General features: G+C 43.8%; 1 protein-coding gene across 1 annotated transcript; it reads left to right on the top strand.

The window, feature by feature from the left end:
- Positions 1-31,897: 31,897 nt before the first annotated feature.
- mylipa (myosin regulatory light chain interacting protein a) lies at positions 31,898-55,807 on the top strand. The gene is made up of 7 exons (XM_066675833.1): positions 31,898-32,196; positions 34,128-34,318; positions 47,807-47,992; positions 50,616-50,813; positions 50,951-51,115; positions 53,213-53,621; positions 54,558-55,807. Exons 1-7 carry the CDS (start codon positions 32,110-32,112, stop codon positions 54,741-54,743), a joined length of 1,422 nt encoding a protein of 473 aa, XP_066531930.1. The 5' UTR covers positions 31,898-32,109; the 3' UTR covers positions 54,744-55,807.
- Positions 55,808-72,089: the final 16,282 nt, after the last annotated feature.

Raw genomic sequence — 72,089 nt, 5'->3', positions numbered from 1 at the left:
TAATTTAGCTCACAGCACATTACCAACATTCTACAGGAAACAGTGCATGTGGCGTGAGTCCTGCAGCGGACATGGCTGTATTAACTGGGAGAAATGTTGTATTTTTGCTTGTGTGTGTGTGTGTGTGTGTGTGTGTGTGTGTGTGTGTGTGTGTGTGTGTGTGCCAATGGCTTGATATTCTATGCTATAATTGTATTTAATTCCTTCATTTTTCAGTTTAGACTCCTGCTGCTGCTGCTGTGTGTTTGTTAACAGTGTTTTGGATCTGAACTGAAAGCGCAGGTAATGTTGGGTTTTGAGCAGACAGCACCGGCGCTAGTAAAGGTGCTAGCCCTGAAATAAAAGCTTAAACCCATTCAAATAAAAATATGATTGACACTACACATGGAGTCCTAGATCTCTCTGTGATTTTATTGGGGAGAAAAATGTGAATGAATGAATGATTAAATGAATGAAAATAAGATTTTCAGAATGATAAAATTTCGTATTATCAGGAATAACATCAAAATAAATACTTGGTGCAATGTTATATTTAACTGTTGTATAAATGAATGTTAACTGGACAGCAGCACACTATCTACCCAAAGAAGCATTAACCCTTCGACTTAACGGGATTAAGAGCTGCACTCCAAACTCGAATCCCCTGAAGTTGTAGCCTGGGTTTCCTTCATGAAGAATAACCCGTGCTCAGTATTAAATGCAGTAGTGGCAGTCTCTGGACGCCTGCGGAAAGTTGCTTGCTGCAGATATTCAGCAGCATCAGTTTGAATGGAATCCTCAGTGGTGAGGAGTCAGCATTTGCGCTGCTGTTGCGTAAGTGATGCACCTGAACACTAACACACACTTACACACACCTGCAGGTGGGAACGCTGTTCCCTCAGCTACTGGATCTGCAGGAAAGTTTTCTGCTGAGCACATGCTTACATGAGAATGAGAAGAAGTAGAAGAGAGCTGTTTGGAAAATGACTGGACGTAAGAGGTGATGGCGATACAATCCAGTGCACATATGCAGAATAATTGGTCTCGGGTTATAACTGTGTAGTTACACAATAACAACACATGTAATAAGTGTCTTAATAGTTATGCATTCACTGTTAGAGATGAATTACAGAAGTAGAGCATATATAAATACATCTATGTATCATTTTCAATTGTTACTCATGTTATTGCATGTAATTGTATAGTAACTATCAAAATGCATCTGTAATTACAAATATTAAAATAAAATTCATGCACAATTACATAAGCTGTACTGGAATTCTCTCTGTAATTGCAATATCACCATAATTATAGTGTTGTTAAGGGTATTGTTCATCTGTAACTACATAGTAATTACACAATAACATTACTCCATTTCCTTCCTTTTGCTTCAGTAACTCTACAAGACGTAAGTCATTTAGTGCCAGTAACTGAACTGCTGACCATTCTCCTGCCACTGCCCACATCTGGGGTTGACCAGTGAGTAACGACAGCTCCCAGAGTGGGCACTTAAACAGCCCAAACTCTCGGTTACAAACCCTCGTTTACATTGGCCATTCCTGCTCATTTTCAGGATGGATGCCTCCTTGTAGCAGACACAGAGTCAGCAGGTCCTCCGGCAATGTGCTAAAGGACGGTTCGGTTAATATTCTCTACAGCCAAAAGTTTCACACTTGCTCATCCGGCGTTTCTTCTGGGATTAAGGACCTGTTTCAGACGATAAAAGCAAAACAAACAAACAAACTCTATTAAAACAAAATGAATTTAAGCTCACGTCCCTTAAAAAGTGTGAAATCTGCACTTTTACCAGACTTTCTCTCATTCGAGGGTTAAAACTGTAACACATACATTAATCTCTACAGAGTTTAGCATGTGCTCTTTTCCAGAGAGACTTACACAACATGCTTTGTCTTCTTGTTCAGAGAATATGTCCTCCCCAGTAGTGATAGGATTAAACTAAGACCCCACTATATCTGTAGATACAGGAGTCAGTGATGAACTTTAAAGAAAGAACAATACAATACCACAGTGACTGCCAATTCTGTGCTGAATAAATCATGTATTCATTCATCCCTGCTACACCCCTGAAGGGACATTGCTGTCTGTCCCTAGTAAACCACAGAGAAACTCTAAAGGACATTGGTGTGACAGACAGAAGACAGGGAAATAAATATAATGAATAATAATCACTAGGTCATCACACTGGAGTAAAACCCAACTCCTGGAAAAGCGTGACCCGTCCCTTTTTGATCCTGGATGTTCAGTTCTTACAATAAAGCCTTATATAACAGGCCTAAAAATATCTGTGGGTTTAGCTGGTGTTGAGCTGCAGGACCAGCCCTCCTCTCATTGGTCACTCTTACGTAATCAGGGGTGGGCAGCTGTTGTTGCTGCAAGCGTCTTTGTCTTTTTTTTTTTTTAAATCTTGATGCCAGCTCTGTCAGAATCCTGCTCTGGGAATGAAGTCAGGCAGCAGTGGAGCGGTCAGACGCAGGACACTTTTCATCTGTCACTGGCGGGATGGACACTGCAGCACTTGAGCAGCATGAAAGAAAAATGACCCCAAAAGACCTCAGTGGAGTGTGTTTCTGTTAGTGATGAACTGAACTGATACTGGACCTGTGTCAGCAGCAATACTGAACAGTGGTGAATTCACACACTTTACTATGCCCACATTGTGGACTCGACACACTTGGAGGAGAACACTAACGGTTAACTAACACACATCTCTCACTGCGCAGAGTACAACTTGCCTCACTGTAAGATGCCCACCTCCCGTCCCCATCACTGCTTATGGTGCTTGTTAGCACAGGTGTCTATCAGCTGATGTGACAGATCTGGGCAGGTTGCATTTTCCTCTGATGTGCTACGTTCTTCAGTGTCATTGAAAAAAGCAGTGGGCTGGTCTCACATGTCTCAGAGGTAGCACATGCTCACTTCCACTCTCCTGAGGCTGGAGGCGCTGTGTGTGATCGGGAGAGACGCACTGAGAGGGTGTGAGAGAGAGAGAGAGAGAGAGAGAGAGAGAGAGAGAGAGAGAGAGAGAGAGAGAGAGAGAGAGAGAGAGAGAGAGATGGCTAATAACTAAGATATCAAACCCAGGCATTAAATATAGTTTAATATATTATATAAAAGCTAAATCTGAAGTATACCCTAATGGCTAAAATAGAGCAAGACTCCTAAAGGGTTAAAGCCAGCTGGTTTTGAACAAAGTCAATAATGTGCTTGTGTTAGTTTCCAAAATTTTCAAAATGTGTTTTTCCCTGTAAACAGTTCCAGAATGTGTCTTGCAAGGGCCTGGCTTGTTCTGTTCTGGTGGTCACACCCGTGAACCAGAACATCCCAGAGGGTCCGACATCTCTCTGGAAGACATGAAGAGCTTAAGCAGGATCTATTAGACATGTACTGACATGTAGAGTGTGTGTGGAGGCCTAGAGCGAATGAGTGCGTGTGTGTGTGTGTGTGTGTGTGTGTGTGCAAGACAGAGAGAGAGAGAGGGAGAGAGAGAGAGAGAGAGAGAGAGAGAGAGAGAGAGAGAGAGAGAGAGAGAGAAAGAGAGAGAGAGAGAGAGGCAGGACAGGTGTATGATGTGTCAGGGCGAGTTTGAGCAGATACAAACAGGCATGAAGGTCCTGAGGGCAGTGACTGGATCATCTTCAGGCAGACCACAACACCTTCAGACAAGCCCAGACACCAACACACACACACACACACACACACACACACACACACATACAAACACTCACACACACCCTCAGGTCGCCTTGGGCAAGTTCAGACAAACCTCTCACACGCCGTAGCATGCTGTAACATTGAAACCATGTCCAAAGGTTTGTAGACACCCCTTTACAACATTACATTTAAGGTGCACCAACTACAGAGGCTCAGAAGTGCCCAGATAGTTTGTACAATCTAAGGCAATGGGACACTATGGAGCAGCTGCACATGAGCCTAAACTCACAATGCTCAATGCCAAGTGTGGATTGGGCATGTAGCTACCCAGCACTGGGCCGTGGAACCGCAGAACTGTGTTCTCTGGAATGAGCTTGAACTAGTCGTCCATACTTCTGACCTAAACTAATGCTCCTGAGAGGAAACACAATCAAATCCTCACAGAAATGTCCCAGCATTGCTATGGTCTAGTGTCAGTCCTTCTAGGAAGCAACTGGGGAGAAGAAAATGCGTTTTAAAACTTTTCATTTCAGCAGCAACCCTGCCAAATCCTTCCTGAGTTGTCTGCCTGCTTTCTCTCTGATTTGTCTCCACACAGACACTGCAGCACATTGACCCCAGTAACATTTAACTGCTGCTTTTTGAGCTCATTCGCATAGTCCAGGCATTTCTTATACTTACTGCTCCTAAATGTTACTTAGAATTGATTAAAGGAACACTGCAGTCTTTATACAGTGTCACTGCTCAACACCAGGTCAGCGCCTGCTGCATGATTCACTCCCAAAAGGAGGCTGTTCGATGAAAAATAAAACAATATTAATAATAAATCACTTGTTCAGTGCATGTGAACTGATATGGGGATCTGGAGTCCACCAACACACACACTGTGAAACAATAGCATCCTGTCAGTTTTCCGAGGGCTGCCTGATTCCGAAAGCATAGGACAAAACGAGCCGTTGATTTTATGCTGCATCCACCGCAAAGACAGCATTAAATTTAGCAAAACAGACTTAAAAACAGAGAAGAAAGAGAACTGAGCGAAAACCAGTTTATTGTCTTCTCTGTGCACTCGGGGTCAGGGTGAACAGCGGGAGGCTCATTATCATTTAAAGGCCATTTAGATAGGGGAAGAACGCTGCTGTGGGGTTTGGTCCTTGTGGTGTTTTGAGAAGAGCAGGTCACAGAGGCTTCATTAAGAAAAGGGTTGGGTATGGGTCCCTTTTAAAACTAGGCATCACCCTATAACCCTTTTTCTAACCATAGAGCTGTATTTTACAGTTAGAGTCACCGTCAATATAAGTTTGAACTGGGAATTTGGTGGAATATTGACCAAAGCATGTCTCGGGTGTTTTATTAAGACCCAGAGCAGAGCACAGATCTCTGAGTCTAATCTGTGTGTATCAGATGTTGTTCAACGCTCCACAGTGTGGTCTAACATGCTCTTTAATGAGGGGTTGTATTTTGGGCCCAGTGTTCATTACTCACAGCGGGAAGACGCTCTGATATCATCTGTAATTAAATTAGTGTCTTTTGATCAGCCTCTAATTGTAACATTAAGCAGCACGTCGGCTCTTTTAATCTTTTTAATGCCTGGAATTGTCCTGCTTCAAGATGGAGGGAAACACATGCAGTACCGAGTGGATACTGTACAGCAGATGTCCAGGCTTTGTTAGATTTAGAGATGTATTCTAGTTGCCCACTTCATCAGAAGCACTGGCCATAGCAAAAGGCTTGGGACCAGAAGGTCAGCAGTCCTCCAGCAGGAATACATGAGGCAGGGGAAGTGAAGGAACATTACTGTTCCCGGTACAGTGTGTGTGTGTGTGTGTGTGTGTGTGTGTGTGTGTGTGTGTTTCTGACTGAGTCCACTCTCCATGATCATTACAGTCAGTACAGGTATTTTTTTTAAACAGGAAAGAAGCAGGAAACATTGGGACAGCAGAGCCACATCATTCCCAAAAGAGAACCCTATGTGTTTACAGGGAGATGTTTAACTGTTTTTTGCATTTACCCTTAATTTTTCTTTCTCCAGCTCCACATCCTTTCAGACCCACTGTGCTGAGTTGTCTTCTCACAGTGGAAAGATGGACACAGGCAGCTGCAGATGTTTTCAGACCTGATCAGGTCTATTAACACTATCACGGTTCAGTTTCTGACTGCTGAGGTACAGGGTAGTGGGTTGATCTTAACACAGAAGTGACGTGTGTGTGTGTGTGTGCGTGTGTGTCATTCAGACACAGCAGTGTTTTCACACACGTCACTGTCACCGATATGTGACTCACCACTCAAAACTAAAAATAATCTGAACCTGGGCGAGAGGACGGCTAATGGACTGTGGCAATGTGAAGCATGTCAGGTGTTTCTGATAAAGTGGCCGGCCAGCCATGTGGACAAATCCTTACTCTATGCACAATAAACTTTAAAGGTGCAGTAAGTCATTTTGTTATTTATATGGCCTTCCTTTCTGCCAGTTTGCTTTTGAAATGGTGCAGAGATGTGGGAGTTTTTTTTCTATCGTGGCTTATAGCTTTAAGGTCAAGAAACTATTAAACACTTCAGCTGAATAAAGTGGCGATGGCGATGGCATTGGAGCTGTTATATTGCTGTAATGTTGAGCACCAGATATAGTCAAAGGAGTCTGGCACTTTATTTAAACATTATTTATGGAAGGGACTTGCTCTAATTGTTACAAATTTGCTTATGATCCCCCTCTTAGTACAGAATCTCTCTAGCCACTAGGGCTATGAACATTACCAGGGTGGAGTGACTCAAATACTTGACTCAAATCAAGTACCTGTGTTTTTTTGCCTGTACAAATGGCCTAACTTAAAGTCCTTAGCCAGCACAGGCAGCACGGCAAAACAACAACGGAGGAGCAGCTTGAGCGGTGTCCCATACAGCACCCTGCTCTCTATAATCATCGATTATAAAACTAAAACACCTAGACCGGAGGAAGACATCATGATTATAGCTGATTATAAATGGTTTAATTCAAAATACAATGCATGTGCAGAAATGGGTATTTTATGACCTACACTGTGCACTACATGGGATGGAGGGAGACATGTCTGATTCAGCTCTTGGTGCAGCAGTAAAAGCAAACTGGCTGGCTTTCTATTGCATTCTTATCCTGATCTTGACGAGCTGTTTGCCTTTCCCCCGTTAAAATGCGATGCACACAGGAGCTAGTAACAGGCTATTTGTCCAGTTCTAATACAATGAAGCATCTCACATAAGTGATGGTTTTGTTGGTGGTGAAGGAGGTGACATGTATACACCTATCAATGTGTGCATGCTTGTTGTTTCAGGGCCCGATGTTTTCACTTTACAGACTGTTTGCATATATGAATATGAGTTCATCACTCACATGAGTGTAGATGACAGTATCCTCTCAGAAAATACAATACAGGTACATTACTGTCACTGAAAGGACACACAGCATAAAGGTACAACAGTGGTGCTAAAGTCCAGTTTTGTTCCCTAAAGGTTCATTACATTTCTTCTCCAGAAGAGAGGTGAATATTTGTAATAGTTTATTATAGAAGTGTGTAAAATAAAAGAAAGTCCTGGAGATGAAATGAGGCGCAGGAATCAACACATTATTAAAATCTATAATTATAATAGAATAAGGTACATTAATGCTACTTAAGTAAAGATACAGAATATGTGCCCCTTGAGGGGAACCCCCACAGAGACAGGTTTTGTGACGGTGTGTATACCGGCTGTTTTATAAAAGAGTCCGACCACAGACTGCTTCTTTATAAGTGGCAGTGAGCTAGTTAAAGGATTACGTTTATAATTTGCATATGGTTTGCATATCTTTTTATAGAAATAGTCCCCAAAAGACCAGAATAAAGCCTTTCATCAGCCTTGTAAATTCTGTAATCTGTGATCTAAAAGATACAGTTCTCAAGAGTCTGTGTGAATGAGGCGTTCTCTGTTGTCAGTAAATGGTGTACAAATCCCCTTAGCTCTGTGCTGCATGTTTTCTCCCAGTGAAAAAGCTCTCAAATTATAGTGTGCTTTTATGTGCAGTTCATCAGCGAAGAACGTGTTCCCTCAAATCCATCATCAGTCAGTGAAGAGATAAAGCTGATCTCAAAGACACTATTTTATGAGCATTGTTTTATTAATTAATTCATTCATTCTCTGTAAGTGCTTATCCAGTTCAGGGTCGCAGTGGGTCCAGAGCCTACCTGGACCATGGAGCCCCGCCAGTCCTTCACAGGGCAACACAGACACATTCACTCACACCTACGGACACTTTTGAGTCGCCAATCCACGTGTGTTTTTGGACTGTGGGAGGAAACCGGAGCGCCCGGAGGAAACCCACGCAGACACAGGGAGAACACACCACACTCCTCACAGACAGTCACGCGGAGGAAACCCACACAGACACAGGGAGAACACACCACACTCCTCACAGACAGTCACCCGGAGGAAACCCACACAGACACAGGGAGAACACACCACACTCCTCACAGACAGTCACTCTGAGGAAACCCACGCAGACACAGGGAGAACACACCACACTCCTCACAGACAGTCACCCGGAGGAAACCCACACAGACACAGAGAGAACACACCACACTCCTCACAGACAGTCACCCGGAGGAAACCCACACAGACACAGGGAGAACACACCACACTCCTCACAGACAGTCACCCTGAGGAAACCCACGCAGACACAGGGAGAACACACCACACTCCTCACAGACAGTCACCCTGAGGAAACCATCACAGACACAGGGAGAACACACCACAATCCTCACAGACAGTCACCCGAAGGAAACCCACACAGACACAGGGAGAACACACCACACTCCTCACAGACAGTCACCCGAAGCAGGAATCGAACCCACAACCTCCAGGTCCCTGGAGCTGTGTGACTGCGACACTACCTGCTGCGCCACCGTGCCGCCAGCATTGTTTTAAATGAATCAAAATAATACTATCTACAGAATCAACATGTAATGTTCTCCTCCCTCCAGTGACGCTGCATAGTGGCAGTTTAAGAATCATTTAATGGTCTAACAGTCATTCATTTATTCACGATCATCCTGACTGGGGGCAGCCATGGTCTAAAGGTTAGAGCAAGCCCCCTTCAACACTCATGGCTGAAGTACCACTGACCCGCTACAGACCCCAGCTGCCCCTCAGTAGAGACCCAAGAACTCCCAGAGGATGACTGCAGTTGAGAAACCCTGGCCTAACTTAAAGTTAAAAAGCCCTGAAACAAGCAGACACTAAAGCTACTGCAGTTCATTACAGACTGTAATTAAGACAAAGTCCTTTTACTAAAGCTGTAAGCATCACTCAGCCCATCTTCTCATTTCCACAGGATGCACATGCGAGCCCGGCGTGATGATGGCCTGATGAGCTTTAGACAGACTTCCTGCTGTGGATTATCATCATCATTATGTCACAGCACTTACCCGAGCAACCCGAGCATGCAGCCCCCTCCGAGCGAGAGAGGTTTGAAAAGATAGAGAGAGAAATTTTGATTCACAGTTGGTGATGTCATGTGAAACGCCGGCTCTCCGTGTGCGGTCAGTCCCCAGCTCTGACTCTTCTGCCTGCAGCGCATTCTGGGAGCCATTCATCATTTCTTCTTCATTCTTCCGTCCTGGCGCACTCTCCTGTGGAGCTCTCGGCTCAAGGTGCCACTTCATCATTGCTGCCTGCTGGTGTGCCTGTCTCTTGTGTGCTGCACTTGCAGCTCGTTTAATGACGCACATGGCAGACACGTACACAGTGGACTGTACATGTCATTCTCTTTCTCGTTTTGCAAGTTTTTGTTTTAAGATTTCACTCAGGATGAGGGTAACCAGAGAGGAATAGAGTCACAAACTTCATACATCTTATACAATTCATCAGCAGTTTATATATAAAATGACAGTTAATACGGTTGATATTAGAGTTAGCAACAACTTACACCTCAAAACTGGCTGTAGCTATAAACAGTATGAACACTTGAGTGTGGCTCCACACACTCTGAGGCCCCGACCACACGGATCTGTTTGCCTTAGACATCTTTTAAAGATCCTCTGCTCAGTCCTCTCCAAACCTGGAATCGCTGGCTCTGCACAGAAGTGGTTTGAGTTGTATATGGCAGACCTCTCTAGTCCACATCTGCTCTTTGCAGGTTTTCAGCGGTGTCCCTCAAGGCTCCATGCTTGGTCCTCTTCTCTTCTCGCTCTACGCCCATTCTCTTAGTGACATAATCATCTCTCATGGCTTCTCTTACCACTAATACACTGATGACACTCAACTAATGCTTTCCTTCCCCCCAGTTGGATACTCGGTTGGATACTTGGCATGTCTGACCGACATCACTTCCTGGATAGCTTCTCAGCACCTGAAGCACAATCCTAGCAAAACTGAGCTGCTGTACATCCCTAGAACTACAATTCCTCACTGGGATCTTGCCATCTCATTCCAGAACTCATTGATCTGTCTGTCTGAAGATGCAAAAAGCCTTGGTGTGATTCTGAATGTCCAGTTATCGTTCTCAGCCCATATTGCGACTGACCTGGCTTAGTCATGTAGATTCCATCCAGTGGATTCGATACTTTCTCACTCAGGAGGCCACTCAGGTGTCAATACTTGACTACTGCTATGCAGCGGCACAACTGCACATATTCAATCACTGACTTCCTGTAGCTGCCCACATCAGATTTAAAGTTTGATGCCTGCCCACAAAGCCAAAGATTGACCAACCTCTCCCAACCTTATGGCAACGGTCAAGCGTTGATCTGTACTTGACCCACCATTCTTCAAGATGCATGGAAGACAACCCTCAAAACTCTCCTCTGTCCTGGTACCCAGATGGTTTAATGAATTCCCAGCTGCTTTCAATGTTCCGACAGCACTCACCTGGCACTCACCCACTTGGACAAGAAAGACACATATGCCCGAATGCTGTTCATAGACTTCAGCTCAGCATTCAACACCATCATTCCTCAGCATCTGATCGGGAAGCTGAATATACTGGGCCTCAACACTTCTCTCTGCAACTGGATCCTGGACTTCCTGACTGGGAGACCTCAGTCAGTCCGGATCGGTAGGAACACCTCCAGCACCATCACACTGAACACTGGAGCCCCCCAGGGCTGCGTGCTCAGTCCACTGCTGTTCACATTGCTGACCCATGACTGTGCAGCGATGCACAGCTCAAATCATATCATCAAGTTCGCTGATGACACGACTGTGGTGGGTCTCATCAGTAAGAACGACGAGTCAGCATACAGAGAGGAGGTGCAGCGGCTAACTGACTGGTGTGAAGTGAACAACCTGTCTCTGAACGTGGACAAAACCAAAGAGATGGTTGTAGACTTCAGAAAAACAAGGGGTGAGCACTCGCCGCTGAACATCGACAACTCTGCTGTGGAGATTGTCAGGAATACCAAATTCCTTGGTGTTCACCTAGCGGATGATCTCACTTGGTCCACTAACACCAGTAACATCAAAAAGAAAGCCCAGCAACGCCTCTACTTCCTGCGAAGGCTGAAGAAGGTTCATCTCCCCCCTCCAATTCTCACCACTTTCTACAGAGGAGTCATCGAGAGCATCATGACCAGCTGCATCTCTGTCTGGTTTGGGAACTGCACTGTGGCAGATCGCAAGTCCCTCCAGCGGATCGTGAGGACAGCTGAGAAGATTATCGGTGTGTCTCTTCCCTCCATTACAGACATCTACACCACTCGCTGCACTCGCAAAGCACTCAGCATTGTGGGAGATCACACACACCCTTCACACACACTCTTCAACCTACTGCCGTCTGGAAAAAGGTATCGAAGCATTCGAGCCCTCACATCCAGACTCCGTAACAGCTTCTTCCCACATGCTATCAGACTCCTGAACACCTAGAGACTAAGACTGGACTGAAAGAAGCACACACACACACTTCACACAAACACTGGTCTGTTGGACTGTAAATGTTTTCACATATCCGGTTTACATCATGTTTACATCCAGTTACCGTTTACAGCACAAATACACTTTAAATTGCAGTGTCTCTCTCCCTCATCCCCTCCGTACTTATGGTTTTTGCCTTGTCTTGTATTACATTGTATTGTATTGTACTGTAGGGACATTGTTTTGTATTTTTCTTAGCCATATCTTCTGCACTTTAATGTGTATGCACTGGTTTATGTTGCACTAGATTGTACTAGTTGCACTTTAATGTTGTGTATTGTATTTGTGTTCTATGTCCTTTGCACTTTAATGCGTGTGCACTGTTTCATGTTGCACTAGCTTTACACTAGTCGCACTTTAATGTTGTGTATTGTCTTATGTAGCACCTTGGTCCTGGAGGAACGCTATTTCGTTTCACTGTGTACTGTAAACACTATATACTGCTGAAATGACAATAAACTTCTTGAACTTGAACTTGAACTTGAGCAGACCCTTTCTGAGCCCATACCTTCCCAGCTTGGTAGCTAGGTTTGGAGGAGACCTATAGCTAACTAGTGGAACCATCAGTGACTTTAAATCAGTTAAAAAAATAATAAAGAAATACAATTTTAAAGTGTGACTAAATATGCATATTACATTGCCATTTCTATAATAGGTTTAATATTTTTCTGCCATAGGGTTCATTTTTCAAGATTTCATTTCATAGGGTTCAAGATTTCATTGCACTTGTTTTATTTGTGGTGTATCTTCAGCTGACCTTTAATTATTGAAGTTTAGATGATGATGATGTAATGTTGTCCACACTGGCCTCACACTCACCCTCCCTTTGGACATCCATGACCTTCCTCAGCACAGCGGAGACCTGGGAGACCTGCAGTGAAACCTCTGGAGCATCTGACAGGGCCCTCACAGGGGCTGGGAATGGAGAGCCTGCAGGTAGAGTGTGTGTGTGTGTGTTTGTGTGTGTGTGTGTGTGTGTGTGTGTGTGTGTGTGCATGTGTGTTATAATATGATGACCAAGACCTGTTTACATATTCAAGCTGTGGTGACTTCACTTTAGTTGTAAAGACTAGCTTGTGGGAAATCATTCCATTTTAATGTGAAAATGTGTTAATGTTAGTCTTCATGAAATTAATGAAAGTGTATGTAATGTCCCCACAATTCAAAGAAACCAACAGAGTGAGTGTGGGTGCAGTGTGTGTGTTGAGAGAAGTTTTGATAGTTTTGTGCTGAGAAAAAGAAAGATGAATTCTGGTGTTTAGCTCAAAGCATGGTGGCACGGTGGCGCAGCAGGCAGTGTCGCAGTCACACAGCTTCAAGGACCTGGAGGTTGTGGGTTAGATTCCTGCTCCGGGTGACTGTCTGTGAGAAGTGTGGTGTGTTCTCACTGTGTCTGCGTGGGTTTCCTCCGGGTGACTGTCTGTGAGGAGTGTGGTGTGTTCTCCCTGTGTCTGCGTGGGTTTCCTTCGGGTGACTGTCTGTGAGGAGTGTGGTGTGTTCTCCCTGTGTCTATGTGGGTTTCCTCCGGGTGACTGTCTGTGAGGAGTGTGGTGTGTTCTCCCTGTGTCTATGTGGGTTTCCTCTGGGTGACTGTCTGTGAGGAGTGTGGTGTGTTCTCCCTGTGTCTGCGTGGGTTTCCTCCGGGTGACTGTCTGTGAGGAGTGTGGTGTGTTCTCCCTGTGTCTATGTGGGTTTCCTCTGGGTGACTGTCTGTGAGGAGTGTGGTGTGTTCTCCCTGTGTCTGCGTGGGTTTCCTCTGGGTGACTGTCTGTGAGGAGTGTGGTGTGTTCTCCCTGTGTCTATGTGGGTTTCCTCTGGGTGCTCCGGTTTCCTCCCACAGTCCAAATAAAAAACACATGATGGTAGGTGAATTGGTGACTCAAAAGTGTCCATAGATGTGAGTGTGTGTGTTACCCTGTGAAGGACTGGCGCCCCCTCCAGGGTGTATTCCCACCTTGCGAGCCTGAACTGGATAAGCGCTTACACACAATGAATGAATGAATGAATGAATGAGCTTGAAGCATATTTTGGACACCAAACATGTCCTGGCTGATTGACAATATGTGGGGTAAAGTCAAAGTTCTGTAAATTAGACTTTAAGCTAATGCTATCCGTATTAGTGTGTTTAATGTTTACCTTTTTTAAATTAATTAATCATTTTACCAAAATTTGACCAAATGTCCTTCAATAATCCCCTCTGTTTACAGAACCTGGTGATGTGGTTATACTTAAAGAAGATACATAACTAACTCTCACGCTCTTACCCTTCCTCCTGCTCTTCTTTCTCTGGCCCTCTCTCTCAGGCCACACACACACACAAGCACACAGAGCTCCTGTTTCATCTTCTACCTCACTTAATCCCTCCGTGTATCTCTTACAAATTTGTTTAATAGGGAACTGTTTTATTTTTTGAGCCAAGGGCTTTTAAAGCTTCTGTGTCAAATAATAAATCTCTCCCTGAAACCTTTACTCAGCAAATAAATAGACTGTAATTCAGAAGTCATCAAAACTATACTGAGATTTTATAATAAAGAGAAAAAAGTGAAAAAGATAGACATCCCTGTTTTAAATCTAAGCATTAGTTTAAAAAACATAAATCAGCTCTGTATTTGTATGTGTGTGTGTGTGTGTGTGTGTGTGTGTGTGTGTGTGTGTGTGTGTGTGTGTACCAGGAATATATCACACTGTGGTTTACAGACTTTTAGTTTATGTTCCACCACAATGGAAATCATGACATTTTAAGGTGAAAGCCATTTGTAGGCTTAGGTTTAGGTTTAGAGTTAGGGTTAGGGTTATGGTCAGGGTTTAAGGTTAAGGTAGTTGTACTTATAGAAAATGTCATGTTAAGTCTCCACAAAATGAATATTCCTGTCCACTTTAGTCCTCATTCCTGTATGTCATATATTTGAGTGTTAGCATGTGTATGTATATATGTCCGCGACCCTGAAATGGAGAAGCGGAGAAGAAAATGATGATGATGATGTATATATGTGTGTGTGTGTGTGTGTGTGTGTGTGTACTGGAATGTCTGCTGTACTTTACTAAATCATGGAGACAGTCGGGAGCCATGAGCCTCAACTAACATATACTACCTTTAACAAATCATATCATCTCCACTCGGCTCTGTTACTGAACCGATTACTATTAGCTTCTCATACATAAAGCCAAGCATGCTTAATCAAACACGAGTCTCTCTCTCTCTCTCTCTCTCTCACACACACACACACACACACACACACACACACACACTAATGCTCAGATGTATGACACACACACAGTTTGTCCAGGAAGGAGGACTGAAGTGGACAGGAATGTTTCGTTTGACCTCAGGAATGTTGGCCACTAATGACTATTATGGGCTCTCTGGTGGAGTCCAGAGATACTTGTATGACATTTTTGCCCTGTGTTGTAATTTTAATTGCCTAAAGAGTGCACAGTGCATTGAGAACAGAACAGAGCAGTTTAATGAACATTATCGACAGCTACGATCAGTTTTCTGTGTTACTAACGTGCCCGAGATGTGAACCCCAGTTCAGTTCCTACAGTGAAGAGCGTGTCTCAGTCGTGTCACAATCAGACTTCCTTTGTTTTAATGTGAGGGGGTAATTAAAAGCATTTCACTATAGTTCTGTGTATATATTCATATGTGATAAATAAACTTTGATTTCATTTCATTTCATTTAAGATCCAGGGCTTTTTGGGATTGGAGACAAGCCAGTCATATTCTAAAAGATGGCCTGGTAAAAAAGATTCAATTTACTACAGTTTTCCTCTTACCTCAGATGAACTCCCTTGGCAGAGACGTGCTTCTAGGGTTTCCAACGGATCTATGGGGCTAGCGTTATTATCCAGGTTTTTCTAAAATCCATCCATTATCTGTAACCGCTTATCCAATTTTAGGGTCGCGGGGGGTCCAGAGCCTACCTGGAATCATCGGGCGCAAGGCGGGAATACACCCTGGAGGGGACGCCAGTCCTTCACAGGGCAACACTAAAATGGTTGGTGTTTATTAGAAAACCAACAAGCATTAAACACTTTAAAATTGACAAAAGAGGTGATTTAGAACACAAAGACTGAACCGGATCAATGTCAGACAATGGACAAAAAGTACTCAGACTGAGTTGGTTTATTACCCCATGTTTGCACTGTGTTTGTGGTCTTCTGTGAAATCCACTGTGTTAAATCTTTCTTGCTACAGCCATGTCTTCCTCGCCAGGAACAATTTTTTTCATCACAGTTAATCTCATAATTTTACTAGGATGTGTTCCAGCATTCCTTTCACAGTAAAAGCCCCTCTGAGCTGGGGTCAGGGGGCAAAAAAAAAGCTGAATCCGATTAGCAGGCCATTAAATTTTAGTGCAAAACATAAAAAGGAAGGGAATTTGTTGGAAAAGAATACACCAAAACCACCCGCATAAATAAATAAAGCTATAAAATGATTTAAAATAGGTATGGATATAGTTTACTCTGTGTTTTCATGCTTTGGAGAGCACTCCTGTGGAGATGATGAAGTGGAAAGGTGGACTGGGGCCTACACTGCTGTGTTGAGTCTTCTGTTGCTAGCAGGCTAATGGGATCACTGTTAAATCTGATTAACTTTCAAGGGAGCTAAGCTAGAGGTTTCTGCATTTGTTGAAGTTCACAGGGTTAATACAGTGGTGTCTGCTTCAGTGGAGTTTAACTTTTGCCTAGTGTAGATTCTCCCTTTGTTGGGTCTGAACTCTGCTTTGTTCGCTAGTCGCTAGCATGTTTGCTTGTTCTACTATCTCACTTTCCCCTCACTTATCTCTCTCTCTCTCTTTCCTCTCGGTGTTTGACCTCCTTTGTAAGGTTTGACAGTGAGGCTCATTAGGACAGTTTGTGTCCTTGTTCACCACAGAGAACCCCCCCTGCCTCAATCATTAATGCTAATATGCTAATTGTTCATTATTATATGGGAGTATCAGCAGCACCCACACTGATCAAAGTCATAGAAAAGTGGAGGCAGCAGGGTGTGGGTGTTCACTGGGCCTTTTCTTATGGATTCCTGCCCGCTCCAACTCACATGGTCCAGGCGCATGGCAGGATTCAGTGGATGGTTTTCTTTGTGCTGAACAGCTGTAATTTTGCTCCTGCAAAACCTGCTCATTAACAAGCTAATTAAGAGGGCTCCCCGCGGTTCCACCAACTGTCGCAATCAGCAGCTTCAGAGACTCACAGCCGCATCTGTCCTGAGTGTTTCAGAGTGAAATGACACCCTGTCATAAGGACGCCAGGCTTTCTGTCTGCTTTGTCATGTTGTGATAACGCAGTTAAAGCTGACGAATTTGATGCCAGACTCTGCACCACATTCATCCACCAGACACCTCCTAACAACACGTCTCCCCCCACAATTACCACTTGTAACACTCAGATGCAATTCTTTCTTCTTGTTTTTCTAAATAGACCCACTGCATACACTGCTCATTTGGTAAAAAAGCTCATTTGCACCCTTTTCTTCCAAGCCTACATTCCTGTCATTTAACCAAGACATGGTAAAACAGTAGTAGCAGCAAGAACGGTTACATTTAGAGAGAAGTTTCTCATTTAATCAAATGTCTGACTGAATAACCCACTCAACTTTAGCAATATGGCACGGTGGTGCAGCAGGTAGTAGTGCAGTCACACAGCTACAGGGACCTGGAGGTTGTGGGTTCGATTCCCGCTCCGGGTGACTGTTTGTGAGGAGTGTGGTGTGTTCTCCCTGTGTCTGCGTGGGTTTCCTCCGGGTGCTCCGATTTCCTACCACAGTCAAAAAAAACACACGTTGGTAGGTGGAAAATATAAAATCTTTATTTAGTAATTAAATAAAAGCTCTTATGAAATCTGGTTTCTACGTGGTCTTCTTCAGATCTGAATCACAAAACAGAACATGCTCTGAAGTATATCTAAATCAATGGCAGATCACAGCCTTTGCAAAGTGTGACCAATGGGCTAAAGGCTGCCACACACCCGGGTCGCGTCGCACTGCTTCTCACAGCATTCAAATATTTTTAAACCATCTTTTTAAACACACCAGTGCCAACAACATGTGGGAGCACTCAGTGACTCTGAGCATTGTTCAGTTCTTCAGTGCGCCACAGTATTTTCCACAAATTACCACATTGCATTAAAACCATGGAGACACAAAAACACACAGTAGATCACTCGTGGCTTGAAATTTACAAAGTCTAGCATTGTTTCAAAAACTGCCTGATACAGTCACTCAAATCAATGAAGAGAAAAGCTTAAAATCAGGTTGCACTTGAACAGGAGCGTGTGTATATAATGTTCACTGGCGCTCTGACGGACTCCGGTGAGCAGCAGCAGGGGGGTGAGGTTTTTAAATTTGATCAGTTATGGTTGGATGAAGCAGAGTGGATTGTGGATTCAAAACACAGGCAGCAGAGACAGTTCACAGGCTCCTAAAGCATGAGGACTTTAAACAAGTTGATACATATTGCACATTCCCAGACACTACAATGCTATCCAGTCCTACAGCTGTGAATAGCAGCAGTGTCCCTGTGTCTCTGAGAGTCGTTGAGTGAAGGTGAGATAAAGCATCCAGTCCTTATATGAATTTCTGTCCACCCTACAGCCTTCTTCATAACAAAGGCAAGCAGTTATTTCCAGGCTCTGATTTCTCTGAATAGAGAGAGACCTTTAAAATGTAAACACATTATAGTACTACCTGACCAAAAAAAAAATAAAAGCTTTCCAACCTGAGGCTATAATTGAAGAGCAGGATTATTCTCGTGAAAATATACCCTCCGTTATGACATTGCTCATTCATTTTTTATCCAGTAATTGGCCTCCTTCGTTTAACTTCTCAGAGGTACAGCACCGGTGTCCCATTTCAGAAGCTCAGGTGCAGATTAACGAAAGCTCTTGATTGGAGTTCAATCCCAGAACACACTGGACTCTCAAATCTGCCACTGAGTCACCCGCCCCAGTACAGAGCACCCACCACACCACAGCACTGAATATACACGACGTCGCCCACTCTCTCACCAGGGGGAGCTGTTTCAATGCGTGGATTATGGTCTTTGTAATAAATATGTTATGGAAAGGGTTCAAGTCAAGGCTGAGAACTGGGTTTGTTATTGTTCAGGTATTTATTTAGGATTATGACCACCGTTTAATAGGGTTATGTGGGTTATTCAGCCCACAACAACACCAGAGTGAGGTGGGATAATGTCCAGACCTATAGCAACATAGGATTTACGGGATTTAAAGAAGCTCTATTAGCCCAGTTTGTGTCTAGACACGTTTGATTCAGTTTAGCATCCAGCAGAGTATTTTTTGTAATGGTGTCCAGAATTATTTTTCTGCTGAAATGAAGAAGGTAATTTTATTACTCACGCATACACTATGACACAGTTGAGTTAGTACTCACAAGCCAGACTTATCCAGTACCTGCTGGAGGACCTGTGTCCTTTTCCCATCAGACTTCAGAGCTGTGAAAAGGGGCGGAGCAAGCTGGAGGCTGTGATCATGTGATTTGCCAAGCTGTGCTAATGTAAACAGCAAACACAAATATTAAACACCTAGCACTGTGCTGAGGAACTGCGTTCTCTGAACTGATGGAGCCTCATACAGTCGGAGATGAGATGGAGTTGGGGTTATGATCCAGAACTAATCAAGCAACTGCAGCAAGCAATTTCTAGCTGAAAATAATTAAATACTACATTAAAACAATGTACACTCCACCATGGAGTGTGATGCCTTTCTGCATGAAGGAATAAACAGTATTTAAACAACAACAACAACAACAACGACAACGACACCCACTGCCCACCTTCAAGCCTGTGCTTGTCGGTTTTCAAAAGCTCCACCCACCTTCAAGACACATCATCCGAAGTGAGCTTTCCTAGTCCTTAAAGATCTCTCTTAAGACTCTCATGAGCTTCACTGTAGGAGGTGAGTAGGAGTGTTTACAACAGACAGAACAGTGGTCATGTGTTCTTTTTCTGAGACTGAAATGTCCCTTTACCGTCTTTTGAACAGGACAGTGGGTTTGGACCCTGAAAAAAGTCCTGCTCCGTCATTCAGGTCACTGTCGTGCTGCTTCTCCTCCACACACTCGTCTGCAAAACGCTGAGCGATGAGCTGTCAGTGGGTGGCTTTGAAATCTGCCTCCAATTTTTCCATTCCATTACCTCCATGTGAGTGTGAGAGAGAAAGAAAATGTGTGTGTGTGAGAGAGAGAGAGAGAGAGAGAGAGCAATAGAAAAATAGAGAAAAAAGGCAAAAGAGAGAACCTTTGTGTGAGACTTAGAGAGAAAAAGAAAAAGGAGGAAAGATGGAGAGAGAGAGAGCAATAGAAAAAGGGAGAAAAAAGCAAAAGAGGGAACCTGTGTGAGACTTGGAGAAAGAGAGAGAGAGAGAGTGAGTGAGAGAGAGGTGAGAGAGAATTTGGAGAAGGATTTGGAAGAATAAAAAGACTTATGAGTCACTGTATCGTTTCTAGAGCCATCACACTGGACAAACTGTTCCCAGTGCTGCTCAGGTACAACGCAGTGGACGTGCATCAGACGCAAAGTTTATCTGCACTCTTTATGGCTGGGTAATTGTTTTTAACGGCGTTCTGTTAGTCAGGCCATTGTTGTAGGCCACTGAGGGGACAGTGATGATAAGCTAAAGCGGATTACTCTGTCTGCCCTACTGAGATATGATTACTTATACAGAGATATGATTACACAGCTGGGTTAAGGTCAGTGAGACTGCTGAAGTGTATAGACCTAGATCAACAAGATAGCACACAAAGGGTTAACTTGGATCATACATTAACGTTAGACCCAGTGCAGGGTGTCTGCGAGTGTGTTTTTTTTTTGTCCTGTAACACTAGGGGACAGTGAGCTGCTTTGCTCCCTACTCCCTGGGTAGGCAGCTGTATATGTTATAACCAGCATTCATTCATTCATTCATTCATTATCTGTAAGCGCTTATCCAGTTCAGAGTCGCGGTGGGTCCAGAGCCTACCTGGAATCATTGGGTACAAGGCAGGAATACACCCTGGAGGGAGCGCCAGTCCTTCACAGGGCAACACACACATTAACTCACCCACTCACACCTACAGGCACTTTTGACTACCAACGTGTGTTTTTGGACTGTGGGAGGAAACCGGAGCACCCGGAGGAAACCCACGCAGACACGGGGAGAACACACCACACTCCTCACGGACAGTCACCCGGAGGAAACCCACGTGGACACAGGGAGAACACACCAACTCCTCACGGACAGTCACCCGGAGGAAACCCACACAGACACAGGGAGAACACACCACACTCCCCACAGACAGTCACCTGGAGGAAAAAAAACCCACGCAGACGCTGGGAGAACACACCACACTCCTCACAGACAGTCACCAGGAGGAAATCCACACAGACACAGGGAGAACACACCACACTCCTCACAGACAGTCACCCGGAGGAAACCCACGCAGACACAGGGAGAACACACCACACTCCTCACGGACAGTCACCCGGAGGAAACCCACGCAGACACAGGGAGAACACACCACACTCCTCACAGACAGTCACCCAGAGGAAACCCATGCAGACACAGGGAGAACATACCACACTCGTCACAGACACAGGGAGAACACACCAACTCCTCACAGACAGTCACCCGGAGGAAACCCACACAGACACAGGGAGAACACACCAACTCCTCACAGACAGTCACCCGGAGGAAACCCACACAGACACAGGGAGAACACACCACACTCCTCACAGACAGTCACCTGGAGCAGGAATCGAACCCACAACCTCCAGGCCCCAGGAGCTGTGTGACTGCGACACTCCCTGCTGCACCACCGTGCCGCTATAACCAGCATTTTAGCCCAAATCAAACCTTTAAAACAGTATTGTATCACACTGAAAGAATCAGTGCACATGTAAAAATGTTTTAGACTGGATTACTGTGTGCACAGAGTATTAGTGTTTTTGTTGAATTTGTTACTCTCAAATATTCACACACTCATACCAGACAAGCTTTCACTGTAGAAATCCATCAAAGATCTTATCAATGAAGAGGTCAGAGAGGTCAGTGAGAGTTGAGTGCATAAACAGATTTGACACTTTGATGAATGAGGGTCAGTGTCTTTACCACAGGAGACTTCGATTCATCAAATAACTCTGCTGCCACACCTTCAAATTCATTGCTAGTAACTGGTTGTGTTTATTTTCTTCTCACAGAGATGTAAAATGTTTATCTTAAGATCACAGCTTCAAAATCATTGTTATGCTTTTCACTGACCTGCAACAAAGAGAACAGAGCATCGGCCATTGCTACTCTGAGCTCAGCACTGCAGAAACTGCACTATGTAGCTTCGTAGAAGGGCAGACATCTATCAACACTGCCCACCCCTCCCCCAGAGCAAACCCAAACCATACCAAGTGTTCTTTTAATTTGACCTTTTTGTCTATTTCTTTGTCATTAATGCCTTCCAGCTCCACGTCCTTTCAGACCCATATTGTTGAGCTGTCCTCACAGCGAAAGGATGGGCTCTGATATCTGAGAGAGTGAGTCTGGAGCCTGATTTTCTCCTCTCCACCAAAGACGAAAGCTTTAAATGCTGTTTATCTGTTTGGGACAAGGTTGGATCTTGACACAGTTGTTATGAGTCCCTCTAATAATTGAGGCCCCAACGTATGGGTGGTCTCAGACCTTACCACAGCACTGTAAATATACTGAGAATAGACCTGGACTGTGAAGCATGTGAAACAATAGGATGGGCTCAGCAGGATGGGATGTTTATGCTGCTGTTACTGTACATACAGAGTGTACTGTGCTGTACCTATTTTAACGGCAGAGGAGCGCTGTGTGTTTGATTGTCTGGGGCTTGTTTGCTGAAAGTTACTGCTGTGAGACTGTACAGACGGCAGGTTCGCTTCCTTTCATTTCCCCTCATCGTTCCTTCCATCCTGCATCTCCTGTTTTCACCTAGTCACATGTCGTCTGTCTTAATTCCTCATCATCAGCCCTCGCTTTGACTCACGCAGCTCATACAGGCCCAATCCACTCCTATTAACTGAAATCCCAGCTGATAATCCTCTCAGAAAGGGAAACAACAAATCCAGGCCTCCAGAAATATAAGCTTTATTAAGCATGAGAAATCCCGCCTTTCACGGCCCGCCTCGGCCTGTCATTCCGGGAGGAAGAAGAGGCAGAGACAGGGACATTGTGCTGTTACTCTCTGTTTACCGCTGCAGCTTCGTGTGCTTTAATTAATTCCTGGAATAGACCCAAGTAAACACGACTCTACAGGATACACATGGCTTCATAAAAAATGCACTGAGATCAGATTAAAGCAGGATATCTCCTCACACTCGGCACCAGAAATAACATCAAAGGCTGTGGGGAGGACGGGCTCAGGGCGAGTGGAGACTCCCGTCTTCGTCCCTCGCCCTGAATAAGGCTGAATCTGCCTCCAGAACTAATGATCCGTCCCCAGCCCCTCGCCTCACTGCTGCTCCTGGGCCTGGGAATTGTCTATCCATCCATCCGTTCATCCATTCATCCACACATCTGTTCATTCACTCACCCACCTGTCTATTCATCCATCAATCCATCCATTTATTGAGTAAGCCATTTATTTACACACACATCTGTTCATTACTTCATCCATGTGTCCATTTTTGTCACTCCTCCATCCATGCAACCACCCACTTACCTATTGATTCATCCATTCATCCACACATTCATTCAATCATTCACCCGCCTTCTGTTCACTAATCCATGCATTCACCCACCCACCCACCACTTCATTACCTATTTATCCATTCATCATACATCCTCCCATCCATCCATTCATTCATTCACACACCTATCCATTCATTTATTCATGAATCCATTTATTAACTAATTCATTAATTCATCTATCCTCCCCATTTCACTCCTCCATTTATTCAACCACCCAGTCATCTACTGACTCATCCATTCACCCACACATCAATTCACTTATTCATCCACCTGTTCATTCACTCATTCTTCGTCCATCCATTATTCACAAATCCATATATTTATTCATCTATCCATCCATTTTGCATGCATTCTTTCATTCATTCATTCAACCACCCACCTACCTATTGATTCATCCATTCATCCACACATTTATTCAATCATTCACCCGCCCGTCCATTTACACCCTTCTGTTCACTAATCCATGCATTCACCCACCCACCCACCCACCACTTCATTACCTATTTATCCATTCATCATACATCTTCCCATTCCATCCATTCATTCATTCACACACCTATCCGTTCATTTATTCATGAATCCATTTATTAACTAATTCATTAATTCATCTATCCTCCCCATTTCACTCCTTCATTTATTCAAGGACCCAATCATCTATTGACTCTTCCATTCACTTATTCATCCACCTGTTCATTCAGTCATTCGTCATCCATCCATTAATCACAAATCCATATATTTATTCATCTATCCATCCATCTTGCACTCATTCATTCATTCATTCATTCAACCACCAACATACATATTGAATCCATTGTTCCACGCATTTATTCACTCATTCATCCACCTGTTCATTCAATTATTCGTCATATATCCATTTATTCACAAACCCATACATTTATCCATTCTTCCGTCCATCTTGGGCCCATTCATTCATTCACCCACTCGTCCACCCAGTCATTAACCACCCTTCTGTTTATTTACTAATCCATTCATTCAGCCATACATCCTTCCATTACTTCATCAAGTTATACACTCACCCATTCATCCAACAGTTCATCCACTCCTTCATTATTCTTCCATTCATCCATCCATCCATCCATTATCTGTAACCGCTTATCCAATTTAGGGTCGCGGGGGGTCCAGAGCCTACCTGGAATCATCGGGCGCAAGGCGGGAATACACCCTGGAGGGGGCACCAGTCCTTCACAGGGCAACACAGACACACACACATTCACTCACACACTCACACCTACGGACACTTTCGAGTCGCCAATCCACCTGCAACGTGTGTTTTTGGACTGTGGGAGGAAACCGGAGCAAACCCACGTGGACACGGGGAGAACACACCAACTCCTCACAGACAGTCACCCGGAGGAAACCCACGCAGACACAGGGAGAACACACCACACTCCTCACAGACTGTCACCCGGAGCGGGAAACGAACCCACAACCTCCAGGCCCCTGGAGCTGTGTGACTGCGACACTACCTGCTGCGCCAACGTGCCGCCCTTCTTCCATTCATACATCATCCATTAATCTGCTTGTCCTTTTACTATCCATTCATCTAGATATCCACAATTCATTCATCCATTCACTGTCATCAAGGCTTTAGTTCACTAGTCCTCCCATCCATCCATTCCTCAGTTTGTCCATTCATCCACCCACACATTTTTATCAGAATATTTATCCATGCCTTCAGCCATCCATCCATTAATTTACCTGTTCATGCATTCAGCCACTCATTAAGGGACTGGTAGCACATTTCTGAGCACTCTGTTACGAGGCAGTCTGCATACATAAAGAGCTGCATTAATTAAACTCCATTGTATTGAATGGTATTAGATATTTAACCTCAGACTGGAGGTGAATCCAGCTGTGGACATTTCACAAAGTGTTTATGACACACAGCAGATTAAGCGAGAAATCGTTTGAACCTCGCATGCCATTGAAATCCTATTTAAATGGAGAGCAATCCATCATAAGAGTAGAGGGGCTGCGAGGAGCGGAAATCAGAATTCCAGCGAGTGTGTGAACGCGGGGGGGTGGCGCTGGCCTCGTTTACAGCAGGGTGCTGCTTCGCTCTCTGAGCTGAGGGTGTGTTTTACTCTGATAAATATTACCTTATGACAGAATCAGCCTCATTTAAGACAGAAGGGCTCAGGGTGATTAGTATGTTATTACATGGTCGGCGTGTGTGTGTGTGTGTGTGTGTGTGTGTGTCACTGCTGTCCCCTGGAGGTCCCTCTGCAGCACACACTCAAATCACTTACTGTCACGCCCTCCTTCTAGCCTCATGCATCAGCCACGGCTAAACACACCACAGAATACTGAACTATTTCACTGCCACTCTCTCTCTTGCTTTCTCTCTCTCTCTCTCTCTCTCTACCAATGAGGCTAAAAACCTACTGTAGTTAACAAGACTAATAGGTGATTGTACCCCTCCCATTAGCCCGGTGCCCACTACAGGCCTAAAGCCTGCACCAACATCAAATTTTGTGTTGTGTTGCGTTGTTAAAGCAACTTCAATTACAGCTACAAAAAAAATCATGTGTCATTTATCATTAAAGTTACACATTAGAAGTGATTAAGTACAAATTAGTTGTTCCAAAATAACTTCATTTATGTACATTTTTTACACAAGACCTGTAACAGAAAGAACAGAGCCTCTGTTGTTGTTACTCTGAGCTCAGCACTACAGAAACTGCACTGTGTAACTTTAGGAGGTGTTCAGGAAATCACCAACTCCTCCCACTTGATTTCAGGACGGTGTTGTAAAATGTAATTACACTCTGCCACTGTAGGGGGAGCCCAGGAGCAAAAATACCAAACCAGATGCTGCAGCTGTTCACCTCGTCCTCATGAGAATGACTGATGCTCTCTGTGTCTAATCACTGGACACGCCGTGCTGTAATCCTGCCACTACAAAACCTACAGCCAGTTGATCAGTCTGGTTTTTCACCTAAATCACCCTGTGGGGCTCCTGTGAGGCTCCTGACCACTGACTATCAGGATTAAAGGGGGCAAACAATGTATGCAGAGCAACAGACTACAGGCCACAGAGTGCCCCTGTTTGCAGCTGCCTGTTTAGTAAATTGTGTTATCCTAAAAGTGCTATGTTGTCCTCACTTTATGGAGCATCTGGGGGGAACCCTCACAGACACAGAGAGAACACGCCACACTCCTCACAGACACAGTGACCCAGTGTGAGGAACCCTAGGACTCCAGGACCCAGGAGCTGTGTGGCAGTGACACATGCCTTATATAATAATGTACATATGAGAATAACAGACTTTTTCTTTTCTTTATCTGAGCGTGGTTTCCTTAACCTGCCTTTCTTGCAGTTTGTACTGACTTTGTGATTTTCATCCTCTGAGGCAGCTCAGGTGAACTGTGAAGATAAGATCTCTGGCAGATCTACGAATATAAATGACACAGCAAAGTCCTCCACACAGGAAATCCGAGAAAAACAGTAACCTCTGCAGTAACCTCAACTGTCTCTTTGCAAATCGGTGTCAACTAAACCAACTTAGTACAGAGATTAATTGAGCGTCTGAGCAGTTAAACAGGAAACTAGCGATGTTTTCCCACAGTGGAGATACGTCTGAATATATTTGGCTGGACTCTGATTATTTCATTTTTCTTTTCAATTCTCTAACCCCCCAGCGACAGCACCAAGAGGTTCCTCCCCAGAGCCCCGTGAAGAAATCTATTAGCTCACTGCATATCTTCAAAGCTTTTCTTCCTATTGGGTTGATTTGAAGAGGAGAGAATGTCACAGTGGTATCAATTGTAATAGGCTGTACTTAAAGGGCCCAGAGCTTGGAAAACCACATGTTCCTTTCTACTCCTTAGAGTTTGCTGTATGTGTAAATATTGTTCCTATTCCATAATGTTTCATTCACCCCTCTGTCTTCAGTCTGAGCTGCAAAATAGAGCAGTTTCAATTTAGGATTTTTGTGACTTCACAAACTCCAACACATTAACATACTTCCACTTATTCCGTTTAGAGTGGATTAGCCCTTCCCATTTTAAATTAAGCTATAAGACGTGTTTCAGGGCTTAATTTTAAGGCACAAAGAGCAGATAGGAAGTGGTTGTTATATGAATAGGGAGTGGTGGCACGGTGGTGAATCAGGTAGTGTTGCAGTCACACAGCTCCAGGGGCCTGGAGGTTGTGGGTTTGATTCCCGCTCTGGGTGACTGTCTGTGGGGAGTGGTGTATGTTCTCCCTGTGTCTGCGTGGGTTTCCTTCAGGTGACTGTCTGTGAGGAGTGTGGTGTGTTCTCTCTGTGTCTGCGTGGGTTTCCTCCGGGTGACTGTCTGTGAGGAGTTGGTGTGTTCTCCCTGTGTCTGCGTGGGTTTCCTCCGGGTGACTGTCTGTGAGGAGTGTGGTGTGTTCTCCCTGTGTCTGCGTGGGTTTCCTCCGGGTGACTGTCTGTGAGGAGTGTGGTGTGTTCTCTCTGTGTCTGCGTGGGTTTCCTCCGGGTGCTCCGGTTTCCTCCCACAGTCCAAAAACACACATTGGTAGGTGGATTGGCGACTCAAAAGTGTCCGTAGGTGTGAGTGAATGTGTGTGTCTGTGTTGCCCTGTGAAGGACTGGCGCCCCCTCCAGGGTGTGTTCCCGCCTTGCGCCCAATGATTCCAGGTAGGCTCTGGACCCACCGTGACCCTGAACTGGATAAAGATTACAGATAATGAATGAATGAACAGGGAGTGATTTTTTTTGTCAGATGTGACATGTTAGAAATTTCAGAATCTCCAACCAGGCTTTTATAAAACACACATCTGCACAAAATAATGGGGAAAAGAAATATAAAATGTGGCCAGTGTAAAAATGATGGCCCCTTTGTTCCTTGTAGAGAACATATTTTCACTCAACAAACCATCACATGTCACATGACCACGACTGTTTACACTTTCACACATGACTGTGTAGTAAAAGTGAAACGACCTGTTAAAACCACTCTCAGCTCTGGATCTAAATCCAATAACATCATCTTCCTCAGTTTCGTAGCTGAGAAAAGCTGACCCGCTGTGTCTAATGTAATCGTCCATCAGATGATTACGCCCAGTCTGAGAAGTCATATGCCAGCAGAAGACCACAGCATGCACACACATACATCCATACACACGCATGCACACACACGCGCTCCCCCACCGGTGCAGCCAGCTGCAGGGGGGAGTTTGTCAGCTCTGTGGTGGAGGATCAGGAGAAGTGTGCTCTGACCTGGCAGAGTGTGGGCAGTGGACAGTGGGCAGCGCAGATTCGTCCTGGCGTCTCCTGCTTGTTTCTGGCCTCTGAACAGGCGCCGCCCCCCTGCCGTGCCTAATGCCATGGAAGTGGGTTGTCACCTGGAGTTAGAGGACAGGTGCTGGACTGTGGCTGTGTGTCCAGAGGCTTGCTGTGTAAACAGGTCAGTCAGGACACTGCAGAGACACAGACCCTAACCAGAAGAACGTGTTAATGCCCAAAAGTCACGTTTTAGTAATGAGACTCATGAGAAATAGATGGTTCTGGGGAACTGCTGTTCTTAGACCCAAACAACCTCCCCGAGTGTTTGTGTTCATTCAGAAGCTCCACATTTTTAAAGGTGGAACTGTATGTTTAAGTAACAAAGGGACTGTAGCTTTCATTCAGTGTTTGAAATACAACAGAAACTCATTTGTAACTTGAGTTGTTTCATTTTATAGAACTTTCTGTCTATGTTTACTTTTGTGTAGTTAGCATTTCTTCTGAATTTGAATGCAGCCAATGGAACAGGAAATGGATGTTTATATCTCACCCATCAGCATCATACAAACTGCTCATGATTTTATTCATCACTGTTCATTGATCAGTCACCCAGCATTCATCACACATATACAATATGCAACCATTATGTCAAACAATCCAGACAGCTAGCTTAGCCTTTTTTGTAATGGTCTGGTATTGAAGTGTCTGTGGCTGAGGCCTGCTATACGTCATCCAAAAAAGCAGGATTATTATTACTGCAGTAAACCAAGTGGTTCCCTAGTATTAATGTTAGCTATCCGCTAACATTTGAGTTCATCAGAAAAAACAACATGTTTTCATAATGTTTAAAAATTACAGTATCCACAGAATCCACAAAACTGTCTGAAATGGTATAACAAATTAAGTGCAGCTCATGATGTGTGTGATGTGGTTTCATGGGCTTCCATTATTCATTAGCCACATTAGCTAACAAGCAGTGCTAAGTGAAAGAATCAAAGTTTAAATGTTAAGCACGTCTTCTCTGATCTAGTACAGGGGTGTGTGTCTAAGGATGAGTTTTTGCAGATGGTCACTTTCAGCAATGCTTTGGGAATAGCTAAGATTACTTTCTTATTTCAGGGGCAGTCTGGGTAATGTCTGACTGCAGCTGCTGACACAATGTTCACAGCACTCTTGTGAAGGGAGGACATGTACTAGGCATAGGAGTAGGATACTCTAGCCTTCAGTAAACTCTCTCTCTCTGTGCTGTCCAAGGAAATGTTGCTCTCATGAGTCCAAACCTTCTGTTCTGAGCCTGTTCTAATCGTCTGCATGTAACACAATCCAAAGAATTAAGTTCCACTATCCAGGCCGGTTTTCATTTCACCACATAGCCTCTATAAAGACTTGTTTTAATAGGATAACAATCTGAGGATCACCTGACCGAGCTAAATGGCTAAAACATTGACTTAATTATTAAATAAGGGAATGCACAAATTAAAAGAATATCCCTTTATTAATAAAGGCTGGTAAGACCCCGAGCTGACACTTGGAAAAAACAAGTGTGTATCATACATCACACATATGCTTTATATGTGAACAAAGGCTCTTACAAAACCTGAGTCTTATTATCAAAGCACCTGCTGGATCAAAGGCAGAGGCTTAAGACCCTGATAGTTTTTAACTTTTATTATCAACTTTGCCTCGCTAACAGACAGTGGCAGCTGTAAGAGAGCAGCTCAAGGCCAAGCCTTACTGAGGCCTGCGTTTTTTTATTTGGTAAAAACTGGCTTGAAAGTAATGTAAACATTATTGATAACGACTTAACAGGTAATGAATATTTAGCAGCCTATGATAATCATGTTGTTTGGAAAAAAAATATCAATAGCTTTGGTGTATTTGGGATAGACATGGAAAAGCAAGGTGGTGTGGATTTTCTGGGATGGTCAGTCGTGCCTAGACTCGGGGTAACTCAGATTTCACGTTTGTTTGGAAAGCCTTATTTTTACAAATGAAACTTGAGGCCTATTCTCTTTATTAACCTGACATCTGTGTCAGAAGTGTTTTTTTATTCATTTCTTTAATTAACTCTGGTAACAGTAATCAAGGGGTTAGTGGGTTGTTGTTTTTTCCTTCAGTTACAAGCTTTACACTTGATCTTAGGACACTGCTGTGAGGATTTTATTGCATTCAACCACAAGAACATCAGTAAGGTCAGCTGATGATGAATGATTAGATATGGATAACAAAACCTAGCCCATGCCAAATGTTTGGATGGAGCCTGATTACTGATTACATTGGGCCACTGCTCCATAGCCTAAAGATATAGGGATTTTTATACACTGAATAATAACTGGATTGCGAACACTTACCTTGTCCATTTTATCAGCTCCACTGACCACACAGAGGTAATTTGTAGTTCTGCGATTACAGACTGTATACCATTTATTGCTCTGCATACTTAATTGTCCTTATTTCACCCTGTTTTTCAATGGTCAGCACCCCCACAGAGCAGGTGGGTCATCCTCAGCGCTGCAGTGACACTGATGTTGGGGTAATGTGTTAGTGTGTGTTGTGCTGGAACGAGTGGATCAGACACAGCAGTGCTGCAGGAGTTTTTAAACGTCTCAGTGTCACTGCTGGACTGAGAATAGTCCACCAACCAAAAACACCCAGCCAACAGCGACCTGTGTCCTTTCTAGGTATCAGCACTGGCCCATGTTCTGACAAGTGTCTGAGCTCAGAGGGTATTTGGACCCTAACCTATTTGTACTAGCTAGGATACACGTTCTGTCTGAAGCACTTATGTGATCTCTAGATAAATGTGTTTGCCATGCGTGTGTATGGATGTATGTGTGTATATTTGTCCACGGATGAAGGACTACACAGAACAACCAACACAATGTGTGCAGCAACAGATGAGCTGTTGTCCCTGACTTTATGTCTACAAGGTGGACACTATATATATTATATAGCCCAGAATACTAAGCGTACTGAGTTATATGACGTGCATTTTCTACTCTTCCATGGAGATTAGGCTATAAAAGCTATGTACAGCACTGTAAAGCAGCTGAGTTCTGTAATTAAAACGGGGTCTAAACATATTGGAAGTGTCGATAAGGGTAGTTCTGCATGGACGCTGAGGGGCGACAGCGAGGCGAAGTTCATTTCTGCCTACTTCTCATACCCTTGTTTCTTCTCCCACCTGTTTTGCACCTCTTGGCTTTGTTTTGGCTATGGTCCAGCGCTTTGATTGGCTAATCCCTCACCAATAATCATCTCGTAGCCAATCAGAGCACAGTAGACGGGCTTTTTGCCCGAAAACGGGTGTTAAAAACACAAACCCGCGTTGAGTTGTTGTGATTGGCTGAACCAGAATATGGGCGGAGCTTTCACGCCAATTCATTCATATACTGCTGCTAACGAGGTAGAGATAGAAAGAGAGAGAAAGCCAAGCGCAGGGGAGAGAGTGGGAGATTGAAAGAGTGCGAGGGCTCTGGGAAGTGAGAGACGGCTTGATGTAGGGTAGAGAAAGAGAGGAAGGCAAGAGAAGGTCGTTTTATACGTTTATTTACTACTGCAGGAACGGTAGACCAAAGAGGGGGACTAACAAACAGCTCCAGAAATGCTGTGCCACATAACGCGGCCGGACTCCGTGGTGATGGAGGTGGAGGTGGACGCCAAGGCGAATGGAGAGGACTGTCTAAATAAGGTCAGTTGGCTTTTACACGCTTTTAACACCGTGTGTGTCGAGGAGAGTCGTGTTTTTCTCGCTGCCGAACGTACGAGGCGGTACGTGTATCCAACGGCTGCATCATTTAAGGTGGAAAGAGGAAATTAATTCGAAGCCAAAGCTAATTACAACAGTTCCCGCCTCGTTATTACTGAGTATTTCGATGTGGTTTGGTGTTAGAAAGGTTTTAAAGCTCTTACAACTCAATTTTATGCGTTTGTATACATTTAAAATGACCTAAGTGTGGATAAATGACAAGTTTTGGCTGATTTTTAAGCGTAAATACACAAACTTGTGTACACAGCTAGTTGTTTAGACTGGCTATGGCTTGTGGGGTGTGTTTTGTTTGTTTGTATTTTTTGTGTAAAGTTGTGCAGTGAAATGCCATATTTATTTAAAGTGTTTTGGTATTTTCTGTTGGAAATTCAAAATGTGTGGTGTAATTTGACCAGAGGTGTGGAAACATTAGCACACCACAGTTTAAGTCTCAGGTTGAGAAAAGAATTAAAACTATGGGTTTCTTAAGGAAGCCTACTTTTATCTTTATAGTCCTTGTAGTTATTTATGTCCTTCTTAGTCCAAAGAGACCACCTAAGAGCTTTCTTGCTGTGTTCTATAACGAGAAATGTATCTAGTACGTTTTGCATGATATGAATCAGCTGCTTCAGGTTTGTGTTACTGTAAGGGTTTGCTGAAGTGCCCTGTTTTCCCTGAGACACTAGCAGCATGGCTGGGGTTACTATAGTTCATCACGGCTCTGTCCTCGCTGTGCTGAAACATGAAGCTCATCCTCTGGGCTACAGTCAGAAAAGCATGGCCCTTCACCAAACCATCAAGTATGTGGCATACAATCAACCCACTAACTGTCCTGATTAATCCAATTAGTGCCTTTTATCCTCAAGTTAAACGCTTGGCCAATCAGCAGCCGCAGCATAATGTATTCAAATCCTTACATCCTTACGTAAGACCCTTTTCTACTCCAGCAATTTTACTCCCAATTCTCGGGGGCCTTTTCCCCCCCTCACACCAGCAGTTACGTAATGGACCTGCTCTTTAATGAGTGCACTGTTTTTGTTGTAAAAGTGATAGACTGGTAGGTAAAGTTGTGCTAGGATGGGATACAATTGCACAAATCAATTTTCTGGATGTTGTATCTTATAGAATAAATGATAGTAATTTAAACACAATTGTTTGATCATCTCTTCATTATTCAGTCGTTGGGGTGTAGTGGTTTCTCAGTGGTTTAATGGGAGGGTGGCTCAGAGGAGAGAATATCTCTGTAGCGATGGTATACATCAGACCTGTGCTTTTTAATCTGCAAAATGTAAAATAATGGCATTGGAAAAAAATAATGGCGACGCATGGCATTGGAATTGTATTGGTATCTGCAGATATTTGCTTTTTATGATGGATTTGTTTATTAAATACTAATGTAGTGTATTAGCTGCACTACTTATGATCACTGGGTGTTGTTTATGTTTAATCGTTTGCTTATTATGTATATTACTTTGAATGTATCTATTATTTTTATAAATAAATTTCTTTTATAAAGAGTTTAAAGCTGTGACCTGCCTATGTATAGGATACGGTAATATAAGATAGTCCCACAGCAGGGTAATGTGTTGTTACAGCAGCATAAGATTAACAAGCCACACAAGGCATGGGCAGCTGTGAACAAGTGTACTATCATCATCGGCTCTGAATATTCCCATATCGGCGCATTCGTAGTTAGAAATGAGGTTTGAAACCATTTGAGTCGTCCGGTACTTGACCTATGATCCATTCCATACCTGAACAGCATACCACTTTCATGATGTAGCTTTCTTGTTTGTGAGGCCTCTCTCGGATCATTTCAAAGGCACCTCCTCTGTCTCTCGGCCTTGTACTGACTCGTCGTAATTTTCCCGCAGGTATGTAGGCGATTGGGAATCATAGAGGTGGACTACTTTGGCCTGCAGTTCACCGGCAGTAAGGGAGAGAACCTATGGCTGAACCTGAGGAACAGAATCTCTCAGCAGGTGGACAATCTGACGCCTTGCAGACTACGCCTGAGGGTCAAGTTCTTTGTGGAACCTCATCTAATACTGCAGGAACAAACCAGGTAAACGGGTACAGAGCGAGGAACCGCATTGCTTTTGTCTGTGTGTGTTGTGGTTGTCGTACTAGTGAATAAGTGCCTGGCACCCACTACCTGTATAAAAGTCTGCACCTCACAGAGAAGCAGGAAGGACGCGAGTGCGGTTGTGGGTGAGTAATTAGAGAAGTTTGAAAAACGAGGGGGAAGTACATGCTTTTGAGAGTCAAACAGAGAAAACGCTCAGTATCTAACACCCTCCCCAACGCTAACTGCCTAATGTCATGCTTCTGAGGCCTCGTTCTTTTGTAGGTGGCTTTTTCAGGGCTAAAGCTTAACGAAGAGAAATCTGGGTCACGTTAAAAATTAAATATTTATGTGCAGCAACTTCTCCTTAAAAGCTGCAGTAGATACACATCGGAAGAAGTCATGAGACAGGGCAGAGAGCAGAGATACGGCACCCAGCCAGGCCTGTGAAGTTTGGTTTATTATTTTCTGCTTCTCTTCCGGTACAGTGGAATGTCCTGTAGTAACCTCGCTCGCTCAGGGTAACTCTAGGTCATTGTGTGACACAGGGGCCCCGGAGGCCACTGGAAATTTGATGCCTGCTGAACGTCTTTCCCCCCTGGGGCAAACCAAGCCCAATTCCCCCACCCCCCCAACACCTACCACTTTGGTTTATTCCAGTGCTTGTGCTTTTTTTTGCTTTTAATTCCCTGTTTCTGACTCTTTTTTTTTTTTTTGGCACATTTTGGAAGTCTTTGTTCATTTGGCCGAACTGACTCCCTTTGGTGAAAGTGAACAGGAAATCAGATGCCAGCTTACAATTCTCCAAAAAAGGACGTCCTCTCTCTTGTGAAACATCCCTAGCTTGAAAAAAGGGGAAGAAATCCACACACATGGACCACAATCTTTCACATTTATTTCATGTGTTTATTTATTTATTTCCGTGAGGTGGAACAAAAGGAAAAGTAACTGGTCAAACTTTGTCCGTATCAGGCGTCTCAAAGCGTTTATTTCAACAGATCAAACCCAGTAAGTTCTCTCCGATCAGAGAGATCCGATCCCGTTTTCCCTCGGGTCCGGAATTTCAAAGCGTCTACACGGAGAGGATGAGGTGATTTATAATTAGTTGGAATTGTTCAGACGTGTGTCACGTAACAGATTTCCTTTGTGTCTGGTGGTGTTCCCCTGGAGTTTCTGGACTTCCAGCTGAGAGGGTGGAGACATGTGCCTGGAAAAGACTCTCTCTTTCTCTATCTCTCTCTGTTTCACTCTCTCTCTCTCTCTCTCTCTCTCTCTCTCTCTCTCTCTCAAGCTCTGCTAATTCTAAGTAATTTTCCGTGGAGTGCAAAGGGATTTATTTTACATCAGGGTTTTATTTTTTTTACCGTGCTGGTTTAATAAGTATATGATGGGCACTCACAAGACACAGTAGGTGAAATTTGTACCTCTGTACAAGGCCTTTAATAGAATGTCAGTTTGCCCCCCACTGTAATGTGTGTGATATACAGTATCTCACCGTGATAAGGGTTAGTCATAAACGTACACAGCGCTACATTATGTAACAGGTCATACCATTTGTGCCTGTGTCTTCAAGACCCCAACCCCCTTCAGCAAACAGCTCTTATCAGCCTGTGGAGATAGCAGTGTGCTCCAGCGATTGGGGATGTGCGGGGGGGGGGGGGGGGGGTGTATAGACTTATTGCCTGCTGCTTTATCCTCTTCAGAGAGAGCCACTTTTCTTTTCTTCCTCAAGTGACATCCAAATGTCTTCTGCCAGCTGGCTGTCCTTCTCCAACAAGTACTCGATTCATAAGTGTTCCCTCCACACTGACACACTTACTGTTTATTTATATCCGCATTACTGGACTGGTCAGGGTTTCGAGGTCTCATCGGATGACCATTTGGCTTCCCTCTGACCTCTGGGACTTCCAAGTGGGTTGTAAACAGATGTCCATGGGGCTGATTATGAGATGAGGGAAGCAGTGTTGTGCTGCTAATTAAAAGTCGCACATGCTGTAGTTGGTTCTGTAAAATTTCCCAGGGGTTCTTTCTGTTCCCTCTCCCCTTGCAGACAGATGTAATAACACTTAAGGGCACGGGTCTGGGTGGAGGCCCGGCTGAAATTGCTGGCTGCAGAAAACAAGACTGCTGCATGTGTGGATAATTTGAGATGAAGGGTGTAAAATGAGAGCCCTCATTGGGAGGGTCTCGATCAACATTGGGAGGTCCTCGACCCTGACCATGATGCAGCTTATGTTTACATATAGATTTTTCTACATATTAAAGGAACACTACGTAGGACCCCTAGTATAGTTCATTGGTGGGGTGGCGGTTTCCTACCCTCCTCCAAAAGGTCAGTGAAGCGTCAATGGTTTAGAAGCTGCAATCTTAACGTAAAAACGTAATACACCCTGCACACGTTCTCGTAATTTATGTTTTTAAAATAGTTCAGTATATAATTAAACTCTACGAAGACGGGAATGGCCTAAGTGGGGTCAGAGTATGCTACCGCTGGGGGGGGTTTCCTGTGTCGACACTCTCGTTTAAAAGAGAGGAACTGAACAGCAGGCTGGTTGCACTTCATGCATGGATTACATCACCTAGGAAAACTCATTCTGAGCTTTGGTCCCCACACTCGGTGGTGCTGGAGGCGCTCGGTGCCAGTTCTGCTGTGCGCTTGTTTCCCGCGGCGAGAGGATGGAGTGCTTGGAGGAAGAGAAGGAAACTCTCAGAATACAGATGGCGGTCTCTGTTTTCAGCCAGGCATTTCTGACTCAGTCCTGACTGCATGGCACGCACTAAACAGTGAAAATGCTTCTTTGTTTGCCCTCTGGCAAGGCCAGAGCGAGCGGGTGTGTGTTCACATGCAGGCGCGTGTGTGTGTCTATGCAGAGATCAGGCTCACATTCTAACCCTCTTTGTGCTGTCACCTTTGCCCTACATTTATCTCAGGCTTGGGCGCATTGCATCGACCGCAAACGAGCTCTCATGTACATTCTCACACATACACATGCATACACACAACACAGCTCTCACACACAGGGAACATGCTTTAGGTTGATTTGAATTTCACATTAGGCCGATGGCTCTTTCTTTCCACCACTCATTTTATCCTCCGCTGTTGGAGCGAGTGAAAATTCACTCTCAACTTAGTCTGATTAGATACGACCGAGAGATCAGAGGTCTCATTCATAAACCATTCGTATCCACAGATTTGATCTTAGACCGATCAAATGTATCAGAAAGTCACGCTCGATTTATAAAATATGAATTTGGTCACATGATGTGCTTGGGATTGTGCAGTAATGAGGTATATGGGCTGTTCTCTTTTCGTTAGGGACAGTTGGCTAAATTACTAGTGCTAGTTAATTCTGCTATTCTTCCTTTCTAATGACTGTAGCTTTGATTATAGCTGGCTTGCTGCTATTATGTAGAATTTAAGTGAACTTTTTTTGTAGTTAATGATACATTGATAGCTTTTAATTTTAGGTATCTTTCTAATTGTTCCTTCTAATATTTTAAGCTAGCTACTATGTATCATAGGGGTGGCACGGTGGCACAGCAGGTAGTGTCGCTGTCACAGCTCCAGGGGCCTGGAGGTTGTGGGTTAAAGTCACAGTTCTCCCTGTGTCTGCGTGGGTTTCCTCCGGGTGACTGTCTGTGAGGAGTGTGGTGTGTTCTCCCTGTGTCTGCATGGGTTTCCTCCGGGTGCTCTGGTTTCCTCCACAGTCCAAAAACACACATTGGTCGTTGGATTAGCGACTCAAAAAGTGTCCATAGGTGTGAGCGAATGTTTGAATGAATGTGTGTGTATTGCCCTGTGAAGGACTGGTGCCCCCTCCAGGGTGTGTTCCTTCCTTGCGCCCAATGATTCCAGGTAGACTCTAGACCCACCGCGACCCTGAACTGGATAAGTATCGTAGCTGTTCGTCCGCACTCTAGACGTAGAACAACAAAAGTTGTTTTTATATTGTAATTGTTCAAAGAAAACATGTCTCCTTTTTTGTTGATCATTAGTTTACTTCATCGTGAAGATTTCATGATGAACGGACCAATAGAAAAGCATTATAAATGTAATGTCAAGAAGTTTTTATTTTTTTTTCTGCATTGTAGCCATTTTAAAGATGCATGCTTTTCTTTCTTTTATATAAAAGTAGTGTGTTTGTAGTGGTTGTTTTGTCCTGAAGTGCATTTATTAATTGCCCCCTATGTGGCATGTCAACCAGTGTCACTTCACGGTCAACCTGCCATTAACTCAGCCTTTAACCCCGGACCCTGGCGCAGTGTGGAAAACAGAGGCGTGACAAATGAATGTTTGTTGTGTCGAGTTTAGACCAGGATCTAGTACAGAACGTGCATGGGTTACATATCACAGCTAAAGGTCTTTCTTTCTCTCTCTTTCTCTGTGTCTGTCATGTTGCATAAGATAAGCGAGCCTAAGCAGAGGCCTGAGGTGTGGTTATGTAAGACTGCCAGCATGCTAGAAAAGGCCCTACCACAGCAGAATACTGTCTATGTTCATAAATTGTCATTTCTAAAATTAGACTCTAATATTTATTAATTCCCCCCCCCCCATTTACGCCAAAGGCCAGAGCTGTTATTCAGTGTCTTGTGTAGTTGAGTCAGCAGGAAAGGCCCCATGGGCATGGAGCGGCGTTCACGTGTGTCTACGTACGTCCAAGCCTTGTGTTTTAATTACAGCGCTGAAGAAAATCCGCGAATGAACAGCCCTGAAGAAAGAGGGCCATCTGGAAGGCGTTAAAGCTGCTTTGTGGAGAAACCCTTAAAGGATCAAAACACTGCTATTGCTTCCCACTGCCTTCAAACACTCGCACTCACAGACCTAGTGTACATCGTACTGTACGACGGTTATAGATCACCTCAAATGTCTGTTTCCTTAGCTCAGATCCGGGGTCTTGAGTTGTTGGACACAGTTGTGGATGCATTCTGATCTGTATGTGTGTGGAGACCTGTATGCGTTGGAATTTATAGTTAATTGCTCTTTGGTAGGAAGTTAAATAATAAGATATCACTTGTGTGCGTCTGTCTCTAGTGTTGTCTTGTCTTGTCTGGCCTCGTCACTCTCCCTCAGAGCGGTAATGTGTTCTGCTCTATTTTGGCCCAGAGCTGTCTGAAGTGCCGTTCACTCTCCTGCTGAGTGTTATCTGGCAGACTTATAAAACTCCAACCCTTTCCAGGATCTGAAGTCCAGGAGAGAATATAACTGCAAACCAGACAGCCACATATAAGTTCTACCTGCGGGGTCATGTCCAGATCTTGGGGCTAAATTTAGAGTCAGTGTGGTTTTAAAGTCTGAAAGTTTGGGACAGGGGGTTTAAACCAATATTTGATGGATTTGGTCCTCTGTGCTTAAATTGCACAGTGATTACACACATCAGCACTGGGAGATGGATATCTAGAGGACACACACATCAGCGTCAGACTATAATTCCAGTAGTGGTTCATCTTTAGTTGCTGTGTGTCGCTGAATGGAGAAGGCAATCACAGGAGGTTTGAGTTGCTTTGATGTTAGCAAAATTGCTAATGAGTTGGATGTCTTTTGTCTGTCAGCAGCTACATAACTACACTTTGATATTTGTCATGTGCTGCTAGAGACCTGAATGTTCAACAGTAGTTTGTGTTACCTTGTGTTTTAACATGTCTACTAGTACACAAACTACAGTGTTAGAAAACGGTAAACTACGCCTAAAAAGGAACAGGTTCCCAGAGATGGAGCTGATTTACCTGACTTCACACAGTTGGCCTGCAGCTCAGTGTGTTCTTGGCTAACAGGGCGTTTTCATGTGTGTACGTTTAAGATTCTGGTCAGGAGGCAGTTATTCTGGTTATCCAGAGAGGCCAACTCTATTAACACAGAACACTACATAATGGAGGAGACAGTTGCTGTTTTTTAATCATTAATTCCCCTACAATTTAACACTGCCCTGAGGACCAAGGAACAAATAGCGCTCTGAATGCAAAATTACACGAGCATTCAGTCACGCAGCTCAAACACTCTAAGCTCCACACTTGGAAACATTTGTCAGGGACCGAACATGTCTGTTTCCATTCATGTGTTTACTGACATGCAAAGTGGCCACTGTTTGAGCTGCAAACAGGCAGAGACTGTGCAAACACTTTGTTTTTTTTATTTATTTTGGAACTTAAGGGCCAACATTGCAACTGTAAATTGCAGTTCAGGCTTGTATTGGTGTATTTAATCTTTCAGCCCTTGCTCTAATGCAGGAATGGACAATCCCACAGCAGACACTACTCGTGTCTTGGTATATGGGCTACGTTTGCAGCAAGGGGAAAATAACAGTTTCATTTTGCTCCAAACCGTTCCTTTCAGCTGAGGTTCAGGGTATTTTTGAGTCAAAGTAAAGACAGGCTGACGTCTCTGCCTCCTCGTTCTCACCCCACGCTCAATCCCCGCAACCGGGTCACCAGCAATCTCTCAATCCGTTAATCTGCTCCCATTAGCCTGCCTGATTACCACTGGAGCTGCAGAACAATCGAGAGAACATGGCGTCCGGAACAGACATCTGATACAGCTCCATCATCACTACCGTCTCTCTGCGGATCTGTGACTCCAGCGCCATGATTAGTCAGATCAAAGTTGGGGGACACCTGGCCTTCTGTCTGAGTAATGCACTTGAGCGCTCGGGGCCTTGTTCGACAGAGTCATCCTCAGTGTGAAGACCAGCTTTTGTTTAAATAATGACTTGGCCCAGATTTAAAGTTTAAACACCTGGAAGGTTTTAGTGGGGTTTTTTCTCTTCTACTGTTTGTAGCCAAAAGATGCAGAAAAAATGATTATTTATTAAAGAAAAGCCTCCATCATCGTACACCCAGTGTTTAAAAGTATGAGGCCATTGGCTGTGAGTGTCGAAAATAATACAACTGGCCGTATGCCATTGTGGGAAAAGGCTGATTCTGTTGGTAAATCCCACATTGAGATCACAACAAGGGGATAAACAGTGCAGCGTAATTCTTTGGTTGTTTAGGTCACTAACTCTCCTAATACGCTTGGCGTTTGCTCGTTCCTATGCACATTTGCATGTAAAATATTATGTAGGTGTCCCAAGGCACTGTGTGGACAGGGTGTTAACAGACGTGTAAAGACAGTAGAGGTTTTAGAGTTTCCAGAAACACATTTTGGGATTAAATCTCGAATATGCATCTTAAGGGCTTTTAATAGCTGGTGTTTCCAGTCCCATGGTTTACACCTACTTGCATTCCAGTGACACACACACTCCTGTTCCTGTCACATTACACAGGTTTAGTTTGCTTGACCGATAGTAACCTACGTCTCCCTGGAGGTTAAACCCATAACGCACTCTTGGAGATGAGGGCAGTGTTTGTGTTTACTTGCATCCACCCAGAGCAGATTCTTGGGTTTCGTTTAATGTCTGATTGTAACTGGCTGCACAGCACACGCTTCACCAGGGGCAGTTCACTGACAAACGACTTTTTGTTAGGTTCCGAGTGCAAGGGATTTTTTCTGGTTAAGAATATTCAGAGTCTGATTGTCCTAATTATGGTGTCTCTGACTGTGGGAGGGTGGTGATTAAGTCTCCTTTTGTGTGGGTGAACAGTGTTGAGCCAGTGCAAGAAGCAAAGGAGTTTACTCCAGTTCGTTGACCGATAGTAACCCCAGCTGCATAGCTCAGGCATACGCTGTTTAACCAACTCTAAAACCGCATTGTTTCGAGCGCTGCTTGTGAGATGTGATGCTGATTGGCTGCTGGGAAGCCGTCTCTAGGCAAAAGTTTTAGGTTTCATTTGAGAGGGCCTTTTTTTTTCTTTGTTGTTCCTCGGCGTGGGCCTGACATTTGACGAGTCTGGCACAATGACTCCAGCTGTAACCGAGCCTATAAAGAACCAAAAGCCAAGGCAAACAGAACAAAGATTGCGCTTGAATTAAACCCTGATGTCTCCCTGTGCGTCTGTAAGTGTGTGTTGCTCATTATAACTTGAGGAACTTCTCCAGGTTTTCATCTCCTGGAGAGAGAAAAAAAAAAAAAACCTCAACATTGAGCAAGGAATTGTCTGCTTTCTGCCTTTATCTCCCCCAGCCCTCGTCCCAATCATTTGCATATCAAACAGACCCCCAGCTGTAGGGGATGTGGAAGTACGTCAGGTGGTCTGTGTGTTTTGGATTGACTGTGTGATCACACCAGAGGCTTTGTGTTCATTGGGCTGAGTGTTAGTTCTCATTATTTTCACCGTGCTACTGAAGATGCCTCGCCTGTTGACTTTTTATTGAAAGAATGTGGCGTGAAGTTGTAGCTCTGCTTCGTGCCGCTCTGTCCCCTTTATATCCTCCATCTGTCCCTTACATCATGTGCTGACCCAATTCTTACTGCTTGAAGGCTCCTGGCGTTTGAAAATCAGTTGTTCTAGTGACGTGATCGAGTGTAGGGAAGTGTGTGCTGTATCAGAGATCACTGTCCTTTTACCCGTGTTCTGTATTCAAAGGTTTGGGTCCTGGTAAAATACCGTGTCTAAATACGTACAGCCTCTACAAATTACTATGATGGAGTTTTAGGGACCACGGCATTGAGAAGAAGAAAAAAATAAATAAAAATAAGATTCCAAGAATAAAGTCAGAATTCTGAGAAAAATCTCAGAATAATTCTGAGAATATAGTCAGAATATTTAGAGAAACACAGATTTGGGTTATTATTTATTATAATGTGTAGACAGACAGACAGAGTCTGTGCGCCATAGAGTGAGTTCTCAAAGAAGCAATCAGAATTATTTATTAAACGTATCCACACGACTTATCGACGAAACCCCGTCAGTGCAGCCCCTGACTGCGATGCGAACGGCGTTAGTTTGTTGTACGAGTTCGAGCCGTAACGCGATGGAGCCTCATGGACACGCCAGCGTTCAACTCGCTCTGGACCCATCATTTTCGTGATCATTAATTGTATCCTGTGAAACTACACGCCCTCTTCTGAATAAACGGGTTCGTGCACCGATTCAGGGGTTAAATACTAATCACACTGTGGTCCTGATGTGGAGTGTTTATTCCTGAAATCTATACCATGGTAAGACTTGAGCAACACACTGCACTCCACAGTTACACTGTGTGTCTGCCTCATTATACGTGTATTAAAATTATTCCAAGATTATTCTCAGAATTCTGACTTTATTCTCGGAATATTATTATATATTTATTTTATTTGTTTCCAATGCCATGGCCCTGAACTCCATCGTAGATAACAGACTTTTGGTTATTTTATAATTAACACAGAATGTAGCCTTTGACGATGTTATGGCACACACTTATTTATCAATAATCCCAGAGTTGTACCTTTTTTAAAATGGCTTCCTTCTGTCCGTAGAGGATTGTGTACACTTACTTTCACTTAGAAAAGCAACAAAAAAGTCATTTGCCAAAGGGCACCCAAACGTTTGGACACAACTGTACTTCTGTTAGTGAAGTTGGCTTTGAGGTTTTAGGAGCTTTGTTAAGATACAGTAGGGAAAGTCGTTCCCCGACATGGACAATGCTGCATGTTACTGTAAACCCAATAAAGGTATTATACCTCTGGTAATCCTCTCAGATCCAGCCCCGGTTTGTGTCCTTGGCAGCCCATATCACTGTGTCACGTGTTTGAATGTTGCTTAGTGGGACAGACCTGTAAGTCAGGGAAAAGAAAAACAACATTCCAGGATTCATTACTCCTTACCTGAGGCGTGTTTACTTTGGGCAGGTTCATGTTCATCACGGTGTCTCCCTTGTTATGAAGAGCAGGTTCTACCTGAATAACGATATCACTTCTTTAAATGAATTCAACCAATTTTGGCAAAACCTTAGCATTGTTCAGTGGTGGTGATGTGTGTGTGTGTGTGTGTGAGGGGTTTGTTGTGAAATAGTAGACCACAGTAACTACTACTTGATTTCTTTACGGTGGTTAGAGATGAGCTAGATCTTTTCGGGACACATCAAGTCCCTTTATTTACCGTCGACAGCCACCAGTGAAGCTCTAGGTCGGGCTCAGACGTTATTTACAGCAGCTCTCATGCTGTTTGTTACAGGGCGCTGCCAACAGTTTATTGCAGTTTTAAAGTTAGTTTGAAAATATTAATATTCACAAAGCCAAGAGGGTTGGGTTTTTTTTTTTTTATGAGCCCTTTGGGAGACAACACAAGCCAAATGGAGAGGAAATCACAGGACTGAGATGTCTGGACAGACTTTGTAAGCAGACAGTGCCCCTGGAAGGCTAAGTAAGGAAACCTAATTGGACACGGTGTTCTTTTAAATGTAACGTAACACAAGGAATTTGAGAAATATTTATGGACAATATATTAAAGAGCCAATAAAGAGCTACTGAGGCCTGTTTGGCTGTTGGTGAAAGTCCACACTGAGCTTCGTACACACAGGGCTGGGGCACACCTGTCACTTCGACCAGTTCTGACCACTCTCCATTTCAGTCCGAGTCAGCAGCCTGTGGTGGGCTTTTCCAGCTCCAGACCGAAGGATTCGTGGAGCACACTGGCTCATTGTTCATACGCGTCTGTTTCTGTATCAGAGCATGTGTCCACCCGAGCAGCTGGACTTTTCCTGAGCAGCTGGAGTCCTACTTGGTCCACTCCGACCAAGCTGCTGAATGTTCTCCATATAAGGAGACCCTTTCTGTGTTTGAGGCTGAGGTCAGAGCACTTGACCATAGGGACTGTGTAGGAGGAGAAACATCCCTGGAGACCAGCTACTACCATAGTGCCCCATAGGATTCACACTCCTTCCGCTCTGCACTGTTTAATTGTGTTCCCTCGTTGCAAGTACATTACATGGCCAGGACTTTGTGGAAAACCTCTTCCCCAAACCCCTTTAGGATTAAGACTTTAAACAGGGACCAGACGGAAAAGGGCAACATGTGGACACCTGCTTCTCCAACGTTTCTTCTGAAATGACGGGTGATAATAGGGAGTTTGTCTAGGCCTGTCACAGTAATTTAATTATCGGGATATCGTACAGTATATGGACAATTTGTACTGACCTTGAGTTTTGTTTACATAAGAATGAACGTCACCCCCCACCCCCCTCGTCCTTGCTCTGTTCTGTTCACTGGTTTTATCCTGTTCTCTGTTCTGATTTTGGTTTCAGAACAATGGTTTTATTTTGTTTATTTAGGATTATTATTATTATTATTATACTCCATTGTCTGAGTTTTCTTAACTACATTTTGCTAAAAGTGCATTGCTCTTTAAAGATGTGTAATTATGTTGTTATATTATCATTATATCAGTGGAATAAAATGGTCTTAAACTGACTATCCCAGAAATAATTGTGATAAACGAATGTATCGACCACAAAAAAAAATCCACACACACCAGTAAAACAAGGTAAAAACGAATGTAAAAACAAAGTTTGAACTGTAGTAACCCTGGAAAACACACACTAGCTGAGACTTGTTTTAATGATGTGTGAGTTGCCTGTCTGTCTCAGAGCAATTTTGTGTGTGTATAAGATTACAGTGATAAAGCACACGACTGAACCAGCGGCTCTTGTTTCATAGCACCGCGGTGCGGAGAGCCCGCCGCCTGTAACCGAGAGTAACCTCTCGCGCTCCTGTAGGTAGCTCATCACATGTTCTCTTGTTCTCTGATGTGAGGAGGTAGCTCTCTCCTCTCGGCTCGGCTCTTTGTCTCGCTCTGTTTATTTTTCCACGCCTGCATGAGTAGTACGCATCCTCAACATCTTGTGGTTTTTGTTTTGATCTTGTTCTTTCTCTCCCTTGTCCACATCCATTATTTGGGCGCACGCCCCTCCCCCTCTTTGTCCAATGTCAATATTTACCCAGCCGAGGCTTTTGTCGGCTCGAGCTGATATGCGTTGGTTTATTTTTTTTTGTGGAAAGCATCACCTCAGGTGGGTCTGAAGGAGCCGAGAGAGCAGGACTCCTCGCAGTTGGCGTTCATCTTCACGTGGTTCCACTGATGGTAAACAGCAGCTAGAGTAGGTCATTGGAGAATGTTTTGAAGGGACATGGTTGTGTGCAAACCTGTTAAATTGACTTTTTTTAAAAAAGTAAATGTATTCTCTTCAATTTACCTGCGGTGTTAATGGTGGCAGCTGTGGTAAATATTGATACAAATATTTGTAGCATAAACAAGCCTGTTTGAGGTTACTGAGTGGCTATATATAATATGAGGGATGTGTTTTTACCTCCTCTAGATGTAGCGTAGAAGTTAGAGAAGACTCTGTGTTCGTGTCACATCACTAAAGGAACTGAAACGGGTGTCCATGTTGCTGGTCGGCAAGTGGTCAGGGTAGAACATGGTCTCAATCTACCCGCTCTGAACATGAACTCAGGGTGATATTTCTGGCCCAACTCAGTGAATTTCCCTCCCAGTCTGCGTCTGATCTTTGGGCTGGTCTCAAGGCAAACGCTGAAGATATCTCTGAGAAGACGGAAGGGTGGTGGTCACTGAGAGGGCGGTTATTTAAAGCCAAACATTTATTGTCATTGGATTTGGGCCTTTTTTGCTGTGTGAAAACACACACACACACCAGATGTCCATGTCGTCATCACCATCATCAGCCCCTGACCTCACGACCTAATCTTTTTGGCTGAATGCAATCAAATTGTCAGCATGCATTCTGAAAGATTTCCAAAAACGCAGAGGAACCAAATCTCCTTGTGATGCCCTTGACTTTAAAGAGGACGTTTGGAATGTCCCCACACTTGTTATTATTTGCAGGTATTTTAATTTCCTGGTTACGTGGCACTTGGAGACTCCCCCGTTAATGATCTAACACAATTTTACAGGGAAAAATAAGCAGTGACTCATTTTGGTACAAAGATGAGCAGAAGCACAGTTCAGTATTCTCCTCAGTTATAATATAATCAGTATAATCTGTGTAAGTGGTGTCATGACTCCCGTTTTTTATGCTGTTGACTCTGCTTCTTTGAGTTGTCAGTGTGTTTTAGAAGAGAAACAGGCTGAAGGAGAGTACACAGTTGAAGCATGAAGATCAGCATTAGCAGCGTAGAGTTACACCTACATCCATTTGTGGTGGTGTTATTGGAGCGAGCTCATGTTGTGCGAGGGCTTTTGAAAGCTCTTAATTTTAGGCGGATAGTGTGTGTGTGTGTGTGTGTAGGCCTTATCACTGTGGAGCACTCTGCCTGGGTGGTGTGTTAGAGCCTCAGGTTCTCCTTCAGCTCTACTCCAGTGCTGATAAAACAAACCCACAGCTCTGTGTGAGGAGGCATTGGGAGAAAAGGAAAATGCGGCTATGAAAATAAGTGTTTGTGTGTAATTGAAAGTAACTCTGAGGAAGCGAGAGTCCTTATTTCTGCTTTTAGCTGTAGTAAAATAGTAAAAGGGTGGTGCCCTGTGGATGGATTGGGGAAACGGTTATTCTGTTTGACCACTGTCTATCTCTCTAACCCTCACTGACCGGATAGCCTTGTGCATATATTCTCCAGCCCCAGGCTCCTGTCCCTCTTCATCACTCTCTCTCTCTCTGTGTGTTTCCTCTTTCTCCAGACACCTGTTCTTCATGCATGTGAAGGAGGATCTTCACCGTGGTCACCTGCGGATGTGTTCGGAGCAGGCCGAGGAGCTGAGCGCTCTCCTGGCCCAAGCTGAGTTCGGAGACTACAACCAGAACACGGCTAAGTACTGGTACACAGAGCTGTGCGGAAACGACCCCGACCAGACCACCGTCAACAGGTACTTACCACAAGGCACCAATAACCAGCCCAGATTGCTCAGTAACTTTGGCACAGTATTCAGTGTCTGACCTGAAGCTTATGGAGTCATGAGCCAGAGGAACTGAAGAGCCCTAATAATAATATAATAATGGAGGAATAAAAACATATGTGACTGCTCTGTTGGCTTTTGTTATAGGACGTTAGATTATCTAGAGAGCTGAGATCAGATAAACGAGTTGAAGAATTAAACTTGTCTGGACTTCAGTAGATGTACGTAATACCCGCGTCTTTCCCACTCTTAAAGGAACTAATGTAACCTCAGCTGCTTTGGCACACATTCCAGCGCCTCTCAGACACACGAACTACATTCCTCACTGGACACTTGTTCTGCGGACTACAGAGGAGAAAACACACCCCACTATCACAGCAAATAAAGCCATTGCGGGTGCAGGATGCTGCTAGAACCAGTGGCTTTCTGCTGAAATGAAACAGAGGCTTATCTGACCTGAGGTCTGAACAGATGGGAACAGTGTGCGCTTTAACAAAGCAACACTAACCACAGTTTCCTTTTTTTCAGTGCCAATCTAGCAGTTTTTCTAACTGCTTAGCCCTCAGATGAACCTCCAGGGTACTGTTAACATCTCGTAAACTGCCTGTTTTCCCTGGAAGACTGGTCTTTAAACCTGAACACTACGGAAAACTACGGCCACAATTTTGACACCTGCTCATTCACCGTTTCCACTGAAATGAAGAGTATGAGTGGGTCTTCATCTGTCACAGTAATATTTTCCGTTGGAGCAGTGGCTGTTGGGACCGAGCCAAAGATGTCAAGTGTGTTTGAGTGAGGTCAAAGGACACAGCTATCCAAGCTCAGCAGTGTTTACCAACACCGGGTTGACAGAGGATTAATCTACTGTGTTTAAGAGCAAACAAAGCAGCTGGTTTGGCTTTGAGCGCCACATCTGGGCGCCAATAAAACACTTGATTAGTCAATAGGTAATCCATTCAGATTGAATCTCACTGCTTTCTCTGGGAGTAAATAACTTGTTTTCTTGAATGAAACAGAGCAGGATATGAGTTACTGGGGTAAAAAAAGGCGGGCATATAGTTTGGACAAAGACACTGAGTCATGACGTGACAGTCAGGAGGACTGCAGTCATCGTGATACATAAAAAGATGAGAGAACTTTAGAAACATGCTGCTGCCAGGATATGATGAAATGACCTTGAAGGGTTCACTGTGAATACACTGTTACTTGTTCTAAGTGTGAGGCAGAGGCGCTCAGCTCTGATCCTTGAGGGCCTTTTATTAAAGCATTAAATGCATTCAGACACAAGCTGGAACTGTTGCTGAAATCTGAGTAATATAATAATATAAAGGTTGTTTTTAAAACTAAAATAAATGCATTTAAAGTGTCTGAGGTGCACATAAATCACCTTTTACAGGTTTAAATCCTCTCAAATGTGAACAAGGCTGAACTTCCTCTTTTAAAGCACACATTTAGGAGGAACGCGCACACATCCCCATTCCTGGACAATGTGTATTATTCCCCCATGTCCTCTGACTGCCTGAAGAACAACTTGACGAGGCCAGCTTTTGTTTAAGAACTGATTTCTCCACTGATTCTGTAATGAAAATCAATGTGTCTTATTGTAGTTTTGAGCTCTGAAGCTGGGCTCTAAGGGGAAAGTGGCTTAAATATGAAAGAGCTGAGTTCAGCAAATATGTTCCAGGCTGTGGGCAGAGATACTGCTGCTTCTTGTGAGATTAACACGCTAATCTGAGACAGCTGTAGTGTGTGTGTGTGAGAATTGCACTTTCCAGTGCATGTGTGCATACATCATTAAAGTTTAAGGAGACGACTTTGTACGGGGGTTAATGTAAGGGTCAGAGCAAAGGGTTACAGTTATGGTTAGGGATCTGATAAGAAATGTCTTCACAAAATGATTAGAAGTCTATGTAATGGCCCCACATTTCATGAAAACAAGTGTGTGTGTGAGCGAGGACTGGAGCTTTCCTGACGGTGCTCAGAGAGAAGGAGAACAGACTGAATAATGTATATCTCTTTGCTGTCAGGAGCAAAGTGTTTCTTCACCACCCCCGGGGCACAAAAAAAAATCAACTTGTCAACATATCGCTTTATTTAATTTATTTATTTAATCGTATTTTCTCTCTGATATTGTTCTAGCGTCAGGTCTGATATTCAGTGTGGCGTTTGTAGGCTGTTCTTCCTAAAGTCTTTGCAAAATGGAATCCAACCCCCCAAAAAAGTCAGTGGTAGAGAGTAGAATGTGAAGTTTACGCAGAGAAAGGCCGTGAAACGTGTGTTTTTAATATAAACTAACACATACTAATCGTCTGTTACCTCTTACACTTAAAGAAAGTGGCCAACTCATTATATTTATTTGCAAGAAACTAAAATAAAGAGATTGTATACCAAGTGTTATAAAATACAGCCGTTCTTTTGCTCCATGTGTTGTGATTGTACTCAGTGTGTTCAGATTTACTAAAAAGGAAGCTGGGTGAATGGGGAGATGTGTGGTTTCTTTGGGCCAGGAGCACATTTGAGAATTGCTCTGTGATTTATATAATGCATGGTATTATATTTGCTCTAATGTCAGTTGTGTTTTTTGTGTTTTCAGTATAGTTGCCCGGCACCAGGCTCTGGAGGGGGTCAGTCAGGCGTCTGTGGAGTATCAGGCTCTCCAGCTGGTTTCCTCTTTGGAACATTATGGGGTGGAGTGGCACTGGGCCCGCGATGCTGAGGCACAAAGGCTTGCCATTGGAGTTGGGCCAGAGGGCATCGCTATCTGCAGAGAAGACTTCAGCTTGGTCAACAGGTACAAAAGGCGTACACACAGCCTACAGCAACTAATACACCATCTCTTGCCTCTCTGGCTACACTCGATTTAAGCAACGAATTACCATTTTAAATCATTTCTTTCAGAGCAATAACCCTGAATTTATGTCTTTGCAGAATTTCCTATCCCATAATCCAAATAGCCACTCAATCAGGAAAGAGCGTGTACCTCACAGTTACCAAGGAAACGAGCGACAGCGTGGTGCTATTGTTCAAACTGATCAGCAACAGGGCGGCCAGCGGGCTTTACAGAGCCATCACAGAAACGCACGCCTTCTACAGGTCAGTTACGCATATGCTGTACACACACACACACACACACAGAGAGAGAGAGAAATGAGGTCAGGGTATTATCTGCCCTTTTTATACAAGATAGTTGGACCTTGAAAAACATAGACATAGCGTAGACATAATCGGACATAAACACTTATCACTTGTCCTCGACGGTAAGACGTCTGACTCGGAGCAGCACCACAGAAGAAAGGCTGATTCACTAAGGAGCCTTTTAGTGGAGGGTTCTTCAAAGGTCAACGTATGTTGCAGCATGATATGAGTTGTATTCTACGACAGGGGGAGGAGGAGGACTGTGGAGGGGGGCTCCTACTTTAAATCGGAAAAGCAGATGCCACCGGAAGTTGGTAGAGTTTAGCATTGGTTAGAAACAGACTGAAACGTTCGTGTTCCTTCTCTAGATATTTACTAAAATATAAGTAAACATCCCTCATTTTTACGTTTAAAACAACTCCATCGAGGTTTGACTGTGTGTTTTAGCGTTTAAACATGGAGCCCATAAGAGACATTTTCTTTTAATTTACACTTAATAAACCAATCTTCAAATATTACTTTGTTTTAAAGCAACTTTTATCTTTCTGGCCCTTGACCACTTCAATATCAGTTAAAGATTTTTCCTAGAAATGCATAGAAAGTACATTTCAGGAACCTTTTTTTAATAGAAACTATATATTTCTGGGTGTAAGTTAAACAACAACCAAAATGAAGATCAAAGAAAGCTGATCAGATAATAAGTAACTGTTTACCACTCTGGTCCAAGCACAACAAGTGGCTGAGGTGTTTTCAGGGTGGACCTTTGGCCGTTGAATCTGTTGCCGTGGTGGTGTTGCGGTAAATGAGGAGGTGGATATTGTTTCTATTCCTTCCCCTAGGAACAACCTTCTGGCTATGTATTTGTTCAAGTGTGTTCCCCCTGTGGCCTCTACCTCAGCCGTAACGCGGCGAGCCACTGGTGATACGCGACATTGTTCTCTGCCGGACAAGCCTGCGGTGATTTCCATCTTACTCTGGGTTATGTTTACACACCTAGACCTTGCTCCCTGGCCTGTAAGAGTGTGGTGGTGTTGTTATTGGACGTGCTCACGTCCTTACACATTAACCAAGAAAGGTTTGGTGATAAAGAATGAGTGTTTTGTCTAGAGCCGCTCTGGCAAAGATTAATCTGCACCGAGCACATTGTTTTAATTTGTATGGGGAGAAATGCTGGTCTTTTCTTTTCCATTGTTTAACGCATATAATACAAAGTTTCTCTGTGAAAACGAGTGCGTCGGCTGTTTCACTTTGAGCACGGCGTGGCTGCTCAGCGTACACCTGTTTGTTCTTTCGTCTCTAAAGCACAGGATGTATACTTCACTCTTATAGGTTCTCTCTCTCTTCACTATATTTAATCAGTATCATTTCTCCTTGTTTGTTGTCTGCTTTGCTTCTTTGAACCTCGTAGTTCTGCTCTCACAGATGGGATCACGATGTTGTTTTTGATACAGTGCATTTTTGCAAATATTTCTACGTCACAGACACCATTCCAGATCATTTCCATTGGGCACCGATACAATACGAATATCTTATTCCAGTCTCCACCTCCCTCTTCTAAATCTTCTCAGAGGATCCAGTGGCACTTGCATGAAAACTGTCCGTTCAGCAAAATGTAGCAGATATTTTTGCTCACTACAGATGCAATAACAGCATTTTTTTTTCAAGTGTCTTACTGATTTGAAATCCAGTTTAACCTCAGGAGTCCTCCATAAGTGCCGTCCTGTGGCTCCGACCTGTTTGTCTCAGCCCTGTGCCCTTGTGGAAGTGTTAATCAGATGTTTGTGGAAGTGTTAGTGCGAGATTTCAGTGCTGTTTCCTCGTCGTCTCTGCTCCAGATAAAAGTCTCATTACTCAGCTGCTTTCAAACCCACTGCTCTTTGTACTCCTTGTCATTTATCTTTCGTTTTTCCCTCGCATTTACACACGTACAGCCCAGAACTTCTCCAGCAGCACGTTTTCTCCTACTACACCAGATCAGCTCAGCTGAGTCAGCACGGGGAGAACTCCATTAACCATAATAACACTAAAACACGCTCATTGTTTTTTTTTCCTCAGATGTGACACGGTGACGAATGCAGTGATGATGCAGTACAGTCGAGACTTCAAGGGTCACCTGGCCTCTCTGTTCCTGAATGAGAACATTAACCTGGGGAAGAAATATGTGTTTGATATCCGCCGAACGTCTAAGGAGGTGTACGACTACGCTCGCAGGGCTCTGTACAACGCGGGGATAGTGGACATGGTGTCCCGCTCTGGGGGCCGCTCTCCGGCCCGTTCGCCCTCGCCGGGCCCGCAGGGGCTGCTGGACTGTGGGGGCTGTGAGCAGAGCCGCGCGCTGGCTGAGAAACTGCAGAAACTGCGAGAGGCGCTGCTTTGTATGCTCTGCTGCGAGGACGAAATCGACGCAGCCTTCTGTCCCTGTGGGCACATGGTCTGCTGCCAGAACTGTGCCAAACAGCTGCAGGTGAGGACACACACATTTACGCAGTTTTCTTGTTTTAAAGGGACAGTTTGGTGCAGTTCTCCCTCTTTGTTCCCATGCAGTCACTAAATTTATGTATTGGACCTACAAACTCTGGTCCAGAGATGTCCTGGGGTGAGCCCAGCAGGAGATTTTGTCAGAGGTGTTCTTGCAGCTGGAAATATTTAGGCATGAGGCAGCACGTGTGCAGGAGATACTCTGGGACATTAGTGGCTCTATTCACACATGCGCTTACTCTGACATTACCCAGAGCTTTTATTAGAGATACTAGTGAGAAAAAGTGAGTGTTGAGTGCTGTGCTCACAAATACCACTCCTCTGGTAAACCTCAAACATTCCTGGGTTATCGTGCACGTGTGAAAAGGGCTTAAGACTTGTTAACTACATTAGACTTCCTTTAGACACAAGTTCTACTGGAATGTCAGAAAAGAGAAATCCAGCACATGGCCCACCACGCTGAAAACTGATGGGCTTCGCCCAGCCTCAGTCCATCCTCTGCCAGCCAGCTGTGAAAAATCAGACGCTCATTATGGAGGGAATTAACCGAGACCATTGGAAAGATTAATCTCTCGGCTCTGCTTCGCCATCTGCAGCAATTCGGCTGTAGTCGTGCCACACACATGCGTCAGATTACACACTGTTGTTCTGCCAAAACTGCAGCCTGCTGTTATTAATGTGACCATATCTAAGGTCAAAGTAGGGTCCTTTAGCGCCCCTGGGCATTAAAGATTAAGCATCATATAGAGTGTTACAGCTTGCAGCTTTGTGGCACGCACAACTGAGATTTCTAGATATTTTTAATGAAAAAGAATCCCAGAATTCCCCTCAAAGTACTGAGTTTCCCTTTGGTATTGGAGTTGTTCCCTCTATGGTCGATCTGGCCTTGACCACATACTGTGCTTGTTCTCTCCCCCCACAGTCATGCCCAGTGTGTCGGTCGGGGGTGGATCATGTCCAGCACGTATACCTTCCAGGCTGCACCAGCCTCCTGAACCTGACCATCACAAGCAGCAGCAGTCCAGAGCCCATCCACAGAAGCATGACCACACACACCTCCACCACCAGCCAAGACTTCTCCAGCAACGAGAAGATCTACCAGACCTGAGCGAAGCCAGCACTCTTCCAACGAGACTCTCCTTTTTATTCCATTACGACTCTGAACTAGAGACCTGCCAACTTTTTACTTCTTTATTTAACTCGTATCAGTTGATCTGATAAACAGCTGTGTTTTTTAATTTAAAAAATATTCATTTACCTTCTCCAAATTTCCCAATTACCATTGTACAGCAAGCGCCAACACAAACAACGCCTGCACTTCTTGGTTGTGTTTTTCCGCTTGTGAAACATGCTTAAGTGAAATTTTCCCTCTCTTCCCTTTTATTTAATTGCATTTTATGTTTTTGTTTTAATCGTGGACTCTCCACTTTCAGTTGTATTAGGTTTTTGCGGTGGAACCGAGCGTGCAGTATTTTTTTTTTTTTTTTTTTAAAGTTTGGTTTGTCATCTGATATTTCTGGGATGTTGAGGGATTTTGGGCACAAACCCGCCGCCCAGTGCGGCTCTGCGTAATAGAGAACTGAACGTCGTGACACTGCTGTGGATGTTCTTTTCCGATGCAGCTCCTGACACTGAAAGACCAGCAGGAAACGAACAGAGGAGGGGTGTAACTCTAATACTGTTTTTTTTGGTGGTTTTGTGGCGTGTTGAAGCTTCTGTGCTGTTTCTAACTCAAGCTCCTGTGAGGTCTGTTATGCAAAAGACACTCGAGGTTCCGTCTGTGCGACGTTAGCTGTTCTTACGAAAAGCTTTGTGGGAGGGAAAAACGATTTTAAGAGTTTAAAAAACTAGAACTATCTACTCTACACTGTCACTTTACCAAGGAGTTTCCTAAGTGTATTACTCATAGGGCTTTGCCTTAATGTAGCAGTAACACCGTGTGTTTGTTATGCATATTCTTTCTTTTGCACAGACTATTGTTGAGAAATGAAGAGGAATTATTTTCTTTACTGCTGACACAATTTATGGCACAGTCACTGCAGGGGATATTTTTTCACTTTGTACAAGTAGAGTTTTGTTTCTGTTTGTTTGAAGCAAAAAACTATGCTCTGTACATGTAGGATCTTTACCGATCTTTTATATTTCTTTGGACAAGAGCGGTATTAATAAAGTTGTGATTTTTAAACATAACCCTGACTCCTCCACATTTTTATAAACATTCCTTCAACAGTTAAAGGTAAGACTTTACTGATACCACGCTGTCCTGAAGTCGGGGGGTCGCTGGGTTCCTCCACTCTTCTAAAAGGTACATAGTCTGGTTTCTGCAGTGCTGAACCAGAGTAATGACAGAGGCTGGTACGGTTCAGTGGAGCGTCACAATGATTTTGATTCTGAAAATTAAAGTTAAATGTACTACCTAGTGTTGCTTTAAGGTTTTAATGTAAATGGACTGTAAAAAGGGTCCTTCACTTTGGCCTGTTTTGGGTGTTTGTGTGTGTTGTACACACCACCTTATTACATCAAGTAACATCCCAAGCCTTTAAAACTCTCTTGCTCACCATATGACCAAAGGTTCTGATAAAATATAGGGTGGTTATAGGGATTTATTATTTTTTGCAGCAGCAGTATCTTTCTCTTCTCTTCTGGAAAGGCTTTAAACTAGATGCCAAAACATTCCCATGTGGATCTACTTGCACTCGGCCTTTCACTCCAGAGAACAGTTCCACAGCCTGTACCTTCAGAGCTGAAGTTGGCGGTGAGGTGACCGTAGTGACCTTCAGCTCATGTGTAGCTGCTCCAGAGGATCCTATTCAGTGATCATACGCTTAGACAAGAGTTTAACGTGATTTAAATGTTTGTCCACTACAACTCCACTGCTTTCAGTTATGTATTAGGACCCCAAGAAGGAATGATAGTGTCCAGATGATGAACAAAGCCACTGAGGATTGTAGAAATGATCAGGAGCGCTGTAGCACCTCGGAGAATGGGGCTCAACTGAAATGAATGCAAGAATTACATAAGGATTTAAAAGTGGATATAAAAAAATAAGGCTTTAGTGTCTGCTTTAAAACTAGATAGACCTCTTGTCCTCGCCACTGTGACTGTGACTGTTGAGGGGTTATTAACATAAGCACCACCAGCATAACGACTGTTTACTGCTGAGACTATGATTATGATTGTGTAAATGTAGTTTCTTCATGTGTGGGCTTTTAGCAGCAAGTTGTTTCCACTGGGGCTCTGCCAACGTCTGTGCGATGATCCTGGGGTTTTATACCAAGCTGGTAAACATCTCATTCCTAAGCCCTGATCTCCATCTGCTTGTGATATAACCGTGCGCAGGCCCTTTCACCTGCTTCTGCCTGGTGACCGCCACTGGGTTTATTCTGATTACAGAGTGATAAACTGTGAAGAGTCCTGTTCAGGGCCGGAGCAAACTGCTTTATTCAGCTTCAGGTAAAACCATTTATTTAAATTTAAAATCAATCTGAAATCTAAAACACACTGCTTTAATTCAGTTCAATCAGGTTTTAATGATTAAGATCAGCTGTAGAAATCTACAGTGATATTTTTATAACGCTGGGAGGAACCAAGACCAAAGCGGACACACTTCTTCTGCTCGACACCGGAGCAAAACGCACCATTCTAACAAACTAAGGTGTCTTTGGGAATTCTCAAGTGTTAGCGTTAGTGCATTAACACAGTGGAGCACGACACTGTTTTACTGCTGTGTAAAGGTCCCCAGGACTTGGTTTAAACCTGTACCAAGAGATCAGAGGTCAGAAGATCACCCCTGAACCTCTGAGGTTCAATAGTTCAGCCAAAATCTCCGCCCATCACAATCTCTCTCTCTCTATTTCTCTCTCTCTCTCTCTCTTCCTCTCTCTCTTTCTCACTCTCTCTATTTCTCTCTCTCTCTCTCTCTCTCTCTCTCATCCTCTCTCTCTCTCATCCTCTCTCTTTCTCACTCTCTATTTCTCTCTCTTTCTCTCTCTCTCTATTTCTCTCTCTCTTTCTCTTTCTCTCTCTCTTCCCCTCTCTCTCTCTCTCTCTCTCTCTCTCTCTTCCTCTATTTCTCTCTCTCTCTCTCTCTATTTCTCTCTCTCTTTCTCTCTCTCTCTCTCTTCCCCTCTCTCTCTCTCTCTCTCTTCCTCTCTCTATTTCTCTCTCTCTCTCTCTCTCTTTCTCCCTCTCTCTATTTCTCTCTCTCTTTCTCTCTCTCTCTCTCTATTTCTCTCTCTCTTTCTCTTTCTCTCTCTCTCTCTCTCTCTCTCTCTTTCTCTCTCTCTCTATTTCTCTTTCTCTTTCTCTCTCTCTCTCTCTCTTTCTCACTCTCTATTTCTCTCTCTCTCTCTCTATTTCTCTCTCTCGTTCTCTTTCTCTCTCTCTATTTCTCTCTCTCTCTCTCTTTCTCACTCTCTATTTCTCTCTCTCTCTCTCTATTTCTCTCTCTCTTTCTCTTTCTCTTTCTCTCTCTCTCTCTCTCTCTTCCTCTCTCTCTTTCTCTCTCTCTCTCTCTCTCTCTCTCTCTCTCTCTTTCACACACACACAGCGGCAAATTAGTTTATGGAGCCAGAATCAAATTAGCTGCACTTTAGTTTTATAATCCCACGCCTTCTCTCTCTCTCTCTCTCTCTCTCTCTCCTGCTGTATCCTGTGGTAGGGAGTTTAGAGAGATGCATGTGGTTAAAGATCAGAAGTAAACTCTCACTGTCCCAGGAGAGTGTGCTTATCTCCCACTCTTCTTCCCAGTGGGTGATACACACTAACAATTCATTTGCAGACTACTACCACCCCCTACCATCCATCCACACACACACACACAAACACTAGGAACACAAGGCATTCATAAGCAGATAATAATATAAATGTACTTATAGCACAGTGCAGTCTCAAGGTTAAAACACACCTGAGATGTATATTTGTTATAATCTATGAATTACACGCACAACCGCAGGAGCCCTTGACTATTTTAAATGCAGGTGCACCGCGCCCCCTGGAGACTTAACACAGACTTGCAGTAAAAAAGCATTGGTGATTTAAAGGTTATTTCCTTTTTTTCTTTGTACTAAAAAAGAAAAGCAAGAAATATAGAAAATATATAAATATACACATGCTTCATGAGCTCTGGACTGTGTTATATAAATGATTCTTATGTGGTGCTGCAGGTGCAGGTCTCGAGGGTCCTGGGTTCAGACCCCACCTCGGGCCACTGTCTGTGAGGAGTGTGGTGTGTTCTCTCTGGATCTGTGTGGGTTTCTTCCTAGTGTTCGTTCCCTCCCACAGTCCTAACAGGTTGAGAATGTCCATAGGTCTGTGTGAGTGATTGAGTGAGGGTGTGAAACTGTCTACAGGTAGGTGTGTGTGTATGTGTGTGTATGTGTGTGTGACTGCTTAAAGACGTGAAATTGTCCACAGGTGTGAGTGTGTGTGTGTGAGTAAGTGTGTGTGTGTGTGTGTGAGACTGCTTAAAGATGTGAAATTGTCCACAGATGTGTGTGTGTGTGTGTGTGTGTGTGTGTGTGTGTGTGTGTGTGACTGCGACTGCTTGAAGACGTGAAATTGTCCACAGGTGTGTGTGTGAGTGGGTGAAAGTGTGAAATTGTCCACAGGTGTGTGTGTGTGTGTGGGGATGTGGTGGGACATATTTTTGTGTCTTAAAGGAGCGATAGGTCTTTTTCTTCAATGATTCTTCTTCATTTTAAAAACAGCCATTATACTGACACCTCGTGGCCAGGAAGTGTCAGAGATTCTGCCCCACTTTTGCGACCCCCTCTGTGGAGCATAAACACGTCCACTGAGTAACGTGCTTCCACACTAACACAAAACCTTAAAATAATACCTCATCACTTTCAGAAATGCAGTTTGCTACATTTTGATGGTAAAAGGGCTGCTTGTTTCTTCACGTCTCTTTTCCCTCTCTGCTCAGGCTCAGTCTCTGGGCTCTGGGAACACACACAGCTGCTCATCTTCTCTGATTACGTGTGAAACATGCCAGAGTATCTTCAGTGAAGAGACAGAGGCTGGAGCGGAGACACTGCAGGAGGATGGAAGGTTATTAAGGTGGTGTCTGTCATCTGTCATACGTGCTGCACTTTAACAGGAACTGTTTTTTTTACAGCTCCCTCTGCTTTCCACAGGGAGCTCGTTCTCTGGCCGCTCTAATGGAGATGTCATTTGCCATATATCTGACCTTCAGCAGGCCGCTGATCTAATCTAGCTGCCAGACAGCGTCCTTTGAAAGGAATTGACTTTGCTATTTACAGAAGGCTTTGGAAGATGTCCTTTATTTTCTGTGAAGCAGGTGAAAGTGCGGATAACCGCTGTAACCTCAGAGTCACTGCCATCACAGTTAGTGACACGCCTGACCACCATCGCACCACAGGGACACGCACAAACATCTGTAGATACACTTTAGAGTTACTGCTGCTACTTTATGGCCACCCTTGTGGACACTGTATGTGGTTTGTATAAACGCAATCACACAAAAGAATGAAATGAAATGTCTAGAGCAGACAAACATGAGTCACACTGAGGTCACCCGGCCGAGCCTTGTCTGGGGAGGTGTAAACCACTAAGCATTGTCCTGTGGAACAGTGGAACTGTGTTCTAGTCGAGGGTGTTAGCGCCAATGGTTCCAGGAAAGGTCCAGACGTGTAGAAGCAGAGTTGAGAAGCAGTGTAGTTAAATGCAGTGTACGGCAGGGGGCACTGTTGCTTTACTAATTCTCATTACCTCAGTTTCTACAGAGATTCACCAAATGAAAATACAGCAGTTACCCACCGCCGTAAAGCACATTAATCACTCGGGTTTGAGAGGTGAGGTTGGGGACAATAATAAATTATTATAAACATTTTTAAATTTCATAATGTGGGTTTATTTTATTTTAATGACAGTAGCGTCAGGTGTGAACTGTAACCTCATGGAGTTTAGGTGGCGGATAGACCCCTGTCCAAACAGGCTTTATTTATTACTTTAATCTCTTTATTTTGTAGACAGTTAATAATACAGAATAAAAGTCCCGGACAAATGGAATTAACTAACCGGGCTGGTTTATATTTACACTGCAGTAGTTTACATATTGACATATTTGGTTTAGTTGACGGATGGGAGGTGTTAAGTACAAAAAATATATATACTTCTGGGAAAAGCTGAGACTAGATGCTGAAGCATTGCTGTGAGGAACTGATGGGTTTCTGCCACATGAGCATTTCTTAGGGTGACCAGACGTCCTCATTTACCCGGACATGTCCTCGTTTTTAGACTTAGAAAAATGTCCGGGCGGAATTTCAAAACGTCCGGCATTTTGTTTTTCTAGAGCTTACATAGAACTTCGAGAAGCTTCGTTCACAAACTAGTCCCGCCCTCCCCTACTCCGATTGGTTCGATTGAGTGATCTTCTGATTGGACGGTCTGACTGTAGAGCTACCGTTATTGGTCGATAACCTTCTCTGTAAACATTTAATTGGTCAGTCTGCACGTCAGTAGTCCTTGTTTACGTCAGGCAAAGCTCATGTACCTACCCTCATCTCGAGCAGCTATGCCGAAACGTAAATGTAAGTTCTCGGATGAATTAAAAAAGAAATTCCCATGTGTAGCAAATAAAGGTGTAAAGGACCTAAAAGCACACATAGGTTCAGTTAAGCACACAACGGCAATGAGGGGTGTCCTCTTTTTCACCATCATAGATCTGGTCACCCTACATTAGTGAAGTCAAGCACTGATGTTAAGTGGTTAGTTTTGGATCATAAACGACACTCTGACTCATCCCTAAGGGTATTGGATGGGGCTCAGTTCCACTGCTGCACATCCCAGTGGTGTTGGGCTTTTTTACCATGAAGCCAACACCTGGCACTAGCCAAGGAGATATTAGCATCATGTGTAGCTGCCACAGAACGTCACATACTATTAGCAATGATTTCCTATGGAGATTACACCAGCGGTGTGTGCTTCTCTGAATGCCTGTATAAGACATTGGCGCAGGTTAAAGGAGCTGAATGTATTCCTTATAAGGAGTGTTAAAGCCTCTCTTTCTGTTCTAATACAGTGTGTTTAACAGCGCGCTGGAACACACCGGGTCAGAGAGAGTGGAGTTTCTCACAGTGAGCTGATCTGCTCTCTTTAACTCTTTAAGCAGTGTGCGTGTGTGTCTGTGTGTCTCCCGAGGCCCAACAGTGTTATATTTGAAGAGTACAATATGCGGTCATTAGAGGGATTCACTGAATTGTAGAGTGCAGCAGGGCAGACAGACCCACACACACTAATGGCCTCATTACATACACAAATGATCTGAAATCATAAAGCCATTCATAATGTTTTGAAGGTGACTAGGGTTCGATTCTCAGCTTGGGTAGGAACAAAATGTTATACTCACAGGGGTTGGACAATGAAAGTGAAACACCTGGTTTTAGACCACAGTAAGTTATTAGTATGGTGTAGGGCCTCCTTTTGCGGCCAATACAGCGTCAGTTCGTCTTGGGAATGACATACACAAGTCCTGCACAGTGGTCAGAGAGATTTGAAGCCATTCTTCTTGCAGGATAGTGGCCAGGTCTCTACGTGATGCTGGTGGAGGAAAACGTTTCCTGACTCGCTCCTCCAAAACACCCCAAAGTGGCTCAATAATATTTAGATCTGGTGACTGTGCAGGCCATGGGAGATGTTCAACTTCACTTTCATGTTCATCAAACCAATCTTTCACCAGTCTTGCTGTGTGTATTGGTGCATTGTCGTCCTGATACACAGCACCGCCTGCAGGACACAGTGTTTGAACCATTGGATGCACGTGGTCTTACTGGTGCAATGTGCAGTTAATGAAGATTGGCCACCAGGCTGCTCCAATTTAGCCATGAAACCTCCCACACTACAATGACACGTGTTTCACTTTCACTGTCTAACCCCTGTAGTTCAACACTTCTAACATTACTATGAGTTTGTAACATGATGAAAACTGTGGATTAGAGCATCTGCCAAAACCACTAGAACAGTCCTAACTTACAGTGACCCTGATTTCATGTGTTTGGAGATTTTCGTAATGAAAGAAACTTCACTGTTCACATCGTCTTAGAGTGAATTTAACACTGACGCTGTTCAGTGAAAAACATATATCTCTAAAATATTAACTTTACTGGAGATGGGGAAAAACCTTATTAAAGGCGTAGGTCATGACTGTGATAAAAGAAAGCCTTTTTATAAAACTCAGAAGATGTTTCCTCACCTTTCGCAGCTCTCCAGTCGGTTTGTGCCTGAAACTGGTCTAATGTGTTTACGAAGCCCCAGTGTCTGTAAATGAGTGAAAAGACAAGCTGTTTTGGGCCTGTATGCTATCCTCTCTCTCTCTCTCTCTCTCTCTCTCTCTCTCTCTCTCTCTCTCTCTCTCTCTCTCTCTTGCAGTTTCTGATCACTCAAGCTGGAAATGTCTCCAAACTCAGGAGACAGCTAACTGTATTATCGAAAGTGCTACAAAACTGAACAACTCGAGCTACAGATGAGTTTCTGTGGTGATTCAAACTCCACGGTTAAACCACCTTATAGACGCTTAGCTTCTGAATGTAAACAATCAGAGAGCATTGCAGTTGACCACAATCTTAGATGTTCCCTTAAACTTTCAGTGGAATTCCATTTAAAAATTATTTTGGAGCCTTTTCTATTGGTCCATTCCTCATGATCTTTTTACACAATGTGAAGGATGGCTGCTGTGTTCCAATGATGTAGTAAACTATATGTTTTTGGTTTATTCTCCATGTTACATGTAGTTTTGCCTACAATGTTAGTGTCTGTACTGATCATGTCTTTGCCTAAACAATATATGAATTATGTACAGCATTTCCATTGTCTTAGGGTGGCGCAGCAGGTAGTATCGCAGTCACACAAGTCCAGGGGCCTGGAGGTTCAATTCCTGCTCTGGGTGACTGTCTGTGACGAGTGTGGTGTGTTCTCCCTGTGTCCGTGTGGGTTTCCTCCGAGTGGCTGTCTGTGAGGAGTGTGGTGTGTTCTTCCTGTGTCCGCGTGGGTTTCCTCCGAGTGGCTGTCTGTGAGGAGTGTGGTGTGTTCTCCCTGTGTCTGTGTGGGTTTCCTCCGGGTGACTGTCTGTGAGGAGTGTGGTGTGTTCTCTCTGTGTCTGCGTGGGTTTCCTCCGGGTGACTGTCTGTGAGGAGTGTGGTGTGTTCTCCCTGTGTCTGCGTGGGTTTCCTCCGGGTGCACCGGTTCCCTCCCACAGTCCAAAATCACACATTGGTAGGTGGATTGGTGACTCAAAAGTGTCCATAAGTGTGAATGTGTGAGTGTGTGTCTGTGTTGCCTTGTGAAGGACTGGCGCCCCCTCCAGGGTGTATTCCTGCCTTGCGCCCAATGATTCCAGGTAGGTTCTGGACCCATCGCAACCCTGAACTAGATAAGGGTTACAGATAATGAATGAATGAATACATTTCCACTGTCTTAGGAGGTGATTTAAATATATAGGAGAATGTTCATAAGTTAGAATCAAATACTATTGAGCAGGATTTGGTTATTCACAGGGGTTCTAGAACAAATCCCCAAATTTTAGACTGTACATTGTTTCTATCTTTTTTTTTGTTGTTGTTTTATTTTATTATTGCTTTATCAGTGTATTACTCACAGCAAATCAACAGTGTCTGTATTAATGTGTTCAGAAGTTTGTCCTCCTAAGTCTTTTGGGAGTATGACTTATACTGGGGTCTCCACATTTTTTACACATTGTATTGTTCTTAAGCTGAGGCTGTGATTGGCTAAAAATCTCCTTTTTTTATTTCCATTCATTAATATCCTGTTAGGAGCAGCACAATTATTCAGTCAGAAATGATAGGAAATTAAAACAAAAACACGTGCCCCCTCGAAAGCTTGTAAAAGCATTGAAAAATGGGGTCTGATCGGCTAATTGCCCTGTTCACACCTTGTGAGTGCAGTAAGCCGCATAAAGAGCACTGTGTGAGCAAAGGGAATAGTGGTGGTTGTGCAGTGGATGCCTGGTGGAAATGGAGCCATGTTGTTAATGTGGTGTTTACTGAGGCATTTCTGAGGGAAACAGTGGGAAATCAATGGGGCTGAGAATAAAAACATTATTAAAATGGCAGTTTGGCTACAATTTTCCTCTGTATCACAAACATAAATCATCAGCCAACATGCGGTTTACCTTCTGCCTTGGAGCTGTGAGCTAACAAGCAGCAGGGAGCTCTTATCATTTCCAGGAATGCAAAAGAGATCTGTAATTTCAGTCCCGGTTTCTTCACTTTGATAATATTTAGCAGATTTCACAAAATCATCACGTGAAGGATTGTGGTAGTGCGGCCAAAATGATTTCTCTCTGGCGGGTCTCTGGGCTCACTCTCTGGGATCAGAGGAGGAGCTCGGAGTGGAGCTGCTTCTCCTTCACACTGAGAGGAGCCAGTGGATGTGGTTCAGGCGTCTGTTAAGGAACCAGGCACGACTACGTAGGAGAAGGGTCCAGAGAAGACCCAGGGTTTGCTGGTGGGATTATATCTCACGGCTGGTCTGGGAATGCCTGGAGGAAGTTCTGGGGGTGAGGGGCATCTGTGCTGATTTCCTTTGTGCTGTTGCCACCAGGACAATGAAATAAACAATGGAATGAGAGGAAGTGGATGAGAAAGAGAGGTGAGGGTAATAACGAAAGCGTTAAATCTGGACACATCTGACTGAGCCCTTCCAAACCTCGCAGAGACTCTACATGACAAGACGCAGACATCCAGCACAAACTCACCGTGTGTAAAATCTCCAAGCAGTAAGGTTTGTTTTTATCTGACAGCTTGTATAATTTTTGCTGTGGCCTTTTGAAGAAGTTCAAATGCTCCTTTGATCAGTGGCTGATGAAGGAATATCCTTGTTGCAACAAGGAATGGAAAAACACTACTGATCGGTCTGAACCGAGGCACGGAGCCGTGTTCAGTCCCAAACAACAACAGCACACGAATACACAATGAGTAAACAACACTTAACCTTACCTCCTCTCTTCTTGCGGTTCCTGTTAGTGACAGTGTTTTGAAAGCTGTTACTCTTCAGAGGGGAGCTGTGTTAATGTAAAAACCCACTATAGGTGTAAAGCTGACGTGGCGGTGATTGGATACAAAGGTCATACAACTGCAGGGGTGTCTTTAAATACACATTAATCTGAAGGAATCTAGAATCTCGTACGAAAGCGAAACATCACAGTCTGGTTCCATCTCTGTAATATTTGGTAAACAGCCAACTGAGCTCTCATCGGTTAGGTCTTCAGGAGCTGGACTGAAGGCCCAAAATGTCAGGATACACATGATGAGGAAGTGAGAGTGGGATCAACAAATTACATTCTGATTTACAGTGGGAGGGACCAATTTTTTTGGGGAAAATGCTTAAATATTCTTAGTCTCTCTCTCTCTCTTTCTCTTTCTCTGGGCCTGTCTCTCTCTATCTCCCTTTCTCTCTGCCCCCCACCCCCCTCTCTCTCTCTTTCTCTGGGCCTGTCTCTCTCTATCTCCCTTTCTCTCTGCCCCCACCCCCTCTCTCTCTGTCCCTCTCTCTCTCATTCTCTCTCTCTCTTTCTCTGGGCCTGTCTCTCTCTATCTCCCTTTCTCTCTCCCCCCCCCTCTCTCTCTGTCCCTGTCTCTCTGTCACTCTCTCTCTCTGTCACTGCCTTTCTCTTTCTTTCTCTAGGCCTGTCTCTCTCTATCTCCCTTTCTCTCTGCCCCCGTCCCCATCCCTCTCTCTCTCTCTCTCTCTCTCTCTCTCTCTCTGCCCCCCACCCCCACTCTCTCTCTCTCTCTCTCTCTCTCTCTCTCTCTCTCTCTCTCTCTCTCTCTCTCTCTCTCTGAGATGACACTGACACACGTCTGACTGAATAAAGTGAATCTGCAGAGGCTCAGTGGACACTTACTGGCCCTATGCCGCAGTGAATAGCCTGTAACTGGACGTTTAAAGCAGCTCTGACTACTGTGTTTACGAGGCTCTGTTCTGGACAGAGAGTCTGACAGTGTACAGATGGACACTTCTTTGCAAAGTGCACATGCTTGTGACTTTATACAACACACGGTTACATCATCCTAAACCTCTAAAACCCTCTGGCACAATCTCTGGGCAAACATTTGTGGACAGCTTCTTAACTAATATAGTCTTTTCAATTAAACATAGACGTGCATTTATTTGGCATTGTACAATTACACCATGAAACGTGTCTAACACCTACGTGGCAGTCCACACACACACACACGTATATACACTTACGAAATTAACTGTGAGGATATTGTCTCACTTTACTGCTGTAAAAGCTTTGACACTGGTGAGCACTTCAAACATTTCAGGGAGGATTTGATGGCGTTCTGCCATAAGAGCATTATCAAGGTCAAATACTGATGATGGATGTTTAGTTCTGGATCAAAACCGCCACTCCAGCTCATTCCAAATGTGTCGGATAACGCTCTATTCCTTCAGAATACATAGTTTTGCCCAAGGCAGTAAGTAAGTAATAATAATCTATATGTAAATAAGCAGTAGATGGTTTGTGGTAGATGTTTTAGTCATATGCATTATCTAAAAGGTTCCAGCATGGTGTTGTGAGGCATTCAGATGAATGTATGATGTGTCATTCACTGGCTAATACCATCTGACCGTTCTGGACTTTAAACCTTCCAGACTGGAGTTCCCGATCACAGATGGGTCCATTCATCAGTGCGGAGGGGCGTTTGATTTATTTTCCTAATTCATTCTTGACATTTTTTGTTTTTTTAGTTAGTCACAGCCCTTTTTTTTAAGGAAATTCCACCTATTTTTTATGTCCTCAGTCATCTGTTTCCTATCATCACCACTGTGAACCGTTCTGACTGTTCATTTCTTTAGAAAGGAGTGATGTCACACCGCTTTAAACTTGGGTTAAAGCAGCTCAGCACTGCTGCAAGGAAAGAAGGTGTTTATGAGTCACAGAAAGCATGTCTTTGAGATGGGGGCTGGATGATAAGGCTGTAAACAGTTTAATCACATCCTCCTTGATATCGTTCGAAAGTGTCAACAGTAACGGACTGTTGTGCCTCGTTCGGTATTCATGAGGAAGTTATCTTCACTGCAGGTGACCACTATCGACTTCTGCTCAACCCAGAAAAACACAGAATTACATGAATGCTAACAAGTCATTGGACAACTCCCCTGCAGCTCAAAATAACAGAGAGAATGAGAGAGAGACCGACGGACAGACAGAGAGAGAGAGAGAGAGAGACTGGAGGCAAGCTGTGAAAATGATTTTCTCTGAAAGCTCTGAATCTGATTCATGTTTCCAGTCAGTTTTTATCGAAAGAATTACACAAAGGTGTTCAAGCTTTTTTTCCGATGCTCACTGCAAAAGGACGAGTGGGGGATGAAGAGTGATGGACTGAGGCAGTGGAAGGACACAGAGGAGAAAATCTAATGCTGTGACGTCAGCGCTGCAATGACGTGCAGAGAGAAAATCAGCCTCTTTTTTTTACAGAAACATTCATTGAAGGTAAGTTTAAACCCAGTGAAGTGTTTTTTTTTACCCAGTGTTCTCCCCAGTTTAGTGATTGTCATTGGAGCCCAACACATTCGGAGGAGAACATTAATAGCCCAGTGCTTTTATGGTAGCTAACAGATGTCTGCCTTGGCTAGCGTAATGCTAAATGATGGAGGAGAGGGCGGACCATCCTACACAAGCCTTAAATAGAGAGTGGAACTGGCAGTGACATAAATATTCAGGAGAAAACTGAGTAACAAAGTCCTTCGTGACATTTTTATTAGTCTTTTTATAATGTTTTCTAATGTCTTTGTGGTTCTTGTCTCACCCTCCAAACCCCTAGGTGTGGGTAACCCTGTTTAGATTCATTTTTCAGGCTGTGTGTCTCTTCCCATCACGCCTTCATTGTCACTTTTTAACTGCAGTCTCTATCTTTATATCTGTTTCTCTCTCTCTCCTCTCTCTCTCTTTCTCTCTCTCTCTCTCTCTGCTGTACACTACACTGTACATTACTCCCTGTAGTATGTCACAGAACATAGATATTGTACAGTACATTGAGCCTTTATCACACACACACACACACAATATTTTCAGGCATTCCTGATCAAATCAGAACAAAAACAAAAGCTGTAAGAATGAAGAAATTTCAGTCAGTCAAGAGTGTGATGCCAAAAATAATACACACACACACACACACACACTGATTTTCATGGTTCTGTTTCTGCTAATAGCCTTTTTCACTCCTCTACACCAAGGGTGTGAAATCAATCTAAAGGGCGATATATATAAGTTGGGTCTGTATTTTTTGCTGCATCTGTTACAGTGTTAATGAGGAGAGTGTCACAACATTCCCGGAGACTCGTAGAGGTAATAGTGATACTAAAGGGAACATCTATGATTGGGGGCAATAGCAGTACTCTCTGCTTGTTTACATTCCGAAGCTGAGTATCTTTTAAGGTGATACAGTGTGTTTTAGGGGAAAAACAGACTGTTGTTTGTTCAACTTCTCTGTAAGTTTTTATTCACTGTTTGAATTACCACAGAAACTCATTTGAAACTCGAGTTGTTTAGTTTATGTAGCACTTTCTGTAATGATGTTAGCCTTCTCGAGAGTTTGGTGATATTTCCACCTTAAGTGATCTGAAACAGAAAAAGGTAAGTAAATATTACCCATCTATGGAGCAGTCACAAGCAATATCCTCATTTCAGTTCCTGCATTTCAGCGTTTGGAGTTCTCTCTGTTGTCTAAAAAACCTCCAGATGCCTCTGCCATGGGTACAAAGAGAGAGAGAGAGAGAGAGAGAGAGAGAGAAAGAGAAAGGCTAGCGTACTGGACTGAGACTGTAAGTCTTGTCACTCATGGTGCAAATGGTGAGGAAACATCCACTGAATGGTGAACTATATCTTTAACGCATGTGACCATGTGGAGCTGTATGTGAAGGTCACTGGCCACACAGAGTGGAGCAGGGAGTCATGATCACTGCCTCTGAAACCACTGGAAACACACAGGAGATCAGGACACCTTGATCTCAGTCACTGTTGATGCCCCAACCATCCAAAGCTGAAAGTCCAGAGAGTCCAGCGAGAGTGACTGTCCCCTCTGAGTGGGTGGGTAGGATGGCCCTCACTCCCCACTCAGTGAGATACTAGCAAACATGGCCATCTCTTTAAGGTAACATAACAGATCTAGGTAGCTAGCATTCTCCTCCAAGCGTGCTGAGCTCCTGTTATGTAGTGTTAGCCAAGAAGTGGAGGAGGGTGGAGGGACTATTTTATATTCAAGAACCTCTTTTTGTGCCCAAAATCAAATTTATCTGCAGGCTCTTCAAACTTTAACTTCACACCCACACGTCTCATTTACAGACGAAGTTCTCTGAAGCTCCAACCACTGAATGGTTCTCTTGAGCAATCTCTATAGCATCATGCTAAAGCCATTTTTGACACCTGCGTATGTAAATACCATCATCTGATAAGGCATTAACCCTGCAGCCATTACCATGCTACGATCAAGCTGTTTTTTCAGTTCTATGAAGACTGCCACGGAAATGTACTCTCTTCTGTGAACGAGCTCCGTGGGTTAGCTGCAGTGACTTTGGGTTTGTTCGGAGGAGATTGCACCACAGCGGTTGCCATGGGAAACCTGCAAATGTGTAGGATTTGCCACAGATCCGGGCCACAGGGCACGGCGTGTTACGTGTTTACTGTGTTTCACACTATTCTTAGAGCTGCCAGCACTTTCACCATCTCGTACTAATTACCTCACGCCGCAGGGAGAGCGGAGCGGCGTGATAATGCTGTGTGAATGTGATCTGAGAGCTGACTCACAGTCCGCCATTCAATACGGACGCAACCATTTCATAACCTTTTGAGGTAAGTGTCAAGTGATAGGGCTGATAAGCCATTGATTTACCGCCACATTGCTATTCTCAACTCAGCAAACGAGGGAGATAAGCACATACACACAGTGTATGTGTGTGTGTGTGTGTGTGTGTGCCGGAGAGAGAGAGAGAGAGAGAGCGCTGATGGCATTCCTCCCACACACACACACCAAAAAACACACTCTGCTGAGCAGATGCAAAACATCATGACAGAGACGGATTTCTGTCTTAATGAATGCAACCCCAATCACAGAAATCTGGTGAAACAAGACTATTACTGCTGGGCCTTTAATCTGGGCCATAAATATACAAAATACAGAACAAGCACCACTATGTTAATGTTAATGCTTCCTAGTGCCTCTATGGGATTGTAGTATGTAATGATCAGGGGGATAATTAGACCTAAATTAATTGGATTGAATATTGCTATGCCCCACTGAAAAGTAAACACTATCATGGATTACTGAGGAGTACAGCAAATTCACTACAGGCACCCATAATTTCCCATAATGCCCCATCATCTTTCCCAAGGCTTTAGAGACTTTGATGTTTTTCTTTTTTCTATAAAAATTCAGAAGATATTTCCTCAACTTTTGTTAGCGCTCCAGTCTGTTTGTTCACTGGAAACTGGTCTAATATATTTACGAAGCCCCAGTGTCAGTAAATAAGTTAAAAAAACAAAGTGACTCAGATAGTAGATATGCTAGGCTTCCTCTGATCTCAGCAGAGTAACTGCAAAGAGAGACTTCCAAATGTAGAAAATCAGGATATTGCTTTATTCCTGCTTCAGTTGGGTAATTTTGACTTTTTTTGTTGCTATTTTTAGATTATTTAATGTGGAACAAACTCTAAATTCACGAGAGAGCTTACTGCATGAAAGTAAACACAGAATGAAAGTGCTACAAAATTAAACAACTTACAAATGAGTTTCTGTGGTTTTCCTCCAGAGATGCAGAGATTCTGAACCTAAACAAAGCAGAGAACTGCAGTTCCCCAGAATCATAGCTGTTGCATTTAATTCAGACACACACACACACACACACACACACACATACACACACACACACACATATATATATATATATATATATATATATAAATATAAACTAGAGAGTAACGGTAAGAGCATGTATCACCACCCAACAAGTACTACAGAAGGTAAGTAATTACTCAATCCCTTTGCATTTTCAATGCGCAATGTTTACCCAACGTGTCAGAGGAAGAAATGTGGATGCAATTGTAGCAAATGGTGGTGTTTGTTATACTGTCTGTTTTTTGTTCAAGAGGAAAACTAAATTAATGCAGGTAATAAATCCTTTAGAATTACTGTTATTCATTTTGCATGCATGACGGGATCTTTTTCATTTTTTTAAACAGGTTTTCGAAGGTGCCCCCCTGGTGGTGCCCCTATGACTGTGCCCACTGTGCCCCTCTAAATTCTGTGTGCCCCAGTACAAGCAGTAGTTTAAAAATGCCTCTGATAAGAATTACATTAATGGTGAAAAGATTTAATTCTTTTGGCTATTCTAGATATAACCAGATAATAAGTCCATAACGGTGGCGCAGCAGGTAGTGTCGTAGTCATACAGCTCCAGGGACTTGGAGGTTG

Source organism: Hoplias malabaricus, chromosome 6, assembly GCF_029633855.1.
Source record: "Hoplias malabaricus isolate fHopMal1 chromosome 6, fHopMal1.hap1, whole genome shotgun sequence".
NCBI classification, from domain to species: Eukaryota; Metazoa; Chordata; class Actinopteri; order Characiformes; family Erythrinidae; genus Hoplias; species Hoplias malabaricus.
The sequence above is the reverse complement of the archived record's forward strand: the minus strand, read 5'-3'. Positions and strand labels throughout refer to the sequence as shown.

Coding starts and splice junctions, on each gene's coding strand:
- mylipa (XM_066675833.1), top strand. CDS start 32,110: ATGCTGTGCCACATAACGCGGCCGGACTCCGTGGTGATGGAGGTGGAG. Junction 32,197..34,127: donor GAGAGGACTGTCTAAATAAG/GTCAGTTGGCTT, acceptor ATTTTCCCGCAG/GTATGTAGGCGATTGGGAAT. Junction 47,993..50,615: donor GACCAGACCACCGTCAACAG/GTACTTACCACA, acceptor TTGTGTTTTCAG/TATAGTTGCCCGGCACCAGG.